The following is a 72,089-nucleotide window of genomic DNA, read 5'->3' as shown; positions in this document are numbered from 1 at the left end:
TTAAATTAATATCGATAAAAATTTATTTGTTATATTTGTTACATATTATGTAAAAATCACAAAAATTCACAAATTATTTTAAGCTAGAAATTCATAAAAAATGTTCCTTTTAAATCTAAGATTTGAAAATTTAATAAAAGTTTCCTTACAAGTTTTTCAATCTTTATCACAAATCAAAATTCCACCTGAAATTCAAATTAAATTTTTATGAGCATTTGAAATTTAAATTTTTACAACATTGGATTTTCACTTTTAGCGATTTCCTTATTTTGGTGTAACTCTAAAACAAATTACCACAGATACTTGAAATATTGACTGTATGTTTATATAGGCGTGTTATATATTTGATAAAATTTTCAAAATATTTAGATTTGTTTTGAGCTGTTTACTGACATTTTAATTTTTCAATTTTATTAGTTTTTTTTTCTATAAATATCGATAAAAATTTATTTGTTCGGTAGAAAAGCTTGAAAATTTAATACAAGGCTTTTAACACATTGTAACAATAGAAGTTAAAAAATATTAAAAATTCGTAGGCACAATTTTTTTTTATAAGCATTTAAAGTTCAAATTTTGACTAAATACGTAAAAATTACGGCAATGTTCAAATTATCTTAGATAGAAATTCACAAAAGTTTTTCTTTTTAATTCTAAGATTTGAAAATTTAATACAAGTCTCCTAACATATTTTTACAATAGAAGTTGAAAAATAAAAGAAATACATAGTCACAATTTTTTTTTATAAGCATACAAAGTTTGAATTTTTACAAAATATTACAAAATATTACGAAAATTCGTAAATTATTTTATGCTAGAAATTCATAAAAAATTTTCCTTTTATATTTAAGATTTGAAAATTTAATACAAGGCTCATTATATATTTTTACAATAGCAATTGAAAAATAAAAGAAATATATAGTCCCATTTTTTTTTTATAAGCATTCAAAGTTTGAATTTTTACAAAATATTACGAAAAATCGTAAATTATTTTATGCTAGAAATTCATAAAAAATTTTCCTTTTATATTTAAGATTTGAAAATTTAATACAAGGCTCATTATATATTTTTACAATAGCAATTGAAAAATAAAAGAAATATATAGTCACAATTTTTTTTATAAGCATTTAAAGCTCAAATTTTGACTAAATACGTAAAATTTACGGCAATATTCAAATTATCTTAGATAGAAATTCATAAAAGTTTTCCTTTTTAATTCTAAGATTTGAAAATTTAATACAAGGCTCCTAACATATTTTTACAATAGCAGTTGCAAAATAAAAGGAATACATAGTCACAATTTTTTTTTTATGCATTCAAAGTTTGAGTTTTGACAACATATTATGTAAAAATCACGAAAATACAGAAATTATTTTAAGCTAGAAATTCATAAAAAATTTTCTTTTTATATCTAAGATTTGAAAATTTAATACAAGGCTCATAATATATTTTTACAATAAAAATTGAAAAATAAAAGAAATGCGTAGCCACAATTTTTTTTTTACAAGCATTCAAAGTTTGAATTTTGACAACATATGTAAAAATTACGAAAATTCGCAAATTATTTCAAACTAGAAATTCATAAAAATTTTTCTTTTTAAAACTAAGATTTGAAAATGTTTAATAATCTATAATATATCCTAGACAGATAAACCGTCTTCGCTCAGAATCGTTTTTCGTATACAATGATATAATATCATTGGATTCAAATTTAATTCCATCCATTACAGTAACCCACTTGTAACCTACTGTACAGCAGAGCGACATACACGACTTACCCGCCTTTTTTGGCTTGTTCTCCTGAAGGGTTGATAGGACATAAGCATTTGTTGGAAGTAAAGTGTCCTTATAGCGCTAAAGACATGACAGTCATCGAAGGTGTTGAACAAAAAAAAATCAATTTTTTGTCGGTCAACAACTCAGGCGAGTTGCAATTGAAAAAAACTGATATCTATTACTACCAAGTGCAGGGTCAATTGCACGTGGCTAATAAACAAACCTGTTATTTTGTAGTTTGGACACCAAAAGGTAAGTATAATAATACTATATAATATCCAAACCTAATAAAGTTCTTACATAAAATAACATGTTATATTTCTATTTAGATATTTTTATCGTAAAAATTGAGCGAGATGACGACTTTTGGAAAACTAAAATGGAAAGTCAGTTGATACAATTTTATAAAAACTATTTACTGGCTGAAATAGTGCAGCCAAAAATAGTAGTATAAAATGTATATGAATGTAAATAAATATATTGTAATATTAATTTTTTTAACTGTGTGTTACTCATTATTAATAATTTATATTATTCGTTCTTGTGATCTATGTTTTCCTTTTTTATTTATTCGTTCAAGTGTACAACGTACATTATATTATTTTTAGGTATTCAAACTAATAAGAAATGTAAATAAGCGGTTAGTATAAATATTACGAACGGAAACGAGTGTCGTATAATATTAGGTATTTAATACTTATTAGTTATTAGTATTGGACATTAGTTGATTAGTAGATAAGATAACGTAATTGTAGACCGCTAGAACAGCATAGTGCCCAGTAGTAAAGAGCGGTAGTCTGCGGGTCGCGGGAGATATATACGTACGCGCATGCACATGTCAACGCAATCGCCAGACAGAAAAATTACTAGTGTGATTTTTTTCTCAAAACACACTTTACGGGAAAAACTCTCACACCTCGTAGATTGGTCCGATTTTCGAAATTTTTTTTTTGTTAGATAGATGAATATTTTTTACAGGGCGCATTGGACTTCGATTTTTGATTACGTTGCTAAAAACAAAAAATAATACAAAAACTAAAAAGTTGTAAAAATGGATTAAATTCAAACTTGTAATATAAGATCTAGAAAAATAATTTTGAAAATCCAAGTCCAATGCGCCCTGTAAGGAGTCTTCCTCTATCTAACAAAAAAAAAATTACGGAAATCGGACCAATCTACGAAGCGTCAGAGTTTTTCCTGTAAGGCATGTTTTTGAGCAAAAAAACAGGTCGCGTGCAGGCCCCTTAAATCCGGAGTTGTCCCTAGACAATAAGTCATGGTGGGAGAGCTTTTTTCAATAATAAAAATGTATTACTCCACTCGAATTATTATCATTATTATATATTAGGTACAGTTTTCGCCACTTATAGTGATTACCTTCGTTCAAAAGTACCTACTTGATCACTATAACCGGAAATCACTAAAAGCGGCGACTGGAGAAACATGTATAAAATAATGTAAAAATATTTAAATATTAAAATTATATTTATTTAGTATTATCATTTTTTATTTTTAATAATCTAAATATTTTTATTTTTTATACTATACATACCTACGGTATACTGAACAACGAACGAAAACAAACTGCGTATAAAGTGTAAAATATTGGTGCTTGTCAGAACAAAAACGGTTTCAAACATGTACGAATGGGGCTAGGTTAATTGAGTCCGAGATAAGTTTGGTACATTTTGAAAGTGTTAAATTGAGTCCCGGGGATAAATAAGTAGTAGGTAAGTTGAGTCCCGGAAAAAATAAGGTAGTAGGTAATTTGAGTCCCAGGAAAAAACGATTTATATGCATTAAATATTTAAAAATTTGCACTATAAAATTTTTATTTGTGATTTTTCCCCTCTCAATTTACCAACCCCGGTACGAAATGTTATGTTATTATGAAGTATCGCTTATTACGTGGGTTACATTAGAAAACATAAGCTTGATTAAAGTTCATGATTAAGATAATTGTCATTCGTAATAGTTTCCCTGTAAACCAAAAGGTGATAGGTATTATTTTAAATTTTATTTATATTTTATATTTCTGATCACAATAACCGAAAACCTGAACACTGTATTCGACGAAAAATTCTCTTATAACGACTGTTTGTTCCGTTCATGGCATTTTTGATCGCTATATATGAGTGGCTGATTCTTATAACCAGTGAACACTAAGCGGCGACTAAAAACTAAAAATATAAAAAATCGTTGGTAGGTACATTGAAAAGAAAACTCTTTATTAAATATAAAAAAAAACAAATCAAAAAATATTAAAAATGAAATAAAAATAAAAATTATAGAACAAAATCTAATTTTCTGTTGATTTTTGAAAACATAATGGCTTTATTCACGTCTAGGTACATCAATATTATATTTCTTTTTTCATTTGATGATTGTGTCTGTGAAAAATTCAATAATGATAGATATTAAAATGATTATCATTATTTCGATCCAATAATTTGATTCAAATATATTTAATTTACCTATTTATATAGTATATTATATTAACTACTATAATTAATACTAAAATATACTAAATACTATTGATTATAAATGTTATTTTGTGCCCATTCAATTAAAAATAACAACTGATGCAGGGAATGGGCCATTCCAAATGTCCTGGATAACTCAGGTTCCACTAAGGAATATAATAAAATCAGTCGGCGCGATTAGATATTACCGAATTATAAATAGAACTATTCAACGATCCACAGAAAAATGTAGTAATTTATTATTATTTAATATTTATGATGTACATTAAAACTAAAAAATAACAGCCTAAACAGTTTTTTCATATTTTCTATAAAAAATATAATTTTAAATATTGATTGACATATTAAATATGTTTATTTTTTTCGTTTCGTGATATTGGGGGAGAGCACTGGTGTATTTAGGTTTTTGTCATGGGGGGGGGGGGGTATGACTTTTTATGATAATTACAAACTTGAGAGTGGCTACGCCCCCCCCCCAAGTTTCCAGGAATTATAAAAGCTTATTAATATTAAATATATATTCTACGTTTGCCAAAATTATAATACACAACACATTACTTGAGGTTCAATGTTTTATTATCAAAATCATGTTATTACAATACAAGATACAAAATATGAACTTCAAATTCTCATAAAAATTTAATTTTACTTTTCGGTAGAGATTTTTTTTGATAAAATTAGGCGTACTTATGAAGAATCTTATATTAAATTTTCAATTGTTAGATTCAAAAAGACAAATTTTTATGAATTTCTAACTCAAAATAATTTGCTAATTTTCGTGTTTTTTCAGTATTTTGTCAAAATTTGAACTTTAAATGGTTATAAAAAGAAAACCGTGACTAAGGATTTTTAATATTTTTCAACCACTATTGTGTCAATATATAAGAAGCATCGTATTAAATTTTCAAGCTTTTTTACCCCACAAATAAAGATTTATTGACATTCAAAAAAAAAACCTAAAAAGTTGGAAACTATAAGTATATCCGTAAACAGCTTAAAACAAGTCAAAATATTTTAAAAATTGTATCAAATATAGAAAGTGTTAATATAAACAACCAGTGAAAATTTCATGTATCTACAGACATTTTTTTTAGAATTACACCAAAAACCGTAATCGATTTTGACCAAAATAGAGTTTGCGTGAAAATTCCCGTTTTTTCCTTAATTTTTCATTTGTTTTTCACGGCGCTTTTGAAAACTACTGGGAAATTTTTACTTTTGACCCCCAAAGTTCCATATAGGTTCACTTTCCTATCAGAAAAGATGCTGTTAAAGAATATCTAAGCATTTTTACTCTCCTAAAACGTGATGACAGACACAAAAAAGTTAAAAATTAAAAAAGCACACATCATTGTAAAATCAATACATTCATCGCTTCGCTCAGAATCTAAAAAAAAAGTATTTGAATACATATTCATATTATTACATTTATTCGAATACTTAACAATTTTACAAGACTGAACTGCAGTCTGCAAGCATAAAACGTTACTTTCTATTGGGAATAATAAAAATCTTGCCCGTCTGAACAACAGCGCTCAGCGGTTTTATTCTTGCAAATTTAATCAATTAGGAATTGAAAAAAAAAAATCATAATTTTTTAAATAGTAATCATCGAATTATAACGAGTAACGACTATAATTAATTGTGTGTATACAGTCTATGGGGGGGGGGGGGTTGATCACCTTGATCCCCCCTCGTAAATACGCCACTGGGGGGGAGGGCATCGCTCTGTTTTGTCCGCGCCTGATCAAGGTTAGAGAATAATCGAGAAAAACAAACTAAAAATTAAGGGAAAAACGGGAAATTTTACGCACACTCATTTTTCGACAAAATCGATTTTGGTTTTTGATGTAACGTTAAAACGAATGACCGTAGATACATGAAATATTCATCGAATGTTTATATAAGTAAATTCTATCCACCATGCAATTTTCAAAATATTTCGACTTAAGTTGAACTATTCATAGGCATTTGAAATTTTCGATCATTTTTAGTTTTTTTAAAATTAATAACGATAAAAATGTATTTGTAAGGCAGAAAAGCTTGAAAATTTAATACAAGGCTCTTAACATATTGTTACAATAGCAGTTTGAAAAATAAAAGGAATACATACTCATAATTTTTTTTTAAGCATTCAAAGTTTGAGTTTTGACAACATATTATGTAAAAATCACAAAAATTCACAAATTATTTTAAGCTAGAAATTCATAAAAAATGTTCCTTTTAAATCTAAGATTTGAAAATTTAATAAAAGTTTCCTTACAAGTTTTTGAATCTTTATCACCAATAAAAATTCCACCGGAAATTCAAATTAAATTTTTATGAGCATTTGAAATTTAAATTTTTACAACATTGGATATCCACTGGATTTCACATTTAGTGATTTTCTTATTTTGGTGTAACTCTAAAAGTCTAAAACAAATGACCGCAGATGCTTGAAATTTTCTCTGAATATTTATATAGACATTTTCTATATTTGATAACATTTTCAAAATATTTAGATTTGTTTTGAGCTGTTTACTGACATTTTAATTTTTCAACTTTTTTAGTTTTTTTTTCTATAAATATCGATAAAAATTTATTTGTTCGGTAGAAAAACTTTAAAATTTAGTACAAGGCTTCTAACACATTTTAACAATAGCAGTTGAAAAATGAAATAAATTCATAGTCACAATTTTTTTTTACAAGGATTCAAAGTTTGAATTTTGACAACATACGTAAAAATTACAAAAATTCATATATTATTTTAAGCTAGAAATTCATAAAAAATGTTCCTTTTATATCTAAGATTTGAAAATTTAATACATAGCTCTTATCGTATTTTTACAATATCAATTGAAAAATAAAAGAAATGCGTAGTCACAATTTTTTTTTACAAGCATTCAAAGTTTGAATTTTGATAACATATGTAAAAATCACGAAAATTCGCAAATTATTTCAAACTAGAAATTCATAAAAAATCTTCTTTTTAAATCTAAGATTTAAAAATTTTTAATAATCTATAATATATCCTAGACAGATAAACCGTCTTCGCTCAGAATCGTTTTTCGTATACAATGATATAATATCATTGGATTCAAATTTAATTCCATCCATTACAGTAACCCACTTGTAACCTACTGTACAGCAGAGCGACATCCACGACTTACCCGCCTTTTTTCTTTTATTCGCTTCACTCGTTTTTGTTTTAGGTACAGATATATTATAATATAGGTACCCAACGAAAACAAGAAGTATGAATAAAATAAAATATAAATTATAAATTCTTAACTAATTTACAAAGGTTACGTTAGGATTTAAAAAATATAATAATGTAATAACTATGGCTGGAATTTTGATGTCCTTAAAAAATCTCAAAAATGCAAAAATGACTTAAAAACTCAAAAAAATGCACTAGGCTATATAAATTAATTTAAATTATTATAGGTTAAACAATGGATATATATTTATAAATGATACTACAGTAATTTATTTTAGATTCTGAACGAAGTGATGAATGTATTGATTTTAGAATGATGTGTGTTTTTTTTTTTGTGTGTCTGTGTACAGCATAACTAGTTAAAATAATGCTTCAATTTCAAACTTTGGGGGTGGTTTTCGATGTAAAAGTGAATATCATTGGTGCATTATAGGTCAAAAGTAAACACTTTCCAACAATTTTCAAAAAAATCGAGAAAAACAAAAAGAAATGACAGAAAACGGGAATTTTTACTCAAAACCAGTTTTCGACCAATTCGATATTTTTATATGGTTGTAATTCAAAAACTAATAACTGTAAATACTTGAAATTTTCACCAAATGTTAATGTTAGTAATATCTATATACAGTTTAATTTTCAAAAATTTTCTACTTTTTTTGAGTTATTAATAGACCACTGAAATTTACGATTTTTTTGAGAATTTTTTTTTGAAGTGTCGGTAAAAAAATGTTGGACAACCAAAAAAACTTGAAAATTTAATACACGGTTCCTTATGAGTTGTTCTTATTGTAGCTAAAAAAAATTAAAACTCGTAAGTCACATTTTTTTTTAATAAGCGTTTACAGTTCAAAATTTTACAAAATCTGTCGAAAACGCGAAAATTTGCAAGTAATTTTGAAGTTGAAAAATCATAAATTTTTTTGCGTTTATAACTAAGGATTAAAAATACAACACTAAGTTAACCATAAGTTTTCCTTCAAGTAGCTATAGAGAAAACTCGAAGCATCATTATAGGAAAAATGTTAAGTGCGTTTGAATTTTAAATTTTTACGAAATAGTGTAAACAATAACGATTTATCCTCAAACGATTTAAACATTTTTTATTATTCAAAAATTATAAGTCGTAGATACTTGAAAATTTGATCAGTTATTTAGATTGGCATTTTCTTTACATGATTTAATTTTCAAAATATTTTGACTTTTTTTGAGATATTTATAGACGACTGAAATTTTCAATTTTTCTGAAAGTTTTTTTTTGAATTGTCGATAAATTTTTTTTGGCTCAATCAAAATACTTGAAAATTTAATACAAAGTTCCTCATAAGTTATTCTTATATTGATTAAAAAGTTATATGAATAAATAGGCACAGTTTTTTTTTTATTAGCATTTGAAGTTCAAATATTGACTTAATACGTAAAAATTACGGCAATTTTCAAATTACCTTAGATAGAATTTCATAAAAGTTTTTCTTTTTAGATCTAAGATTTTAAAATTTGATACAAGGCTCCTAACATATTTTTACAATAGCAGTTGAAAAATAAGAGAAATATATAGTCACACATTTTTATTTTTTTTTATAAGCATTTACAGTTCAAATATTGACTAAATACGTTAAAATTACGGCAATGTTTAAAAGTTCAAATTATCTTAGATAGAAATTCATAAAAGTTTTTCTTTTTAATTCTAAGATTTGAGAATTTAATACAAGGTTCCTAAAATATTTTTACAATAGCAGTTGAAAAATAAAAGAAATGAATAGTCACATTTATTTTTTACAAGCATTTAAATTTAAATGTTGACAATACACGTAAAAATCACGAAAATTCGCAAATTATTTTAAGCTAGAAATTCATAAAAAACTTTCTTTTTAAATTTTTAATAATCTATAATATATCCTAGACAGATAAACCGTCTCCGTTCAGAATCGTTTTTCGTATACAATGATACCTATCATTGCATTCAAATTTAACCTACCTTAGTCAGAGGTCCACCCCACCCCCAATGTACAGTAGAGCGATACCCACTTACCCGCTTTTTTTATGTATGTAAGGAATTATAAAATTAATAAGAAATAATAGATACGACGATAATTTGAGCGGGAAGCCTAGCCAAGTAAAATTGTAATCGATAATAATTAGTTGTGCTAAACATTTTATTATTCGTACCATCAGCTGTTATTGTCCATAGTGTCTAATTGTTAATTGGAACAATTTTGGTTTATTTTATGAACAAATTGTAAAAAATATTCTAAAAGCTAAAACAATGCGCTAAAATTGTCAAAAGTGCAATAAAAAAAAACTACTTTAAAATAATCAATATCACCCAAAACACATTTTATACTTACGGTTAAGGATCGACGTTTTAAGTGTTTCGACACCAGAAAGAAGATGCCTTTGCATCAAAATTCCAGCCCTAGAAATAACTAATAATATTTTTCACAATATACTTGCCTATGCAGTTATTCATCGGAGATCTTTCAAGCAATATCTTGAACTCAGATAGTACAGTACTATTGTACTAATATAGTAATATCATTCCAAATGATATAGATATCTCCATGTGCCTATTTGTCGCTTTACAAACCAGTATTTCACGACCATGTCTTAAAAAAATAACTGAATTTTTAATGAGGTTAAGTTATTTTAAGCTTCAACTTTCTAGATAGTTTGTAACTTTTATAAGTTGTACGAAAAATAACATTTAACATTAAACTTAACTTATATCATTCTATATTAACTTGCCCAGCCTTGCGATACACTGTAGGTACATACCTTTAATAATAAATATGTTGGTCTTCACTGCAACCACAACAAATCTCATTTAATTTGCGACAACTTAAATGCGTATTATGTAGTATAAGCATAATATAGTAAAAAAACATTTGGTATCATAGTAATAATTAATAATATTTTATATTATGATGGTACTCGTAAATGCATGATATATCTATGGTACCTACAGGGTAAGTTTACCATTAGTACAGGATTTAAGTATTGATCGCGTGTAATTTATAAAATATAAGAGGAGAAGTAAAAAGGAATTAACTGTTCCAAAAAATAATTAAAAGTTCAAACATTATCTTTTTTAAATTTAAATTTTCTTTTTCTGATGATTTTTATATAAATCATTTTGATAAATAACTCCCCCCAGTCCCCACTATCATCACTATTAACTAATCTACTGAACTGTATACGTTAAAAATTTTTTTAAATCTTATTACCATATTTTTTTTCAACAGATTTAGTATATACCTAATATACTTACAGAGGAAAAAACGTCAGTTCAAAGTATATGTTCCATCAATTACATTAAACTAGATTTTAGATTCTGAACGGAGTGATGAATGTATTGATTCTACAATGATGTGTGTTTTTTATGTGTCCGTGTACACTGTGTACAGCATAACTACTTGAAATAATGCTTCAATTTTAAACTTTGGGGATAGTTCCCTATGGAAAACTGAATATCCTTGGTGCATTATAGAGGTCAAAAAAGTTAACATTTTCCAACAGTTTTCAAAAAAATCGAGAAAAACAAAAAAAAAATTACAGAAAAACGGGAATTTTTACGCAAAACCAGTTTTCGACCAAATCGATTTTTTTATATGGTTGTAATTCAAAAACTAATCACTGTAAATACTTGAAATTTTCACCAAATGTTTATGTTAATGTTATCTATATACAGTTTAATTTTAAAACATTTTTGACATTTTTGACTAACGCGAAAATTTGCAAGTAATTTTGAAGTTGAAAAATCATAAAATTTTTTTTGTTTATAACTAAGGATTAAAAATACAACATTAAAAATTTAAAATTATAATGATGTTTAAAAATATATTTTTCTGCAGTATAGGACCTTATATACACACTTTTTTTTACAGTCTAGAAACTTCCAAATGTACCTTTTTCTATTGAGTAGGAAATGATATATATAAATATGTATATATATTTTACCTGCTATGTCGTTTGTAGGTACGTACATTTGCCCATTGTACTTATTGTGTTTCTTGCACTACAGTGAGGGTAGGTAGGTAGGTACCTTGACCAGCGTATAGGTAGCGTCAAGTGTTCGTATATATATGTATAATACAATAACATTTCGATGCTCAACTGGTGGTAGGAACCAACACCATTACTGTTGCCACCACCGTCGTGTAACATAAAAAGGGACGCAGAATTCAGATCGTCATTCGTATGCTAACAGTGCTATTTAATTTAAAATTGTTCTCGGCACTAGCAGACTTGGTCGAGATAGGCTGTATTTTTTTCCATAATTTTAACATAATATTCATATCTCATTAAATCTACATTACACGATGAAATATACGGCATTTACAATCGTCACGCTTGCCATCATCTCATCGATTGTGGCATTGACAAATAATGGTTACGAAGAACGGCCGTGGTCGACAGAAGATATTGAAAACCACAAAAATAGTGAGTAAATAGCATTATGTATTATTTTTAAAACACACATGTTAATTATGAATAATTACTATCATTCAGATGTTTGAGAAATCTGTATTATGTTTAAAATGTATATTTATTGTTTTACGTCTCTAAATATTTGATATGTGTTATATACTTCGAATTTAAGTTTAATTTTTTATTTTCAAGTTTTTAATCATTCTATAGATTAGTCATACAATATAAATAAATCGTTGAAAAAGTGATAAAATCACCGGGTCTACCTGTTATAAACATAAAAATTAAGTGACCCAATTACCGTTACCTTTTGGAAAAAAAGGTTAATATTGTGAGGTAATTATCGGATTCCCCTTCTAAGCATCCTCACATGGGACTGATAATAGTAGAATCGGTATCGGTGGCAGACCGTCACACAAATGAATGCACAGAATTTTGGTGGTCCTCATGATAACATTTAGAATAGAATATTTATTATTTTTAATATTACAAACACCAAACAGTATAATTCACCTAATAGTGAAATAAGGTACTAATTGTCTTCTTGTGTTTTTTTAGTAATGGATAGTCTCAATGGTCGTGTATGTCCTCCATTTGGAAAAAAGGCGAAATTCGAGGTAGAGACTATACAAACGAAGTCGCCGATGTACGGATGTGCCTATATGGCAAAAAAAAACTCAACAAAGCGCTGTTCCGTTGTTACATTTGTGGTTGGAGCGTTCCGAACCAAAAAAAATACATGGCCATTGCAAAAACATGACTAGTACGTATAACGAACTACTACAACTGTAACATTATAATGGTGGTCGGGGGTTGGTAAGGTGGGTTGCGTGGGTGGGTATTGGACCCATGCTTTTTAAAATTTGCGGTCACCAAACTCTGCATAAAACTCAAATAAAATTAATTACAATAGTATTAATTTTCGTTATTCTACAGCATATTGTATGTTTATATAATAACATTATCAGATTGACTTGCGCTTTGCACACATATTTCTTTATTTTATAAGGATATTAAGTACCTACTTTATTGGAGAGTATAATATAAATGTATTTTAATATTATATTGAATATTAATGTACTATAATTAATGCTATACCTAGTATTTTTTGCCAAGCAATATCTTTAATCATACTCATGAATATTTCATCTAATTGTTTCTATCAGATATGGACCACTTTACTTTTGAGTGCTTGGCAAACATTAAACAACCCAACATAGACGAAGTTAAATTGGGTTTTAAGTACATATCACTACTGGAACATACTAATGCAGAAAATATGCAGAGTCAACCATCCAAACCACGATCCCACAGATGTGCCGTGAGTATATTACACGTTATTTTATATTATATTATATTATTCTATATATTCTTTATAATGTAGACGAATTCATGCAATCAATCTGATTATTTGAATGGTAATTTGTGTGTGTGTGTGGGGGGGGGGGGTTGTAGTGAGTATGTGGTTGAAGAACATTCTTATGTACACGCATGAAATATTAACTATTATGGATTTAAAATTTTTAAGTGGGTGGTTGGTAGAATAATACTTATTATTTGTGTATTTGATCATTGTATACTAATTCTATTTTCAGGGAAAATTTTATTTTAATAATTCAAAACTAATAAAAGTTCTTACTTGTAATAATTATATGCGATAACTAAACCACCACATACCTCTCTTTAAATAATTGAACTTCTTATTTTCCATACCTAGTCAAACCATTTGAGATTTAAAGCCCTCGTATTGTATATGTATACAATCCCAAATGTTTTTAAACGGTTTGACGATTTATATTTCATATATATTTATTATCAGTGGCATAATTACGGAGGTGCACGACAGTGCACTTGGACCCCCTGGTATTATGTTGAAGATTAAAAGATATACTTTTGTGCCAGCATATACTGAACTTTATACCTCTTTAAATACAATATCATCTATATTTCATTGATTTGTTGAATTTTTTTTAAACTTATTTAAGAATGCTGTTATCACTTTAATTAATTTTATAAATATTAATTTATAAAATATTTATTATATACATATTATATTTTTATATGCATAATGTATCATAGTACAGATACAGCTCATATAGTATTTAAAATATAGGTACCTACAGATTTTTATCTTTGTTTATGTTATATTGTTATCAAATATAAAAAGATACCTATTTAGTACATGCGAGCAATGCAATTAGCTTTAAATATGAGTAATATGACTTACCTAATTTATAATTATTGATAACAATTTTACACCTGCTGAAATTTAATGGAATTACGCCAATTTTTTTTACACCGAGTAAATATAATACATTGTGTTAACCATAGTAACCATAGTATCTAATAAACATTCACCATCACCAACTATTCCGGGGAAAGCCCCATTATAATTACAATATTCATCAGCAGTGTTTCTAATTGTTGTCCTTCGTGCTGCCGTATTTACACTAATATCACTCCTGTGTCGTGTATTAACTTTAATCTTATTGTAAAATCTGAAGGTCTAAAAAACAGTGACCTCGACATTTGTGGTTGTAGATTGGGGAGGGGGGATTCAGTGTACCTATATTTACATACACATAATTTATAGTTAATTTAATTTATTTCTCTCTATCTGTATTTTTCCTTTCTGTCCACAGTTGTACGATGTGAGGGACGTGGACGACAAGATGCTCAGAATAATCCGAATAGTGATTAGCAAGCCAGTGGTAGCAGCAGGTACATTCAACACAACCCTGTGCAAAGGGCTCTCAGAGCTTTTAGATCGGGATGAGCTGCCATTCGTCCACGAGGGATCTCGATATTGGCCTGACGGATCGATGTACCTATATTTATTAGGAAGAAAGGCAAAAATCTTTTACACTAATCCAACTACTACCACCTATCGTCCATAAATATGTGTATAGGTACCTTTACATCATTACATTATGAAAACATACATGTAATTTAATTTATAATTAAAACACATTTATGTATACTTATTACTTACCTACATATATTTTAAAATATACAATAAAAAGTTCATCAATAATTCCATTTGTATTGTATTTGTTTTTTTTTTTTTTTTATATTGATGGGTATTTGAATGAGAACAATTTTCATATACTTTTAAACATCATCAGTAAAGTTACCATAGTTAAGCTTGTTCATAATTTTTATAATACTTAGGAATAGAGAAAAAATATTAAACATAATATAAATTTATATTACTTAAGAGTTCGCCGGCTAGTACTTGTATTAAAATATATTATTCTTCACTAAAAAGTATTAACGGCGATCTATCGTTTGTTGTGGTATCGTTTAAACGAATTATTTATTATGATCTATAAATCATAACGACGTAATTTGTCTTTAAAATATTTACGTATAATCATACCAAAAGTAATTATAAGTACATATAACTATACAAATTTATAACATTACTTACACAATACACATTTAAACAAAAAGGTAAATTAACGGGTGAAGTCGATTAATTCGAAATTCAAAAAGCTGCAGTCACTTAACATACTACTTAACGTATATATTATAAAAAAAAAATAATAAAGTTAATTTCTGTATGACGAAATACATCTTTAAAATACATATTATATTGTATATATTGTTTTTATATAAATAATAATTTCAATTTTATATAGGTAGTTATTATAATTCATGACTTTTTAAAAATATATATAATTTCTATAACGATAGTTCATCAAAATGAGAAATTAGTACCTATAGTATATTATGTTTATTGTTATATATTTAACGGACTTATTTTATCCCGGACTTTTTTACCGTGATTTCTATTATATATGTACATCAATATTTTATAATACTATAATTTTGTTAAGGGGCCTGCTCGTGACTATTTAATAAGGGGCAACATTTAGGCAATTTGAAAGCTCGTCGCCGCCGCCCGGTACCTATGTGTTAGTCGTAAATGATTATTAGTGTGAGTGTAGACAGACGTGCGTACCACCGCCAACCACCCAACTATTTAGACAGACATCGTTATCGCAAAGTTATTTATAGCGGGATTACTATATATTATAATATTATCCGTAATCGTTCATTCGGAACGATTGAATCCTTATTAAAATATTATTTTTACTACGTATTCAATTCTACTCTTATTTACAATTCAATTTCATTCAGATAGTGAAGGAAGTGAAAGACGAAGGTTGGTATTTTCATTTTTATTGCAATTTTCGCACTCTTCTTTTGTGTTTATTATATAGTGTAAATAGTGTTTATTATGGGCAGTAAGTACAGAGTTAAAAAAAAAACTGTAGCGGCTTATAGGAAGAAGAAAGGTGGAAATAAAATCACGTAAGTTATACTTCGACTTCTAAGTAAAAATGTATGGTCATCAGGTGGTTGGTAGGTATATAATAAATTTAAACATCGTTTAGAAAACGCGTTCAAGATAATTTGACGACCTGCAGCGCTGCGAGCATGGTTTGTGGCAAGACATAATTGCTGTAAAAAATTTAGTAGCTTTTCACGCAGACAGCCTTATTTATAACTTGAATAATAATTTTGTGGAGTCTTACAACAGTGTAGTAGCAAAATTTGTAGGGGGGAAAAGAGTGAACTATTCCCTGCGAGGTAAATAAAATATGATTTAAAAATTAAACGTTGATAATTTTAATATATTCATACAGCATAGGTAAGGTATATACATAATAAGCGTTTTTTAGGTTCGTATAACACTCGGTGTATGACAGCAGTATCATCGTTTAACTTTGGTCCAGAGTACATGCGAAGGTTGTTTAAACAGGCAACTAAAGAAAGTCCGGGAAAGTTTACCAAACGGTTCATTTGCAAACTATCAAAAAAAAAGACTTACGCAAGGAGTACTCCAAAAATCAGACTCAGCTTTGAGCAAAGACAGTATATTATTACAATATAAAATAATAATAATAATGATTTATAAATTTATATAATATACTATATTGTTATTTTAATTAATAAACACTATATTTTTAATTCTTATTTTATGAATATTCTCGGTCATTTGTATTATTTGGTTTAGGTTACAGAGCAAAAAATTTGTGGGGCCCGACACTGATTACGGCGATTTGTGTAATGAGCTGGGTTGTGAAGAGCTTTCGCTTTCAGCCGAGGAAGTGGAAGAGAAAAAATTAGAGTTCCTAACTTCTTTGATAAAAAGTGTTGAAGAAATTCACGAAGTCGAACGAGCTACAGTAGACCAGGTTAAAACAAATACAAATTTTATTTTATTCTATTTAACTTTAACACTATAAAAATTACATAAAAAAAATTATTTTGTATTTTTCATTCCTTTTTAATTAAAAAAATGTTTATGCTTGTTGTTATAGGTCAAAAGCGACATTTGGCATAAAGAGCGGAAATTTCGACTAACTGCCTCAAATTTTGGACGTGTATGTAAGCTTAGAGCCAACACCCCCAGAACAAATACCGTAAAATACATTTTGTATGGCGAAGTGTTCACACCATCAACTTCGGCATTGAGGTACGATTACAAAATATTTATTTAGTCAAATTCAATTATATATTCAATTATATAATATTATACAACATTTTTGTTTATATATTAGGTATGGAATACAATATGAGCCCATGGCCAAAAAAGATTTTGAGCTGAAGTTGGGATTAGAAGTATTGCCAGCGGGTCTATTTATAGATGAGATTATAAATTTTAGATTCTGAGCGGAGCGATGAATGTATTGATTTTACCATGATGTGTGTTTTTTTTTTTTTTTTTTTTTTTTTTTGTGTCTGTCATCACGTTTTGAGGCAGTAAAAATGCTTCGATTTTTGACTTCAGTACCTCGTTCGATCAGAAGATTCACTTTAAAACAAATGACCATAGATACATGAAATTTTCACCTAATGTTTATATAAGTATATTCTATCCACCATGCAATTTTCAAAAAATTTCGACTTAAGTTGAACTATTCATAGGCATTTCAAATTTTCGATCATTATTAGTTTTTTTTAAATTAATATCGATAAAAATTTATTTGTTAGGCAGAAAAGCTTGAAAATTTAATACAAGGCTCTTAACATATTGTTACAATAGTAGATGAAAAATAAAATAAATTAATAGTCACAATTTTTTTTTATAAGCATTCAAAGTTTGAATTTTGACAAAATACGTAAAAATCACGAGAATTCACAAATTATTTAAAGCTAGAATTTCATAAAAAATTTTCTTTTCAAATCTAAGATTTAAAAATGTAATACAAGATACCTTACAAGTTTTTCAATCTTTATCACAAATCAAAATTCCACCTGAAATTCAAATTAAATTTTTATGAGCATTTGAAATTTAAATTTTTACAACATTGGATTTTCACTTTTAGCGATTTCCTTATTTTGGTGTAACTCTAAAACAAATTACCACAGATACTTGAAATATTGACTGTATGTTTATATAGGCGTGTTATATATTTGATAAAATTTTCAAAATATTTAGATTTGTTTTGAGCTGTTTACTGACATTTTAATTTTTCAATTTTATTAGTTTTTTTTTCTATAAATATCGATAAAAATTTATTTGTTCGGTAGAAAAGCTTGAAAATTTAATACAAGGCTTTTAACACATTGTAACAATAGAAGTTAAAAAATATTAAAAATTCGTAGGCACAATTTTTTTTTATAAGCATTTAAAGTTCAAATTTTGACTAAATACGTAAAAATTACGGCAATGTTCAAATTATCTTAGATAGAAATTCATAAATTTTTAATAATCTAAATATTTTTATTTTTTATACTATACATACCTACGGTATACTGAACAACGAACGAATACAAACTGCGTATAAAGTGTAAAATATTGGTGCTTGTCAGAACAAAAACGGTTTCAAACATGTACGAATGGGGCTAGGTTAATTGAGTCCGAGATAAGTTTGGTACATTTTGAAAGTGTTAAATTGAGTCCCGGGGATAAATAAGTAGTAGGTAAGTTGAGTCCCGGAAAAAATAAGGTAGTAGGTAATTTGAGTCCCAGGAAAAAACGATTTATATGCATTAAATATTTAAAAATTTGCACTATAAAATTTTTATTTGTGATTTTTCCCCTCTCAATTTACCAACCCCGGTACGAAATGTTATGTTATTATGAAGTATCGCTTATTACGTGGGTTACATTAGAAAACATAAGCTTGATTAAAGTTCATGATTAAGATAATTGTCATTCGTAATAGTTTCCCTGTAAACAAAAAGGTGATAGGTATTATTTTAAATTTTATTTATATTTTATATTTCTGATCACAATAACCGAAAACCTGAACACTGTATTCGACGAAAAATTCTCTTATAACGACTGTTTGTTCCGTTCATGGCATTTTTGATCGCTATATATGAGTGGCTGATTCTTATAACCAGTGAACACTAAGCGGCGACTAAAAACTAAAAATATAAAAAATCGTTGGTAGGTACATTGAAAAGAAAACTCTTTATTAAATATAAAAAAAAACAAATCAAAAAATATTAAAAATGAAATAAAAATAAAAATTATAGAACAAAATCTAATTTTCTGTTGATTTTTGAAAACATAATGGCTTTATTCACGTCTAGGTACATCAATATTATATTTCTTTTTTCATTTGATGATTGTGTCTGTGAAAAATTCAATAATGATAGATATTAAAATGATTATCATTATTTCGATCCAATAATTTGATTCAAATATATTTAATTTACCTATTTATATAGTATATTATATTAACTACTATAATTAATACTAAAATATACTAAATACTATTGATTATAAATGTTATTTTGTGCCCATTCAATTTAAAAATAACAACTGATGCAGGGAATGGGCCATTCCAAATGTCCTGGATAACTCAGGTTCCACTAAGGAATATAGTAAAATCAGTCGGCGTGATTAGATATTACCGAATTATAAATAGAACTATTCAACGATCCACAGAAAAATGTAGTAATTTATTATTATTTAATATTTATGATGTACATTAAAACTAAAAAATAACAGCCTAAACAGTTTTTTCATATTTTCTATAAAAAATATAATTTTAAATATTGATTGACATATTAAATATGTTTATTTTTTTCGTTTCGTGATATTGGGGGAGAGCACTGGTGTATTTAGGTTTTTGTCATGGGGAGGGGGGTATGACTTTTTATGATAATTACAAACTTGAGAGTGGCTACGCCCCCCCCCCCCCCAAGTTTCCAGGAATTATAAAAGCTTATTAATATTAAATATATATTCTACGTTTGCCAAAATTATAATACACAACACATTACTTGAGGTTCAATGTTTTATTATCAAAATCATGTTATTACAATACAAGATACAAAATATGAACTTCAAATTCTCATAAAAATTTAATTTGACTTTTCGGTAGAGATTTTTTTTGATAAAATTAGGCGTACTTATGAAGAATCTTATATTAAATTTTCAATTGTTAGATTCAAAAAGACAAATTTTTATGAATTTCTAACTCAAAATAATTTGCTAATTTTCGTGTTTTTTCAGTATTTTGTCAAAATTTGAACTTTAAATGGTTATAAAAAGAAAACCGTTTTTAATATTTTTCAACCACTATTGTGTCAATATATAAGAAGCATCGTATTAAATTTTCAAGCTTTTTTACCCCACAAATAAAGATTTATTGACATTCAAAAAAAAAACCTAAAAAGTTGGAAACTATAAGTATATCCGTAAACAGCTTAAAACAAGTCAAAATATTTTAAAAATTGTATCAAATATAGAAAGTGTTAATATAAACAACCAGTGAAAATTTCATGTATCTACAGACATTTTTTTTAGAATTACACCAAAAACCGTAATCGATTTTGACCAAAATAGAGTTTGCGTGAAAATTCCCGTTTTTTCCTTAATTTTTCATTTGTTTTTCACGGCGCTTTTGAAAACTACTGGGAAATTTTTACTTTTGACCCCCAAAGTTCCATATAGGTTCACTTTCCTATCAGAAAAGATGCTGTTAAAGAATATCTAAGCATTTTTACTCTCCTAAAACGTGATGACAGACACAAAAAAGTTAAAAAATAAAAAAGCACACATCATTGTAAAATCAATACATTCATCGCTTCGCTCAGAATCTAAAAAAAAAGTATTTGAATACATATTCATATTATTACATTTATTCGAATACTTAACAATTTTACAAGACTGAACTGCAGTCTGCAAGCATAAAACGTTACTTTCTATTGGGAATAATAAAAATCTTGCCCGTCTGAACAACAGCGCTCAGCGGTTTTATTCTTGCAAATTTAATCAATTAGGAATTGAAAAAAAAAAATCATAATTTTTTAAATAGTAATCATCGAATTATAACGAGTAACGACTATAATTAATTGTGTGTATACAGTCTATGGGGGGGGGGGGGTTGATCCCCTTGATCCCCCCTCGTAAATACGCCACTGGGGGGGAGGGCATCGCTCTGTTTTGTCCGCGCCTGATCAACCGTTTCCAAAATATTGCAGTTGCAGTTGCACTTTCAAACGGACTATTGGGCGAGACAATATTATATTTAATATATATTTACTTTTTTACCATGATGCAATTTTTCGTCGTGATTTTTTTAAAAATCATCATTGAATTGACTACCAGATTCCAAGCATTTCATTTTTACTCGTTGTATTTTAGATTCTGAGCGGAGCGATGAATGTATTGATTTTACCATGATGTGTGTGTTTTTTTTTGTGTCTGTCATCACGTTTTGGGGCAGTAAAAATGCTTCAATTTTTGACTTCAGTACCTCGTTCGATCAGAAAGTGAATCTAGTTGGTACTTTGGGGAGTCAAAAGTAAAAAATTCTCAATACTTTTCTAAATAATCGAGAAAAACAAACTAAAAATTAAGGGAAAAACGGGAAATTTTACGCACACTCATTTTTCGACAAAATCGATTTTGGTTTTTGATGTAACGTTAAAACGAATGACCGTAGATACATGAAATATTCATCGAATGTTTATATAAGTAAATTCTATCCACCATGCAATTTTCAAAATATTTCGACTTAAGTTGAACTATTCATAGGCATTTGAAATTTTCGATCATTTTTAGTTTTTTTAAAATTAATAACGATAAAAATGTATTTGTAAGGCAGAAAAGCTTGAAAATTTAATACAAGGCTCTTAACATATTGTTACAATAGCAGTTTGAAAAATAAAAGGAATACATACTCATAATTTTTTTTTAAGCATTCAAAGTTTGAGTTTTGACAACATATTATGTAAAAATCACAAAAATTCACAAATTATTTTAAGCTAGAAATTCATAAAAAATGTTCCTTTTAAATCTAAGATTTGAAAATTTAATAAAAGTTTCCTTACAAGTTTTTGAATCTTTATCACCAATAAAAATTCCACCGGAAATTCAAATTAAATTTTTATGAGCATTTGAAATTTAAATTTTTACAACATTGGATATCCACTGGATTTCACATTTAGTGATTTTCTTATTTTGGTGTAACTCTAAAAGTCTAAAACAAATGACCGCAGATGCTTGAAATTTTCTCTGAATATTTATATAGACATTTTCTATATTTGATAACATTTTCAAAATATTTAGATTTGTTTTGAGCTGTTTACTGACATTTTAATTTTTCAACTTTTTTAGTTTTTTTTTCTATAAATATCGATAAAAATTTATTTGTTCGGTAGAAAAACTTTAAAATTTAGTACAAGGCTTCTAACACATTTTAACAATAGCAGTTGAAAAATGAAATAAATTCATAGTCACAATTTTTTTTTTACAAGGATTCAAAGTTTGAATTTTGACAACATACGTAAAAATTACAAAAATTCATATATTATTTTAAGCTAGAAATTCATAAAAAATGTTCCTTTTATATCTAAGATTTGAAAATTTAATACATAGCTCTTATCGTATTTTTACAATATCAATTGAAAAATAAAAGAAATGCGTAGTCACAATTTTTTTTTACAAGCATTCAAAGTTTGAATTTTGATAACATATGTAAAAATCACGAAAATTCGCAAATTATTTCAAACTAGAAATTCATAAAAAATCTTCTTTTTAAATCTAAGATTTAAAAATTTTTAATAATCTATAATATATCCTAGACAGATAAACCGTCTTCGCTCAGAATCGTTTTTCGTATACAATGATATAATATCATTGGATTCAAATTTAATTCCATCCATTACAGTAACCCACTTGTAACCTACTGTACAGCAGAGCGACATCCACGACTTACCCGCCTTTTTTCTTTTATTCGCTTCACTCGTTTTTGTTTTAGGTACAGATATATTATAATATAGGTACCCAACGAAAACAAGAAGTATGAATAAAATAAAATATAAATTATAAATTCTTAACTAATTTACAAAGGTTACGTTAGGATTTAAAAAATATAATAATGTAATAACTATGGCTGGAATTTTGATGTCCTTAAAAAATCTCAAAAATGCAAAAATGACTTAAAAACTCAAAAAAATGCACTAGGCTATATAAATTAATTTAAATTATTATAGGTTAAACAATGGAAATATATTTATAAATGATACTACAGTAATTTATTTTAGATTCTGAACGAAGTGATGAATGTATTGATTTTAGAATGATGTGTGTTTTTTTTTTTGTGTGTCTGTGTACAGCATAACTAGTTAAAATAATGCTTCAATTTCAAACTTTGGGGGTGGTTTTCGATGTAAAAGTGAATATCATTGGTGCATTATAGGTCAAAAGTAAACACTTTCCAACAATTTTCAAAAAAATCGAGAAAAACAAAAAGAAATGACAGAAAACGGGAATTTTTACTCAAAACCAGTTTTCGACCAATTCGATATTTTTATATGGTTGTAATTCAAAAACTAATAACTGTAAATACTTGAAATTTTCACCAAATGTTAATGTTAGTAATATCTATATACAGTTTAATTTTCAAAAATTTTCTACTTTTTTTGAGTTATTAATAGACCACTGAAATTTACGATTTTTTTGAGAATTTTTTTTTGAAGTGTCGGTAAAAAAATGTTGGACAACCAAAAAAACTTGAAAATTTAATACACGGTTCCTTATGAGTTGTTCTTATTGTAGCTAAAAAAAATTAAAACTCGTAAGTCACATTTTTTTTTAATAAGCGTTTACAGTTCAAAATTTTACAAAATCTGTCGAAAACGCGAAAATTTGCAAGTAATTTTGAAGTTGAAAAATCATAAATTTTTTTGCGTTTATAACTAAGGATTAAAAATACAACACTAAGTTAACCATAAGTTTTCCTTCAAGTAGCTATAGAGAAAACTCGAAGCATCATTATAGGAAAAATGTTAAGTGCGTTTGAATTTTAAATTTTTACGAAATAGTGTAAACAATAACGATTTATCCTCAAACGATTTAAACATTTTTTATTATTCAAAAATTATAAGTCGTAGATACTTGAAAATTTGATCAGTTATTTAGATTGGCATTTTCTTTACATGATTTAATTTTCAAAATATTTTGACTTTTTTTGAGATATTTATAGACGACTGAAATTTTCAATTTTTCTGAAAGTTTTTTTTTGAATTGTCGATAAATTTTTTTTGGCTCAATCAAAATACTTGAAAATTTAATACAAAGTTCCTCATAAGTTATTCTTATATTGATTAAAAAGTTATATGAATAAATAGGCACAGTTTTTTTTTTATTAGCATTTGAAGTTCAAATATTGACTTAATATGTAAAAATTACGGCAATTTTCAAATTACCTTAGATAGAATTTCATAAAAGTTTTTCTTTTTAGATCTAAGATTTTAAAATTTGATACAAGGCTCCTAACATATTTTTACAATAGCAGTTGAAAAATAAGAGAAATATATAGTCACACATTTTTATTTTTTTTTATAAGCATTTACAGTTCAAATATTGACTAAATACGTTAAAATTACGGCAATGTTTAAAAGTTCAAATTATCTTAGATAGAAATTCATAAAAGTTTTTCTTTTTAATTCTAAGATTTGAGAATTTAATACAAGGTTCCTAAAATATTTTTACAATAGCAGTTGAAAAATAAAAGAAATGAATAGTCACATTTATTTTTTACAAGCATTTAAATTTAAATTTTGACAATACACGTAAAAATCACGAAAATTCGCAAATTATTTTAAGCTAGAAATTCATAAAAAACTTTCTTTTTAAATTTTTAATAATCTATAATATATCCTAGACAGATAAACCGTCTCCGTTCAGAATCGTTTTTCGTATACAATGATACCTATCATTGCATTCAAATTTAACCTACCTTAGTCAGAGGTCCACCCCACCCCCAATGTACAGTAGAGCGATACCCACTTACCCGCTTTTTTTATGTATGTAAGGAATTATAAAATTAATAAGAAATAATAGATACGACGATAATTTGAGCGGGAAGCCTAGCCAAGTAAAATTGTAATCGATAATAATTAGTTGTGCTAAACATTTTATTATTCGTACCATCAGCTGTTATTGTCCATAGTGTCTAATTGTTAATTGGAACAATTTTGGTTTATTTTATGAACAAATTGTAAAAAATATTCTAAAAGCTAAAACAATGCGCTAAAATTGTCAAAAGTGCAATAAAAAAAAACTACTTTAAAATAATCAATATCACCCAAAACACATTTTATACTTACGGTTAAGGATCGACGTTTTAAGTGTTTCGACACCAGAAAGAAGATGCCTTTGCATCAAAATTCCAGCCCTAGAAATAACTAATAATATTTTTCACAATATACTTGCCTATGCAGTTATTCATCGGAGATCTTTCAAGCAATATCTTGAACTCAGATAGTACAGTACTATTGTACTAATATAGTAATATCATTCCAAATGATATAGATATCTCCATGTGCCTATTTGTCGCTTTACAAACCAGTATTTCACGACCATGTCTTAAAAAAATAACTGAATTTTTAATGAGGTTAAGTTATTTTAAGCTTCAACTTTCTAGATAGTTTGTAACTTTTATAAGTTGTACGAAAAATAACATTTAACATTAAACTTAACTTATATCATTCTATATTAACTTGCCCAGCCTTGCGATACACTGTAGGTACATACCTTTAATAATAAATATGTTGGTCTTCACTGCAACCACAACAAATCTCATTTAATTTGCGACAACTTAAATGCGTATTATGTAGTATAAGCATAATATAGTAAAAAAACATTTGGTATCATAGTAATAATTAATAATATTTTATATTATGATGGTACTCGTAAATGCATGATATATCTATGGTACCTACAGGGTAAGTTTACCATTAGTACAGGATTTAAGTATTGATCGCGTGTAATTTATAAAATATAAGAGGAGAAGTAAAAAGGAATTAACTGTTCCAAAAAATAATTAAAAGTTCAAACATTATCTTTTTTAAATTTAAATTTTCTTTTTCTGATGATTTTTAGCATGTAATGTCTTGATGTGTACTCTTCAGAAATACATGTACACATTTTGTAAATAACAATTTTATTAATGTATTTTATTATTTTATTAATTTAGGGAATGACCATTTTTGATTACGAAAAGCCAAGTGGAGAAGAGTAAAGACCTTAACACCTCATCTGTTAATGAGATAAATTATTCTTGAAACATCTATATAATAAAATGCTCCTTCGTCTGACCCCTGTTTATACATGATTTTTCCACTGATTCGTAGAAGCCCATCCGCTACACCACCGAAAAAAATATATTTCAAGAATTTATTAGTTATCTTTACTATACTGCTTTATATTATATTGTAGCCGATACAATTGAATAGAATTCCCAGACGGAATGCGTACAGGCGTCAGGCGCCTTATTTGTGATGCCCTATACAAATGTAATAAATCAATGGGGGTGGACACTATTCATTCTGATGGCAGTGAAATCTCCATGTGCGGTCGTATGTCATCCCATATCATCCCAAATAAATCGCCAACATAATATAAAAACATTCTTAAACCCTTAGTGCTCTGTGGACTGTGACATCCATTTTCTACACCTAAATGCTGCATAGCCGATTATATATTATTGTATTATTATAATATTCACTTATTTTTACATGGGTAACAACTTGAATATGGTTATAGACAATAATAATTTTATATTTAAATTATAATGATCAGTAATGATCTCGCTGTGGTGAATTTCCGGAATACAATTTGTATCTCAAAATTATTGAAATATATTGAACAAATACAGTTAATACATTAACATCTGAATTATATAAAAAGTTACATAAAATTACAGTTCTAAAATAGAATTATTTATCGAATATAAGTTAGGGGAAAAATTGGAAAATAGGTCAATGAGTAAGTATCGTCTACAAGTTAAAATTGGCTTCAAATATGCATACGAAAAACAATTCTGAGCAATTGATCACTCTATATATCACTCTATATTACAAAGCATATAATATAATATATACTCATATTTAATTTTCAATTATACTTATTTATTGTACTATTAGTAATATGGTAGGTTGAATTAATTTTGGCGAAAACATTGTATTTATGATACAGTAGACGCCGCTTATAAGACTCACTTTGGGACCAGCACAAAGTGAGTCTTATAACCGAATGAACCTTATAGGCGAAGTGGAAAAAAAAAATTAATTACGTATTTATAAATTTTATTTTATTACATATTTTGCTTTGATTTTATTAATACATATATTAAAATAATTAAACGTTAATACATATTACATATAAAAATTATTTTTGAAAAAAATTAAATTTAAATAATTAAACGTAAATTTATATTACATATAAAAATTATTTTTGAAAAAAATTAAATTTAAATAATTAAACGTAAATACATATTACATATAAAAATTATTTTTGAAAAAAATTTGTAATTTTAGTTTGTTTTTTATTTTCTTCTAATATTCCGAAAATATACTGTTCGTATTCGTATTGATCGTATTTATCTGCGATAAAAATTATTATACGTTATTAGGTACCAACAGAAACTAGAAATAATCAACACGAATATTATTTAATTTTTCAATACCAATTTATTTCTAAATTATAACCAAAAAAGTTTGTTTTCTACTATTTATTTTACGAAATTTGAGTCTTATAACCGAAGTGTTGAGTCTTATAACCGATTTTTTTTTAATGTATTTGGACACGTCCGGACCGTTCCAGACGATTTTGAGTCTAATAAGCGACTGAACCTTATATCCGTGAGTCTTATAAGCGGCGTCTACTGTATTTGATTAGTACAATACTTTATAGGTAGTTATAGTTTTATCATTCTATATTATTATATTTAACTTATATGTAGCAATGAATATAATATTTATAATTGTGAAACTAGGTCATACGAAACCGTTTACTAAATCATGTTCTTTCATTGTATGTTGTAATAAATAAAAAAAATATTATAAACAACTTATATGTGTTAGTTTTGAATCTAATATCTCGTGAACGTATAACTCAGTGAATAAGTGTGTTAAGTTAATTTTAAAAAATATGTCATGTTTCAGGTAAGTAAGTATAAGTATAAATAACTCCCCCCAGTCCCCACTATCATCACTATTAACTAATCTACTGAACTGTATACGTTAAAAATTTTTTTAAATCTTATTACCATATTTTTTTTCAACAGATTTAGTATATACCTAATATACTTACAGAGGAAAAAACGTCAGTTCAAAGTATATGTTCCATCAATTACATTAAACTAGATTTTAGATTCTGAACGGAGTGATGAATGTATTGATTCTACAATGATGTGTGTTTTTTATGTGTCTGTGTACACTGTGTACAGCATAACTACTTGAAATAATGCTTCAATTTTAAACTTTGGGGATAGTTCCCTATGGAAAACTGAATATCCTTGGTGCATTATAGAGGTCAAAAAAGTTAACATTTTCCAACAGTTTTCAAAAAAATCGAGAAAAACAAAAAAAAATTACAGAAAAACGGGAATTTTTACGCAAAACCAGTTTTCGACCAAATCGATTATTTTATATGGTTGTAATTCAAAAACTAATCACTGTAAATACTTGAAATTTTCACCAAATGTTTATGATAATGTTATCTATATACAGTTTAATTTTAAAACATTTTTGACATTTTTGACTAACGCGAAAATTTGCAAGTAATTTTGAAGTTGAAAAATCATAAAATTTTTTTTGTTTATAACTAAGGATTAAAAATACAACATTAAGTTTTCCTTCAAGTAGCTATAGAGAAAACTCGAAGCATCATTATAGGAACAATTTTAAGTGCGTTTGAATTTTAAATTTTTACGAAATAGCGTAACGATAACGATTTATCCTCAAACGATTTTAAATATTTGTTATTATTCAAAAAGTATAAGTTGTAGGTACTTGAAAATTTTATAAGTTATTTAGATTGGCATTTTATTTACATTATTTAATTTTCAAAATATTTTGACTTTTTTTAAGATGTTTATAGACAACTGATCAAAATACTTGAAAATTTAATACAAAGTTCCTCATAAGTTATTCTTATATTGATTAAAAAGTTATATGAATAAATAGGCACAGTTTTTTTTTTATTAGCATTTGAAGTTCAAATATCGACAAAAAATCGTCAAAACCATGAATATTTGCAAATAATTTTGTAGTTCAAAATTCATAAAATTGTTTGTATTTATATCTAAGGTTATAAAATTCAACACCAAGTTTCCCATAAGTTTTGCTTCAAATAACTATAGAGCAATTTGAAGTGTCATTATAAAAAAAATGTTTTGAGCGTTTAATTTTTATGAAATCGCGTATTGATAACGATTTATCCTCTAACCAGGTATATGTATATCTATGAATCTATGATAATTTAAGGTATTATGAATTATGATAACTACATGCAATGTTTTTGGAAAAATTGATTAACCATGCCTTATGCAAAATGCTTCCTAATTGAAAAATAAAATATTTGTTTCAAAATAGAAAATATGACAAATATTTAAATATTATATTATATTCTAGACTGACAAATCATCTCTGTTCAGAATCGTTTTTCGTATTCAATGATACCTATCATTGCATTCAAATCTAACCTACCCTAGTCAGAGATCCAGCCCATCACCTAATGTACAGCAGAGCGACATCCACTTATCCGCTTTTTATTATTTATATTTAATTTTATTCTACTTCTTGTTTTCGTTATATTAAACATTTATACGTAAAACAAAAATGAGTGAAGTGAATAACAGAAAACTTGTAAAAATGGGATGCTTGGAATGTGGCAATCAATTCAATGATGATTTTTAAAAAAAACCATGACGAAATATTACACCATGGTAAACTGGTAAATATTAAACATGTTGGTGCACCCAAAAATCCATTTGAAAGTGCAGCTGAAACTACACTATTTTGGATACAGTTGATGTAAGTAACTATTAGTTAGCAACACAGTGGTCCAATATAAAACGAAGGAGAATTAAATTTTAAAAATGGTATAATATTTTGATACGCTCATCATATTAAGTGTTTACTATTAGTTATTAAATACTCATAAAATTGTAAGTTGTAAATTGTTATTTTACCTAACCTCATGCACCTACTGTTGCTAGTGCTGACCAATACCCAAACATTTTCTTTGACATAATGTATTTTGGTGAAGAGCTATAAATAGGTAAGTACTGAATATGTATCCATATATGTTTATGAGAAGTATATAATAAATAATAATGATAATATTATCAACGACCGTCTCACCGTCCTCAAAACATTTTTCATTTTTCTATTACTGAAAATTAACATGTGATTAGCATGAATTTTCACGACTATTGACAAAATTTACACCCGTATCAGAAAAAATAATGAGCTGTGATGGAGAGTTTTCAACAGCACCACCAAACATGGAAAATTATTAATGATAAAAAAACTTGATACACACACAATTTTAACACCTGATTGGCATGAACTTGCACAACTATTTCCAAAATTCGCAAATATCTTTTTCGCGAGCAAATCCTGATCAACTATTTCACGCGTCTCACCAGCGTTTTCGGCCATAGCAATGGAATTATTATTTTATATGTCGTACAATACATGCTATGTTGCATTATGTGTTTAAATCGTAGTTTGAATAATTGATTATTAGATCGTTTTAATGAATTATCAGTGGTAGACTTACATGGACCATAATTCAATACTTATAGATTTAAACTTTAATTTATTTAAAATTCCCATTTTTCCTTAATTTTCTTTTTGGTTTTTCCCAGTTCTTTTGAAAACTATTAGGAATTTCAAAAAATGACCTCCCCATGCACCAAAAAGATTCACTTTTGGACCGGAAAAACTACTGAAGTTGAAAATTGAAGTATTATTTTGACAACTTATCATGTACACACACGAAAAAAAAAATAAAATTTAAAAAAATAACACACAACATTGTAAAATCAATATATTCATCACTTCGTTCAGAATCTAAAAAACTAAATTGATAAGAAAAAATCTAAAATTAAAAACATCAAAAATTAAAACACATATTTTTATAATACAAAAACATGTTGAATAAAAAATCAGAATTTAAAAACAAAACTATAATTAAAAATTTATATTTTTTAAATATAAACTTTAATATAATATATCAATGAATTTATAAAAAAAACTTAGTAGAATAAAAAAACTAAATTGATAACATTCGTCTTGAAGAAAAAAATGAATCTCATATGATTAAAAAAATCTAATTTTATTAAAAAAAAAATTAATATGAAGAAAAATCTAGATTTTATGACAAACCATATTGAATGAAAAATCTAAAATTATGAAAATATCTATAATATAGAAATAAAATCTATTTTTTATTTAGCATGTTTTTGTATTATGAATATATATTATTAACTAGCTGATCCCGTGCACTTCGTGGCCCGTTAAAATATGTACCATCTCCATATGACTCAAACTTTATTCAATTTTATTTGTTATTTGTTATTTAATTTAATTTGTATCACCTCCCTGTCACCGTACTCGTCCTATTGGAGCGAAAAATTCTCCTGAACAGAACCGCCACCCTGGTGATAGGGCGGTGTGAATAAAAAATAATTAAATAAAACATATATAAGCATTTAACAGTAAGTAATCGCTTTATTGTTAATCATGTCAATCATAATTATTAACAAAAATCAGTTTTATTTTCATTGTAGTGCTTTGTGATATATGATGTTCATGTTTTTTGTTTGATTACCTGACGCATGGACAAACAAATCTAATTCAATGGGCTGTTCGACCACCTTCAAGCAAGGTTGCTGCGATTCCCGACGAAGCGAGTGCAAATGAAATTTTATTTTGTGAGCGTATTGTTGCTAATATTAATGAAATCAAAAAAGTTTTTCCTGTACCACCAGGTGCATCTAAGAAGTACGATATCCCTCCAGTTTCATAATTTGTTACTTTCATAGGAGTATCAAATACATACTTCTGTTGTTCATTCAACAGTGGAAGAATTGTTTGAATTAATTCTTTCAAAGTGTTGAAATCATACAGTTTTTCTCAGTGCACCTCTTGTTTAAAAGCATCATGTATTGGACGATTGGGCGCGGTCAAGCCTAATTGAATTAATAGTTTGACATCATCAAGCGCATGTCCTCAATTGAAATCAATACTTCGTTGTAAATTTCTTCACTGATTTGTATATTTGGATTTCCCATTCTATTCCGTATTTGATACAAAATATCATCACACATTTAATCTTTGTACTTGATCCACAAATAAATTGGGTTTGATGGGAAGCATGTACATATGATTATAGAAAACAATGTTCGTATTTGATGAGCATGTGATGATATTACAGCATCATTGAGAGTTTGATCCCAATGATCGTCATTTTCTAGCAATTGCAAACGTTGACAGGCTTCTCTATAGGATCCACACAAATCACCATAAACAGTTCGTAAATGTTGGAATGATGTTGGGCCTGCACATACATTGACTAATAGCAGCCGTAAATAAAAACATTCATCATTGCTTGGATGTACTGAATAAATTCGAACAATCGCATCGGTGGAATATACATCTGGGTATTTATATTTATATTTATATTCAGCTCGATTCAAACTTGCGTGATTATTAGTTGAATGTCGCGCTCGCGCTTCACGCGTTTGTGATATCCGAATTCTTTCACGTTCATTTCGGTCGTCACGTTCTTGTGCACTTTGGTTAGATCGGTAATTACCTTGGTTTGTAGCATTTTGGGTTTTTCTACCTAAATTGCTTCGTCATATAGGAGGCATATCAAAATTAAATTATTGTGTCACGTGCAATAATTAGTGATCATAGGTAACTTAACACTCTGCACAAAACACGATATACAAATTTAATTCGTGTATCAGTTGACAAAAGCAAACTCGGTAGAGTAGGTAACAGAAAATCCAAGAAAAACAACACTTACAACATATTGACAAATAATCGACCACCATAGATGATATTCTTGATCAGTGATTACATTGCCATGGAGACGATCAATATTATATTATCCATATTATAGTAAGGGCTGTTTTAAAAAGAAAAGGGCTCATCCTCATTTTACCCTATAATAATTTATTTGTGAAATATCTGAATTTTGAAACATTGTATTTACTTAAATGTCATATAAAAATATTAAATTGAACAGATTGTATACTTATTTAATGTGATAATTTATAATCCATAATTGAAGATACTGATGCACCAAAATTTAATTTTAAATTTTTTGTAATTATGGATTAATTAATTAAGATGTTGGATCAAGGGAAATCTTCTGAACTCCTTAGAGAAGAAGAAGCATTACGTTTAATGGAACCAGGTGAATCGCTACATTTATTTTAATATATTTAATTTTGTCATCCTTCAATGGTTATCTGGTCATATTATTTGAGAATAAATGTATGGAAAATTAAATAAAAAATATGACCATTAACAACAAACTATAAAATACTCAACTGTTTGGTTAGATTAACAGATCTTTACCAACAATAAAAAATGGGTCAAGAGCTGAAGATCTGAAAGCTCTACAAATAAAAGGTTATGGTAAAATTGTTCTCACTAATACATGTGCCTTTGACAGTGCAGTCTTCTTGATCATGGTTGCTATGTGTGACAGTGGAAAATATTTAAAATCAAACGGAGAAACACATATCTGTTCTATATTTATCCAATTTATCAAAAAAATTCTATCAAAAGGAATCACAGGTGACACATATAGAGAAAGAGCAAAAATTTTAATTGATTTACAGAAACCAATTCAAACTCCCTTAAAGTACAATCAGACACTACTCAAATGTGAAACAACTTTCAACAATTTACTTACATGTATTATGCCAGACCTCCCGACAATTATATGATAAAACAGAATGTGCTGATTCAAAATGTAATAAAATGAGTTACCAATATTCCCATATAACCTATATGTATGATGGAAACTTCAATGAACTTGAAAAATGTATTTATGAACGTACTTGTATCATCACCAGTATTTGTAAACATAAGAATGGCAGTAAGACATGTACAAATATTAAAATTTTAACACCATTTCTATCAAACCAGCATTTATTTATAGAAATAATTCCAAATGACGAAGGTGAGTATGCATAATCATAATATTGTTTAAAATAATATTATAAGTCTTAATAATGAAATAATTAATAATTTACATAATTTCAGAACTTACCAGCCAAAATCCGAGGACTACTGTACTTATAAAACTATCAGATATACCCCCTGTAATAAGTGTTCAAAATATGAACTATGAGCTCAGAGGAATTTGTTCATGGTAACATAAGTGGTATTAGGCACTATAAAGCATATTGTAGAAGGTTAAATAATAATTGGGAAATATATGATGATTTGGCAGTAAAATCAATTCCAATTAAGGCTGAAACAACTGTACAGTGTGAATATATCTACTATACTATATAAATAATATGAAGACAAATTACTATTTCAAAAGTTCTAATTAAAATGAAAACTCATTTTTTTCTATTTTTTTTTTTTTTTTTATGTAACAGTTCTAGGTAGGTACTTATTATTTTATTGAAAAAAATGTAATTAATATAAAATTTGGAATTTGTATTTAAAAAGAAATATGAATTTTAAAAATATTAAACTGTAGGATTATATATATATATATTGTTTTTATAGCCATATTTGATACAAACTATGAACATTCATTTTGGAAAAAAAATTTACTTCTTGTTTGTGTGAAACAAAAGTATAGTAGAAATTATAATAATATTACGTTAATTTGCATATACATTAATAATAATATTCATTAAAAGCTATCAATTCTCATATAAGTTAAGCCTATGGTGACTTTCTATCATTGATAAGGGTAAAGTCAAAGTAATAGTAAGTTTTTATGATTTAATTTGACTAATATTTTATTTAAAAAAAAAATTAATTATATAATATCACATGAGATAGCAGGAAAGTTAAATAAGTGAAACAATAGTGTCTAGTAATTGGCTACAACTAAATAACAATTATTCAAAATTTGAAATTTGAAATTTGAAATTGGAAATTGGGGCATTTCCCAGCCCCCCCACCAAAATGTTGGTTTTAAAAAAAAACTGAACCTCTACAAACGAAAAAAATGTGATTACAAACCAATACAAACCGGCTACAAACGTGTGGTGCAAAAAAAATTTCTAAACTCGAAATTAGGGCATTTCCCCAGCCCCGCCACCAAAATGTTGGTTTTAAAAAAAAACTAAACCCCTACAAACGAAAAAAATGTGATTACAAACCAATACAAACCGGCTACAAACGTGTGGTGCAAAAAAAATTCAAAATTCGAAATTGGGGGGGCTGGAGAAATGTACCTTTATTTTTTTACAGTTCAAGTTGTAATCAGAAGATTGAAAATTAGCACTACAAACCATTGATGTTTTTAAAGGCATGTACGATGGTTGTATTTTTTTAATTGTGTTAGTCCATATCACTGCAATTTGTTTATTACTCGGAAATCTTAAAAACATAATATGTCAAATAGTTAAATGTATTAAAAATATAAAAGTTATTGAAATTCTATAATTTTTTAACTTACTTATGCATATGAACACCATCCTTACCTATGTTTCTACAGCTTTTAATAGAACATATATGTATATACCATTTTACCACTGTATTACAAAATACCAACAACCAAAACTAATAAACTAATAAATCTTGAATTAATAATATAAAATATTATGCTTAATGCTATGTTTTATGTATTCTATGATATAATATTATAACAGATAATAATATTCATAGATTATGATATATATTATGCCAATGATAATATTACGCTATTATAACTGGAATCAAAAAATCGAAAAATGTAAAACAAAAAAACGCGGCAACTCTCCGTGATAACTATTAATTCCGTATCATGGATGAAAAATGTTGAGATAATCATTTTTTCTAACTAAGTTTATTATTGCTGACATGATAAGGGCTAAATGCGTAGTCCATCTATATTATGTCTATGCAATTTGCTTCCATGATTGAAGGTGATAACAATCTGGAATGAACACAGTGAAACAGATACACTATTTTTTTTTTATAAATAGATAGGTACGCCACAGTAATAAATAATGAGTAATAGCCAACACAACAATTTTTAATTTATTTATAATTACCTATATAAGTTTTAAGGAGTAAGTTATACTAAATAATTAATCACAAGGCTTGCATTGGGTTTCAGACGTTTCAGTGTTTACTTCGAACATTAAAAGTTACGACGTTCTACTACACCGAATTTGTGTTATCATACAGTTATTACGAAATACGAATATCGGCTGCTTCGAAAAATCACATTCCACGTTTGTTACTTCGAATTTCTAAAATAATTGAATTAATGAACTATTTCCACGATATGTTAATATACCTATTAATAATATCGGCATAAGTCTAGTTTAGCGGCCACTCGAATTTTTCGATTTTTTTTTTCGGAAACCTATGTATTTAACGAGTATTAAACGATGGTGTAAAAATAAATTTGCGGTAACCATTAGTTTTGAAGTTATAGACTTACTATATGTTTTGTTAGCGGCACTCGTCGCTCCGCCCCGCAAATCGAAAATATCCCATCCCTCGACTTGCTATGCAACACCACCTCAAGTAGGTCACAGGGTAAGTTATGTCATATAGACTTGCATCCTTAGATGTTTAATGTCAGTTTGAATATATACCATATTTCTTAATATACACTTTAATATTTTTTGAGTACCTATAACAAGTTTGAAGTTTAAACTAATACAGTTTTAATTGCTAGTAGTGTAAACTCCTCTAGATAGCGTGGCGTATGTGCTTGACACTATCTGGAAGAGACGTGGTTTTGATAATTAGTTGTGTTGTGATGCGCGTTGAGTAGCGACTGGTGACCTGCGCCGTCGCGAGGTTGACCTGAGTTTATTCATTTTGTTTTTTTTTTACTCTTACATTGTTTTAATAAACTGTTTCTCTAAGCCGTTATTCGTCTTATGTTATTTATCCACGTAGGGAAAGTTAACATAAATTATCAGAAGTGGGATATCGGAAGTATTTAGTGGAACGTGGTGCGCTAGATCACACGTCGTCCGTTGACGTTCGAAAACCGTTAATTTGAAATCGCACGTTCGGAAACGAGTTCCGAACAGTTCGCGCCGTTCGTGGTATTTAGTATTTCGTGGTGCGTCACGAAAATCTGGCGAAATTCTATTGAAAAAAAAAAACGTGGTTTCGTCGTTGAGTTTGGACATAACCTCTACCGTTGTTGTTGTTGTATGTGGACGTGGTTGTTGTTGCTGTAGTTGTCCGATCCGGTTACCGTGGTTACATTGAATCGAATGCGGTATCGTTCCGATTATTAATCGTCGTTATCACTGTTGTGATTGTTTGTTTTTAAACACGGTCTTAGATTATTAGGTCTGGCAACTTGATAATGGAATCCGTGCTCCTAATGACCGGACAGGGAATAGTCATGCACATGTGTCACTATCTAGCGGATGAATGTTTTTCATTATTATTTAATAACGGAAACCACGGTCTCAGGTGCATTTGTTTTACTGATTAATAAATAGCATGTACTACATTTCGACTTTCGAGTGTAATTACACCTATACGTGCCTGCGTCAAGGGTGGCTCCAGAGACATGGTTGGTGAGGGTGGGGGTTCATAATTTTTGGAAAACATTTGATGTTATAATATGTTTTTTTTTGTAATCATTTTTAAAATATGTATACATTTTTTTAGAAATATGGGCATGGGAGGGGGCCTATGTGTTAGTGTTTTGGACTTATGTCTATAAAATGCTAATATAAATATTTTAAGAAAAATGTACGTCTATAATTATGATTATATAGTATATACTAATTACTAGAATAAGGAATTACGAAAACAAAATAGTTGATTTTGTTGAAATCTTGTTTTTCGTAAAAATTACCGTTTTCCCGATTTAGTGAAGTACCTAGGTACTGTAAATTTTCCGAATACCTACAAATAAAAGTACAAAGCTACCAGAAATACTCATTAAATTTAAAGATTGAAGCATTTTTTCATCTATAAAACGTGTATACAAACACAGAAAGAAAAACATTGTAAATCCAATACATTGATCTCCCCGCCTAAATCTAATACATAAACAAAAATTGCGCCAAAATGTATAAAAACAAAAGTATATTGTTATGTAATTTAACTCGAACGACGAGCGTTTTTAATTGAAAACACTTTTAGTAGTTTTAAACTTTGTATCTCATCATGCCAAAAAAGTGTGCTATATGTCATAAAGGAACAGAAGGAGTTCCAACTTTTATAGTTACTCTTAAGCGGAAAGAGAATTGGGAATTTGTAGTTCCGATTCCATTATTTGTTGGTGATCGAATATGTCAAACACATTTTCCCAAATCTTTTTTAATAAAAGAAAATATAAAAGACGGTCCGGAACATGCGAAACGTTCAAGAGTAAGTTTAACAAACTAAATGTATAATATAGTTTTTATTTATTAGATAGGTATGATAACTGTATAATAATAAGTGTTTTATAATAATATAATATATTGCATTATATTATTTACATAATTATTTTTTTAACGTATATTTTTGAATTAAGGTACTTTTAAAAGCAGATGCATATCCTGTATTTGATTTTGAAGGATTAAGTAATAATATTCATGATACTTCTGGTGCAATTGTCGATGAAGGCAATATACATACAAATCATTTATCTTCCAAATCAAACAGCATTGTCAAAAAACTAGATATTACTCATGAAAATTCCTATGATGATTGTAATGAATTAGCTCTGCCTTTATTGTCAATCTCCCCAAATAATGTTTCTGGAATGGTAAACAATAATATTAATTTTATATTTCTATATTATTTTTTAGTTTTTTACTCACATAATATTCTGATATTCATAATTTTGCTTTTTCTTAGAAACAATATGGGAATAATAGAACTCAAATGTGTAGTATTCCAGTTCATACAAATTTAATAAGAGAGCCCTATCTTGATCATAGTAAAATAAACAGCTCTGTAAAAAATGTTTTTGAACAAATATACTTGAACATGGACTCTGTGCGGTTTCCTTCAAAATGGTGCAGACTCATTCCTGGAAATAGTAAAAGTGTAATATATAGTAAAATTTTATTAAGAGATATTGATTTAAAACCATACTTTGAGCGATCAGTAAGCATAGATGAAAAAGCAACAATAAAATGTTCATATATGAATGATACAATTCAAATAAGTCATCTAAAATTGAAAACCAATTTTATACAAAATATGCAGGAACTAGAGGATATAATTTGTAAGGTGGACAGTGCTATAATGTGTGAAGGAGTTAATATGCCAACAGAAGCATTAAAATATAAAACAAATACAAGGAAACTATTATTAAATATAAAAAAAACATTTTTTATGACTTTTACTATAAACAAAGAAAATATGCCTTCCGATAAAATCACTGTCCATTATTGTAGAGATAAGGATCAATGTAATAATAATATTTGCAAATCAATTTCAAAAGTACCATTTACACGATACCTGGGTATTACCTTTGATGAAAACCTAAGGTGGAATGTACATATAGATAACATAGTTAATGGTTTAAGAATATCAGTGTATAAATTCTGTAAACTTAAAGATATTTTTCCTATTAACATTGTACGTAATATATATTTATCATTATATCAAGCGGTCTTTCAATATGGCATTAGAGTATGGGGAGGTCTTACTCAAAAAGCTATTAAACCACTACAACTGCAACAAAATAAAATTATTAGAATATGTCTAAATAAATACTGTTTAGAAGGATCTACGTCTCAAAACTATAAAGAATTTAAAGTTTTGCCTATTAATTCACTGTATAAAAAAATTGCAATTATGTGGGTAATAAAAAATAGGGAAAATTGGTTTAATATAGATAAATCCAAACAAACTAGGGAAATTAGGGCATATGATACTAAAATTAATTATACGTTAACTTCATTTGGTCAAAGGTTTGTGGATTATCTTGGTCCGAAATTTTATAACTCCCTAGATTTAGATTTAAAAAAGAAAATAATTGAAAATCCTAAATAATATGCAAAAAATATTATTAAAAATTGGTTGATATTAAATATTGAATAAAATGTACCAATATCTTAATATTAACCATTATATATTATATTATATTATATTATATTTTATATTTTGTTCTAATCTTTACTTCATTTATTTCAATTAACTTGTATATTTTGTATATAATTACTAAACTTGTTTATCCTGTTATCATAAGCAATTTGTATATTATTATTAGTAAGTAATATTAACTCCCTACCTTCATCACAAGCTATGCTTAAAGAAGGTAGGTATAAATTTAAGAATTATTGTATTATTGTATATATTATAATTGTACAATTAATCTTTTATTTAAAATAAAAAAATAAAAATAAAAAATAAAAAAAAATACACTATGTACTGATAGTAATGGTCAATTTCGACACATGAGATGTTCATTAATAGTTAATGAAGAATTAACTATTAACAGATTAAATGATAGTGAAAAACTCAACAATGTAAATTTTGTAAGATAGCATTGATTAGGTGCCAAAGAAAAAAATTGCGTATGAAACACACACCTGTTGTAAAACGTGTTCATTTACTATGTACACCAAGTAAACTTACAAAGCTTAAGTTACTTCGTCGACGTAATAAAAATGTAAAAGAATTAAATCGAAGGGCTGGAAAACAATTAAATAAATTAAAAAGTCAATTAAAAATTTGTGAAACAAAATGTAGTAAATTAGATGAATCAACTATATTACAAAATTTAACATCAAATAATATTCCAAAAAATTATCAATTAGTAATAAAAGAAATAATAGCTACCTCCAAACGAAAAAGTCTAAAAGGTAATAGATACACAGAAGACTGGATAATGCTTTGTATGCTTTTGCATATTAGATCACCTGCTGGTTATTCTTTTATGCAAAATAATAAATTACTACCACTACCTTCAGTTAGAAGAATTAGAGAGTATCTGTCAATGATTAACACCACATGTGGATTTGATAAACAATTTTTTGATATTTTAAAAAAACATTTAGAAACTAAAACGGACCTTCAAAAGCATGGTGTTTTGATATTTGACGAAATTTCGCTTAGAGAAAGTGTTGCAGTAAATTCTAAATCTCTTACTTATACGGGCTTAATAGATTTTGGAGAAGAAGATGATGAAATGAAAAATTTACCGAAAGCAACAGACATAAATTCTAAAGCGACACACGGGTTAGTTTTTATGTTCCAACCCATAGCTGATAACTATACACAGCCTATTGGAGTGTTTGCTTCTAAAGGACCAGTTAATGGACAAACACTGGCCAAATTAATTATTAAAGCTGAGTTGCTTCTTAAAAAAGCAGGTGCTCGGGTCCATGGGTTTGTTTCAGATGGAGCTCAAACTAACCGACGAGTGTGGTCTGAGTTTGGAATAAGTGGAAAATTAGGTAGTTCAAAAACTCATATTGAACATTTTGCTGATAGTAGTAGGAAATTTTTTGCATTTTCTGATACTCCTCATCTAATTAAATGTGTCAGGAACCGGTTATATAACAACAGGCAACTTTGGGTAAATATTCAGTTCTTTCTTGAGCTAATAATAATACAATATTAAATAATAATAATTAATAATAATAATATTCATACATTACTTGCAGATAGATCCAAATGAAAATCCAATAAAGTGGGAATATTTTGAAAAATTGCATGCCCAAGATAAGATGAATTGTAGCAGCCAATTAAAAGTATGTCCAAAGTTGACTGAAAATCATGTAAAATTATTGAATACATGTTTAAAGATGCGTGTACGTCTTGCAACACAGGTACCTATAGGTTATTAGGTAATAATATAATTGTGTACATAATTTTGTGTTTTTTTTCATTATAGGTTTTTAGTAAATCTGTTGCAGATGGTTTAACGTTTTATAAAAAACACAATATCGAAGGTTTGAGTAATTGTAATACAACAATAGATTTTTGTTTGATGCCTAATGATCTATTTGATGCATTAAATGCAAAAATTCCTGTGCAAGGTATTAAACCTGGATCAAAAAATTATCAAGTTTGTTGCATTTAAATTGAGAGAGTATTTATTAGCTTTTATGCTTTTGTGACTTTATTTGTTTATTATATATTTATATTATTTAATATTGCATTGTAAATGTAATATTATTCATAAGGAGATTACGTACAATATTATTAACTCTGAACGTGGGGTAGGTACATAAGCATTCAACCTGTTGAATGTCTTATTCTTATAACAAGAATAATAATGTTTATGTTAAATGTATTTGTGTTATACTAATTTTCTCTAGTTAATATAGTCAATACCTACAGTATAATATAATTTACAGTTTAGATGTGTGCAAATTGTATTCAGTGTTTGTGTAAGTGTTTAATTAGGTATTTAATGTAAACCATAAATTATAATTGTCAACCTTATTGTTTAATAGATACTTCAACGTTCTCTGGACTGGTTGAACTCTTGGGAATCTAATTTGGAAGCTGGGAAAATTGATTCTCAAGATTTTTTAACCAAGAGTGAAGCGGAAGGACTGAGAGTTACCCTTACATCGGCTAAAGACTTATCAGATTATTTGATAGATAAGTATAATTTCAGTTATCTTCTCACAGGAAAAGTTAACCAAGATTCACTGGAGGTAATGTATCAAACATAACAAAATATATCTATACATAAAAAAAAAATTGTTTGAATTTGTTGAATAGTATAAATTAAATAAAAATTTTTTTTAGCGTTTCTTTGGTACAGCGAGAATGGCTTCAGGTGCAAACGACCATCCATCTACACCAACTTTTTTACAGGTATATAAACTACTTTCAGTTTACGCTATATTAAAACCTCCAAAATATGGAAACTGTACCGTTTATGAGAATATGCCACACACAAATTTAATAACAATTTCTGATATAAAGAATTGTTATGAAAACAATACAGATTTATCAGCAAAAGATAAATTAAAAACCAAATTAAATGGTCTTATAAATGAAGGTGAATGGGAATTTACTGATATAGTGGAACATGATTATTCTTTGGCTCCAATTGTGGACTGCTTAAAGTATTATATTGCTGGTTATTTAACTCACCAAATAACTAAAAGAAGTTCTTGTCAAAAATGTAAAACTAGTATTATGAGTAATGAATGTTTCACATCCGAGGCTGATTTGACAAATATAAAATCCAGAGGATGGCTAAAACATCCAAATAAATATTTGTATGAATTATTGAGTGTGGTTGAAGATGAATTGATGAACCATTTAGGTAAAACAAGTGTTTTTGAAGACACGGTAGAAGCCTTGATAACCAGGTGTAAGACGTTCACATTTCCATGTGGGGAACATAAAGATTTTATTATAGCGTATATAATAAAATATTATATAAATATGAGAATGCGTCAATGGACTAGGCAAACAAACCAGGAACAGCTAAAAGAAAACGCAAAAAAGAAAAAACTATCAACATTTTGTAAATCATAATAATTTCATTAAGTTTCACAAAACATTCGTACATTATATCTATTATTAGATATAATTAATATTACACTTACCAGTACTAAGTATTCAAAATGTTTAACAAAATGTATTATGTAAGTCATTGTGTTCATTATTATATTATATATAAAATAAAAATTCAAAAGTTGTTTGTTGTTATAGAATTTACTACTTTAGTCCACGTCCTATAATCATACAAAGGCTGAAAGGCCTAATTTTAAGAAAAAAAATAATTCCCATAAGTTGTATTATATTTTAATATTTATGATTTATCATAACATGAGATATCATTGACATTAAATTTATAGATCACCATATGTCGTTGATAGATGGCAGTACTAGTATTTATGAGTTCCCTGTCCCGTCAATAAGAGCACGGATTATTATATGTAAATCTCATCGAGTTGCATAGGGCTGTTTTTAAATCGGGTCGTTATCGTTATCATAATGAACAACAACGATGAACCATCTCCGCCGATTGCGGCCCCGACTTATAACGAATTAATTAATGTCGTTTCGCGACTTCGTGAACAAGTCGAGCAGATGAGCGCTCGAAGTGTCACGCCGCCGGTTGAGCGTGTTGCGTCGCCGAACTCGTTGTCGGTTGCGAGGTTGGAAGTTGCTGAATTTCGTGTGGTTCCTGATTTGAATAAGACAATATGTCAATTTTCGGGACGACAGTCGTCTCATGAGGCCGAGAATTGGCTTGACGATGTAAATGGTATAGCTTCGGCAAACGGTTGGCCAATTAGGTACCGGTTACAGTTCGTTCGGTCGAATGTACAAGGAGCCGCTCGGGACTGGTTCGTTGGTAGACGTTTTGATGACTGGTCTAGCTTTGAGTCACGTTTCAGATCGACTTTCATTCGTTCTCTGAATACGTCTGATCGCTATGATCTCCTTAAAGCACGAGTTCAAGGGAAGGATGAACACGTAATGGACTATTTTCAACCTAAGGTGAGGTTGTGCCGAGATCTAACTCTACCGTTTGTAGAAGTCCGGGATCATGTTCTAAAAGGGCTGTACTCGCGCGAGATGGCGTTGTACGCGTTAGGACGACCGCATCTAACAGAAGAAGATCTGCTCGGAGATTTACTTGAGTGGCCTAGGATGGCTGCTATACATTCTCCTGAACATAAATTCAAAGACGCGAAACAGACCACGAAGAAAGTTGACTATAAAGCGTCGAAGCAGCCTAGTACGCATGCTTAGACCCGAATCAAGCCGTTCGATGGGAAAATGACGGAAGGTGTTTCGGTCAAGGATACTTCAAACTGCAGCTGGATTTGTAGAAAAGCAGGACATCTGTCGAGAGATTGCCCCAGTAAGCGTAAGAATACGTGTTACGGTTGCGGAGCTGAAGGGCATATACGGCCGAATTGTCCTTTGCGAGACGACCAAGCTAGTGTTGCCGTGGTATGTCGGGAGGTCGCCACGCATCCGTACCGCCGCGTTGGACGGATAAACGGGCGCGAAGTTGACGTATTGCTCGACACAGGCTGTCATCCGGTATTGATCAAGGCGAGTGTCACCGTGAGCTGTGGGCTTTCCATCAAGCCTGTGGATAAGCCGCTTTACGGGCTCGGCAGTACGACGGTGCCGTCAGTGCGAGCTGTTGGCATGACGCGAGCGTCCGTCGCCGTTGACGACGTATGTCCAGGTTTAGTGACATTATTGGTTGTAAGCGACACGGTACAGGTGCCTGATATCATCATTGGACGCGCATGGCTAGACCTACCAGAAGTCGCTTATCATAAGTCCGGCGGAAGATTATACATATATAAAGCGGAACCGTGTGAGGGTGGAACTGAAGTCGCAGTTGATACGTTGGGGAACGAAGCGGACTACCTGCATGCCGTCGAGGTGGACGTCCTGCCGGTAAAGGAGCATTTGCGTACAACGGATTTTGGGTACGTTAACTCTGAATTGTCCGTCGACGACGAAGCAGCGTTGTTAGGGCTGGTCAACGAATATCGCGATTGTTTCGCAACAAGTTTGGATCAACTTGGGTGCACGCCACTTATGACCGTGGGAATTCATGAGGTGCCCAATAGTCGGCCAGTAGTTTGCAGGCCATATAAGACGACGCGCGCCGATCGTGAAGAGATCGCCAAGATCGTGCGAGAGTGGAAATCGAGCGGAGTGGTCGTCGATACGGTCTCTCCATATGCGAGCCCGGTACTGCTTGTAAAACAAGAAAGGAGAAAAGTTCTGTTGGGGCGAAGAGCATGAAGCAGCTTTCCGTGAGTTACAGACGGCTTTGGTGAGCGATACTGTTTTGACTTTATTTAGACCTGACGCTACTACAACAGAACTGCACACGGACGCCAGTACGATTGGATTGGGCGCCATGTTGTTGCAATCGGTGAGGCTGGGTGACCCACTACACGTTGTCTACTATGCAAGCCGGAAAACAAGTGATGCAGAAACAAGGTAGGTATCATTCTAGCAAGCTTGAACTTTTGTGTTTAGTGTGGTCCATGAACAAATTAAGACAGTTCCTGTTGGGGGTGAAGTTTGTTGGGTACACCGACTGCCAAGCGTTGATGTACTTGAACAACTTCCGAAGTACCAACTCACAAATCGCACGTTGGCATGACTCATTACAAGAGTATGACTACGAAGTCAAGTACCGACCAGGTACTCAAATGAGTCATGTGGACGCGCTGTCACGTGCGCCTGTAGCGATGAATGAACGGGACCATGATGAGGAGTTGGCTGGGAGATACGAGGTGTGTACATTAATGACGGAAGAAGATAGGGTGCTGATGTGCCAGACCGCGGATCCTGAAGTGGCTAGAGAGTTGGAAATTGTCAAGTCTACTCCAGAAGCTGAAAACGACAACTATAAGGTTGAGCATGGTCTGCTTTACAGGAAGCATGGGGACCGGCTCCTTTTCGTCATGCCCAAGGCAATGCGGAAGAGCTTGTTGGTGACGGCGCATGACCTAAGCGGCCACCCAGCTATCGATCAGACGGTGAGTAACCTCCTCCAGGACTTCTGGTTCCCAAAGATGAGGCGTTATGTGAGACAGCACATCCACATGTGTTTCGAGTGCCTGCTGTCGAAGAACCCGAGGGGCAAAAGACCAAGGTTGTTGAACCCAATACCAGTGGGACAACGACCATTTGAGGTTGTGCACATGGACCATGTAGGGCCCTTTGTGACGACCCCTACCGGAAATAAGTATATTCTTGTTTTGGTGGACAATTTTACAAAATTTGTGGTCTTATTTGCAGTTAAGGGCACTACAGCTGAAGCATTGCTAACCTGTGTGGGCCAGTTTGTGGAAGCTTATGGCTTGCCTAAGAAGTTTATCACGGATCGCGGATCGTGTTACACTTCCAAGCTGTTCGAAGAGTATTGTCGAGACCAGGGCGTCCAGTTAGTGTTGGCCTCGTCGCGGCACCCGCGGGCAAATGGCCAAGTGAAAAGGGTGAATAGCGTTGTTATGGCTGAGTTAAGGACCGAGGGCAGTGAACCTGATGGTTGGGACCAGGACCTGCCGAGGATACAGCGTTACCTTAATAACAGTGAGAGCAAGGTGACGTCTAGGACGCCCTTCGAATTGTTGCACGGATATAGACACAGGTTCCGTCTTGGAACACTTAGATCTGTTTCTAAGGCAGCGGATGGGTGGACGATGCCAGAAGAGTTGTGGCGAGAAGCACGGGTGCAGATGGAGAGATCCAAGCAGAAGGTTAAGACTGCATTTGACAAACACCGTCATGACAACACTAGCTACTCTGTGGGAGAGGTAGTGGTCATGAAGCGATGCCCTACTGCCACGGGAGAATCCACTAAACTACAAGACCGTTATCGAGGTCCCCTGGTTGTGACTGAGAAGTTACCTGGTGATGTCTACCGAGTGGTTGAGTTGAACCAAGATAAAAAAGTCGGTTCGCCACCACTGCGCATGTTATACAACTTAAGTCGTAGAAGATGCACCACCAGACAGAAGACGACCGAGAAGAAGAGACAGCAGACGATCGAGTAGAAGAAGCTGAGGTGGAACCCAGAGAGGGAGCTATGGAAGTATTAAATGGTAGACCTATTAGGGAAAGGCGCCCTCCCTGCTGGGCTCGAGACTATGTATAAATTTTTCATTTTTTTTTTACCTCATCTATTTGATTAATATTCGTCCTTGTATAATTATGATTAAAATTGTTCCTGTATAATTATTATTAATATTACTCCTATAAAGTGTTGTTATGCATATTCTCAGAAGACAAGTTATAGAAATCTTTTTTTTTATATATATATTTAATTGATAACCTTGCTGTGATGGAATTAAAATCTGTGTTAAGTTTTATTGGCAGTTCCTAAGGTAATGCTACTGAAACGTATAGACTGTTAATGTTATTGTTAAACTGTTAAAACCTTTGAACTGTTACATTGTATTGTTATGAAAGATGATATGTTAAATTGTTAATTAGTTATACTATTTTTATTTAATCGGAATTTTGTTGTGGAATTGTTATTTCATATTATTATAAAAAAAATAAAAAATAAATGTAACTGTTGAGGACAACAGTCCTAAGCAGGAAGGCCGAGTGTAAACTCCTCTAGATAGCGTGGCGTATGTGCTTGGCACTATCTGGAAGAGACGTGGTTTTGATAATTAGTTGTGTTGTGACGCGCGTTGAGTAGCGACTGGTGACCTGCGCCGTCGCGAGGTTGACCCGAGTTTATTCATTTTGTTTTTTTTTACTCTTACATTGTTTTAATAAACTGTTTCTCTAAGCCGTTATTCGTCTTATGTTATTTCTCCACGTAGGGAAAGTTAACAGTAGGTATTGATCGGCGGTTCCGAGTTGCGTGCGAAAATCGTTTTCTGGGTCGAATTGCGTGCGTGGTTTTTTCATAACAGGGTTGAGTTGCGTGCGCGGTTTTTCTGTGACAGAGCCGAGTTGCGTGCGAGATACAGTGTATGCCGCACGGTGTGCCAGATTTATTTACACTAAATAATTAAAGAATACATTTATTCTTCGAATACAAATTATTAAAACAATATTAATTCAAGTGATAATACAATAAAATTATTAGGTATCTCGTAAAAACGATTATATTTAAATATTTTATATGAGTAGCAAAAAATGTAATTTAAAATTACTGTCAAAATATTATAAAAATAATAAAAAATAAAAAAAATAGGTTTGTTTATATATTATATATTTTGAGTTTTGTATTCAAACTAAAACCCAACTGGCAAATTTTTGTATGCCAACTTTTCAATAAATTCCAAACGAGTTAACATTTTATTTTGAAATTGATGCATATAGATATAGAATATAGATCGTTTAATATTATTTATCAAATTATCAGCTTATATATAATTGCCGAAAAATCCCATTCCCTGCATAGTACATATTACCATATGATAATATCCATATATAGCTATTATATCAGATACAGATATTACGATACCGGTTGTCTTTAAATAAAATATGCGCACGCAATTCAGCTCTGTCATGAAGAAACCACGCACGCAATTCAGCTGTGTCTCGAAAAAACCGCGCACGCAATTCGGTTGTTGTCAAACATAGTTCTTTTTTTCCGCCCGCAACTCGGATGCAGCCGTTTATATATATTAGTTAACTTTTTTACATACAAAATTATCTGATTTTCTATAGTGATATTTAGTGATTTTTCAATTGTATTATTATAGATTGTACACTATTACAAACAATTGACAGTGGTTCTCGAAACTGTAGTAATGCAGCAGTAGATAATGGTTAGTTTATAGCGTAATAGGTATATCAATATTTTTGTATGTAAAAAAATTAGCTAATATATATAACCATGGGCTTAGTAGATCTTATAAGGTCGTGAATATAACTTATTATAATATTCTTGTTTTTACTTTTTTTCCTGTCATTGGTATTGGACTTTGTAGATGTTTGTTCAATTTGTTCATAATTATGTGTAACCTTGCTTATAACTAGAAAGAACAAATAAATAAATAATAATATTATTATATATCCAATGATTGATTTCAAATAATTTGCATACACCTACAAGGAGAAACTTTATTTTCAATAATTGATGTTTCAAAAGATTCTTCATCTGACAGCATGTCAAAATTTATTTTGTTGTTGTCTGTAAATTAAAAGAAAAATGTATACAGCAGACATCTAAAGCTTATAATAACTTATAAAAATATATCACACTAATATAAGTAAATATATTTACATGATTTGTTTTTATCATCACAAAATTCAAGTTTTCTTGAAACTAAAAAGAAAATCAATTGAAATATTTAAACTATTTGCACACTTTGGTAGCTATAAATTGTTTATTGTTTAATATTGATATTTTGGAACATACCTGTACTGGAGATAACTTTTTTAGTTCATGAATCAATTGTTTTTAATGATATTTTATCAATAGATGCACTTCTTATGTGGTCTATATTAATCAAAGTCAAAGTTAAGTATCTATTTATCATTTTATATTAAGTTACCTTTAGCAGCAGCTTTTAGAGGGGATGGTGACCAACCACTAATTGAAACAGGTGACTTATCTACTGAAGGCTGCTTAGAAGCTGCAAAATGTTTATGGACTTCAGTCTCGCATTTCTTTTTATTATTTCCAGGGAAATGTAGAGACTTTTCGGGCAGATTATCAGGGGCAATATAATTTTCTATAAATCATTAATCATATATATAGTACTATAATTTATTTTAGTAATTAAAATGCAGATAGTATAAATCATATTAGGTATATTATATTGATATACATTAGAACACTATACAGGGTGATTCTTTTATCAAACAACACTCATTATTTCAAAAACTATTGATATAATCAAATTTTTTTTTTTTTAATTTTAGAACTATATTTTTTTAAATAATTTTACCCTTATATTTATCAGGTTAACCATTATCAACTTTTGATTTTAAAATGAAAACCTATACTTAAAATTTCATAAACTAAAAAGGCTATTTTTTCAATGAATTTTCACGTTTAAATTTTAATTTTTCGTTAATCCGTTTACAAGATATAGTCTCCCAAAGTTGGGTGGTTTTGGATGGTGTTTGTGTGTTATAGGTGTATGTTAGGTGGTATTTACACACAAACACCATATAAGGGTTGTTTGATAAAAGAATCACCCTGTATAGCTATTTCAATAGATAGTATATAGGTAACCTTGTAAAAATGGATTATATATTATTATCTTAATAAATAATATTAGTTTATTATTTACTATTATATTTACCTGAAAAAAACAGGTCATTCAATTGACGATCTAAGTTTTTTTGTCTTAGGTTTAATTTCATCTTCATCAAGATCGGAAATGAACATTGCCTTTTTAGCCTTTTGTTTTGCAATTGCTAAAGATTCTAAACAAAATTAAAAATCATATATTCACACATAAGATATTATAACTTATGTACATTATATTTGTAATTACACAATTATTACCTATTCCTGAGCTCATTACTCTTGCTTCTAAATACTCATATTCAATTGTATTTGGTATGCTACACTGCTCAATCAATCTTTTGGTATTGCGAGGTTTTTTTGGCCACGCGCAAGTACTATTTTTATCTGAATACTAAAATCTTAGAACAGCTGCTACATTATTATCTCCAAAAAAATGGACAACAGAAAATGTTGACATTTTTTCAATGTTTGGGAAAACTAAAAACTACTTAAGTTATTTAAATTTAAAAAAATAGTAGCAGGTATGGAAAATTAATTATATCAACTTTCAAGAAAATTTAGAATTTTAAAATATAAATAGCAGGAACAAATTAAAAATACTAATATCCTTTTAAAAAATTAAATGCTTAAAATATCAAAACATAATTTATAACACCTATTCAAGTTCAATCACTTATAGAGTAATAAAGTATTTCATCATATTATAATTATTGGTATTGAAAATAATTTAATTACAATATTTAAAATTAAGAACATATTTACAAAAAGACTAAATTATATAATACAGACAATTAATAACTACAATGTCTTAATTAAAGTACTAATTATTTGATGAATGTAAAATAGGAAAAGCAACTTTACCAAGACTATTGTTTAGAATAACATATTTTGAAAAATTACATGTTTCTATATCAATTGTATAAAGGTGATTAGACATACCTATTTTCATAATATTAATTGGTTTTTCATAAAACGGATGAATTGTGTTGAATGATTGAGCTACAAATACTTTTTTCTTACTACTTTTATGAACACATATATTAACAACTTTAAAAATATTAAGTTTGCCTCCAAAAGTATAACCTGTGTAACCATCAGAAAATGATTTTACATTAATTTTTATATTATTGTAACAATTATAATATGTTACATGATACCTAAATATATATATATGTACTACACGTCTACACACTTAACATTATGTACGATGAACTGCTGACCAATACAATAATATTAACACACACTCATAACTGTAAGACCTATGGTCAATACACACCATGTATGAAGTAAGTTAGTTCACGGTGTACCTTAGACCTCAACACTCAACAAACATCGAACTCCGTATAACTACGATACAGTCAGATAGTTGGATAGAATATAATTTATATAGCTTGTGAGTATTATTATTTGTAAGTGTTTAATCTATAATAAAACTTAATGATAACTGAAACGGAATCCTAGTTATTTAAATATATTTAAGATCCTGTTATATATATATATATATATATCTACCCCTGGCTACAGTAATTATATCTATAGAGTCCTACGACTCTCACTGGATATCTTATATTTAACTGGTCGTTCCCCCGACCACGTTACATTATCTTTTATAGCAATTTTAAATTCCAGTTTTTTGCAGTCTTCGGGCAATGGTCCACCACTATATATCTTTAAATATTTTATATTGATACTAGACCTAGACCTTGCATTCAATTCATACTCTCCAAACATTTGAAATTCATGGTATCGTTTTACAACCTGCTCCAATGGTTTCTCATGTTTTCATATCATTGTTTTAGAGTTTTCATAAAGTTTTCAAATGGAAAACATGAGCAACTATCGAGGGAACCAAACTTTTTATAGTCATCAACAATGTGCAATTCAATTCACGTGCACGTCGTGATTAATATTGCTTCGTATTATTTAATTATTTCCTTATGTAATAGTTATCCGTTTTTTTGTGATTTTTATTCCAGTATAACTATAAAAGTGCGCTTATAGTCTTGTGTTGTTGTTGATGCTGTCTGCCTTCAATCTCTTCCCTTTTGGGCAGTTTTCCTTCGATACTTAAGGTACAGTTCCAGTTATTTTTATCTTATCTACCAATTACGGTTTGAACTTTGAGTTTTCTTGCTGGTGTGTGTCTGCCAGTTATCTCGGTTCTTATTACGGCACGTGTCAATGTCGACGGATCGTCTAATTTGGTTAAAGCTATCTGTACCGGGTGCATAATAATTTGCCTACCCACATCGTTACGGCGTTTGCTTGTTCTACCGCTTATTATTAGCAATAGGTACTACGTTTATTATGCTTCCAACTACTTATAATATAAATTATAATGATTTACCTTGATAAGTATGGCCAGTTAGTGATAAATAATATGATAAATGATCTTGGGATTTACAAGATTTATACTTATCATATGCCCTAATAATAGTTTCAATGCGTTCTGTTTCTCTAAGAGTCATTTTATTTTTTTCATTTTTAGAAATAATTGAATATATTTTTACATCTGTTTACGGACTGTGTTTCTAATAAGACTGTCAGCACTGAATAAATGGGTGGATGTGAGTAGTAAAATTGGCCATTGTATGTTCGATGAAAACTTTCTGCTGCATTTGTTGTTCTGTGATAAGTTATCACAGATAACATTATAATAATATTATAAAAATTATAAAAAATTATACAGTTTAAATAATAATTATAGAACCTACCTTGGATTTTTTTATGGTTCTTCAGCCCAAATTAGTGGTGGAAAAGGACAGTATTTGTCAATATAATTGTTTAAAACATAATCAGAAAATAAAAGTTGTAAATTAAATTTAAACTAAAATCATGTTTTCTGAATGTACATAATAAAATATTTTTTTTTTATAATCGATTATAGCGCTTATGCTGTCATAAGTGTAGTCCAAATTTCTTATTCATATTATATTTATATAAGAAACGTATTATAATCTAATCTTATAAACGACAATGACATAAACATTATCTTATCGTATAATAATATAGCTGAAACAAACTCATATACGTTTAATTCCTTATGTTGCGGAAACTGATCAAAAAAACGTCATTTTAACGCGCCACCGGGTGCCACCGTCGTATGCGTACCGCGCGCCAAAATCACTCAAGTGTGGCTCGGCCCTTAAAATAATATAGATTTTGTTTTCGGAATGGCAACGTTGCATTTAAAATTATACGGAATCGTGTATATATATATTAAATTTGCAGAATCGTGTATGTATATCAGTGGCTATTAAATTCAACACGATTCCGCAAATATTGCGGAATCGTTCTCCACCGGTACAGGCGTCTGACCGGCCTAAGTTTATTGTTGGTTCTGGTCTAATTACCTCCTCTGCCTTATCTGCTGCTCCAACTCAGAAATTCTCAAACCTGTTCGTCTCTCGGTTAAACCCTACGGCCACTGCTGATCTGCTTAAATCTAAATTTTTCTCCGAATTTAAAGACATCACAGTGACTCAGATGGTTACTAAGCATCCAACATATGCGTCGTTCAATATTCACCTGCCGCTAGATAAACTCCAAGATGTTCTTGAACCTTCATTTTGGCCCGACGGAGTTATTGTCAAGAGATTCTGGGGTCGTCTTCAGCCAGGTATGATATCAAATTCTAAAAACTCAAAAAACTAAGCCACCATGGCGTCCGTGGTCTTAGAACCAAATTACCGTGTTTTAAATGTAATGTGTCTTTGTTTAATTATATTTTTATTTGTTCATCTGAAACTTGGTTAACTGACAGTTTTTTTGATAATGAATTAGGTTTAATTAATTATGCTGTATTCAGATGTGATCGTAATAGTGATACTAGCAATTGTTATAGAGGTGGTGGTGCTCTCATTGCACTTCGTAACGATGTTGTTTGTGAGTTATTACCTACCACAGCCTATAATGTTGAGCATTTATTTGTTAGATTCCACGTACAAAATGTCACCTTTGTTGTCTGTTCCGTCTATATCCCTCCTAATAGCCCAATTCTCGTCTATGAGTCATTTATGTCAGCTGTCCAAGCTACTATCTCTCAATCCAGGTTGTATATTCATAATCTTGACAATGGTCAAACGACGATTATGGTCTAATCTATTGTTCATCTTCAGGCCCTAGAGTGCAATGTGTTCCCGAAATATTTGCTTTCAATAATGTTGTCCAGCTCAATGGGGTTTCAGATCATTGTGGGGGAATCCTTGATCTGGTGTTTTCCAACAACTGCAGCGTTTTAGTAGAAAATTCAGAAGTTGTATCGGTTCCTCGTGATCCATATCACCCTGCGCTTGTAATCAAATTTCCCTTTGGCCGGGACCATCCATTTCTTGACAACTCCCATAAATACTTTAATTTCCGTCGTGCATGCTATCCGGACATATGTTCTTTCCTTTTGTCCTTCAACTGGCTTGAAACTATTGTGTCTCTCGATGTGGATCAAGCAACCAATGCATTGTATGATGCTCTGCATTTCTGCGTTTTGAATTTTGTTCCTGAGGTCTGTTATAGTCCTTCTAAATTTTCATTGTGGTTTTCTAAAGACCTCAATCTATAGTTATTTCTAAAAAACGGGCGCATGCCAAGTATAAAGTTTCCCGTTGTCCCAGAGATTATAACGAGTTTTCTAATCTCCGGGCACGCTATAAATATGAATACAAAAGGTGCTATAAATCCTTCATAGCTCAAACTGAGTGTAAGCTAAAAACCAATCCTCGGTGTTTTTGGGACTTTGTCCTGAAAAATAAATCCATATACAGTTCATTTAGACAAAAAGATTGGTTAGGTTAGGTACAAAAATATTAAAAAACTTGTGCGGAAAAAAAGTGCTTCGATAAGGTAAGTGTGATCAGTATTTCAGTTCTGACAATTTATATCTTTCTTCATTATTGATAATTTTATTTTGTTTAATTCAAGACTGGAACGTCTAAAGACAGGCGGTGGGAATAATGAATCAATAGGTCTCAATGATATTGAACAAAAGGTAAAGGACATGATGCCACTCTCTGTTGACGGCATGCCTTCAATTTTTGATTGTGACGGTGAAATTGATGCCATGCCTTCTTCAGGTTATAATTATTATGACAATGAAGTAGATGGTATGATCATATTAATCATTTCCTGTATTTTCCTAAGGCTCAAATAATACCTACACTGATTTTTCAGACGATTTTGCAATGGTGGACAATAACGATGGTATTCATGGATTGTGACTGGTAAGATCAAATTACATTTAAATTGCATTTAAGGCTCTAAAATTACAATCTGTGGTTAAATGTAACAGACTCCAAACCCACCAAATTCGGTCTGTAATATAATCTGCTATTAGTTGGTTAAGTGGAATCGACTATTGTAATACTGGCCCTAATCGTAAGAATTTAATTAGGTAGAATTTTGTTTAATAAAATGTAAATATTTTTTTTTTTTCAGTTTTGCCCGATGAAGTTGAAATAGTCAAGTCTACTGACCAACTCAACCAGGTATGTTTACTACAGTTACTACAGTACCCTAACCCATAGATAACGTTTTTAAAAGTAGGCTATTACTTGGTTTAAATTTTAAAGTCTTAAGAATAAATAAATAAAAATGACTGGCCATAAGTGGCGACTCCACCTTACTCGCAAATTTCTATTTAATTGCAATTATTTTCTTAATTTTCAATATTGAAATTTCAATTATTCATCCAATAATTTTTAATTTTCTTATATATTATCTTTTAACTAAATATTTGGGCCACAAAAACAAACAAATTATAAAATAATCTTCTAGTTAAATCTAGCAAAATGTATGATTTAATTTAAATATTAATACCGAATATACCTAATGTGTAAAACAATTGAAATTTAATTTTTATGTTGTCATGGCTATGCAGATATGCTATCATTTTTTCCAGAACCAGCTATAAGGAAAGAAAACATTGCTATATAAGGTATTGCTACTTGTGAAACAAATGAGGCAGGAAGTAGCAGCAACCACTTTGGTATGTTAAAGTAAACTTGGCTTCAACAAAACATTATATGCATGTTTAATAGCCATTTTTTTTTTTTAAGATTGTATATTTTTACAATATCATAATACAGAAAGTTCATACTTCTAGGTATTATTAGGTATTATATACTTCATACTTTTAAGTGGTGGCAAAGCTTATTTTTAAATTTCCCTGACTTTTCTCTTATTAAAGGGTTAATTTATTACTTATTATAGTAAACACAAATTCAACTTATATAGGAAGTAATAACTAAACAATAAGTCTAGCATTGAAAATGAAATTAACCTTAATGTTAATATCCTAATATGAATAAATAGCAAGAGCAATATCGTTACAGCTGCACAGTCTAATAGTAAGATGTATTTATTTCAGATACAACTGTCAGTCAACGGAATATGGTGACTCCTCAATAACTTAAATCAAAAATTAGTACACCTCTCAGAACCCCTTTCAGTGAGTTAATATTACACATAATTTCCATAATATTGTTAGGTAACTTTTTTTTATTAGAGAATATACAATCTATACATAAAAGCATAATAAGAATATGTGCTACAAATCTACAATACATTTAGAAACATGAATAGGGTGATGGAAGAAACCATCCAGTGATCGAACTTCCTTTTGCTTATACATTAACATATTTTTTATTTAGGTATTGTTAATTAATATTGATAACTAGAAATAAGACGCTGTTGACTTCAGCATTTTTCTTCCTTTAGTTCTATACAATGCTAGCTTAGCCAAAAACTCATTTCAAACATCCCTGATTCAGAATATCTGAATTTAGTTTTGCATTTTCAGTTAGTTTTACTACATTTTTTCATATTCTATATAATTTTGGAATTTTTTAAAATAATACTGTACTATTGTTGAAGAGCTATTGTTATGATATGATTTACTGCATAAATGAAAGACAATAATTCATCAAACCATAACTATATACATAGGTATTCATTTTAAACTTATTTTTTCAATTTTTACTTTTTAGGTCATTTAAGCATTTTTTTGGTATGTTTTTAGGTCATCGACATCCTTATTTTGCGAGGTTAAATTCTGTTATCATTCTTATATGAAATTAATGAAATTTTACACATATGTTTTCAGGAAAAAAGAAGAATCGTACTGCCGAGTCAACAAATTTATTGCAGCATAAAGACCAGCTAGTGGCATTACATAAGAAATGCTTAGAGCAGGAGGTTGTAATAAACGAAGTGAAGAAGAGGAACATACTTTTGGAAGAGAAAAAATTGAAGCTGGAGATACAACTTCTCCAAAAACAATTGCAAATGTAATTTTTGTTATTCATAAATTTTGTTAATTATAAATGTTTATTAAATTAAAATAAAGTACTATTCTAGTTTATTCTCACTGTAAATTGTCAAAGTGATCATTCACCAGCCTATCTCTTTCTTGTCTACCCCTTGTTCCTGTCAAATTAACAATGTGATCTTCTCTATGGTTAGCATCATTATTTCTATGGTTTTCTTCCATCGGCTCATCATCTGGAAGTTCGTCATGCATTTCAATACAAACATTATGTAGATCAGCACATGCAACTATTATTGCTTGTGTATTTTTCAAGTCTACTGTTAATCCTTTACTGAGAACAGGGAATCTCCTTTACATAACACCAAAACATCTACAACATTGCAATGAATAAACTTAATTTAAGAGAATAATTTAATATAGAAGTTATCCTTTTTATTTATCACAATTTATTTTTACACAATTAAATTTATTAAAACATTAATTTAAAAACTAATTAAATTCAAAAATGTCTTTTACCTACCTATAAATAGCTGAAAACGAGTCGAAATATTTTGAAAATTGTATGGTGTATAGTGCTTATTTTCACATCAGTGAAACTTCCATTTATTATTTTACCTACATAGTATACATTTTTGCTCCTCACCAAAAATTAGTTCAACACACCACTGAATTATGCTATAGAACTTGTTAATTAATAATAAACAAAAATATGAAGGTATAGTAATATAGTTATATACTTATATAAGTTACATTTTATAAAAAGGTATTTCAATTTATATGTGACAAATGAAAATAAGGTATAGTTATACATTTAGAGTAAGTGTGTTAAATTTTAAATTTTGTGATACAACTCATGTACTTTTGTGTATAGTTTTCCTATTATTTATATTTTAGGACTTGTTAACTATTAGTTACAATTTAAACCCTAAAATTCAACATGACTAATATAATGGTTACTTATAATGGGGTCAAAAAGAAAATATAAAACAATAAACATTTAAAATGTTACATTTTCATAACAATTTTAAAAAGGCCAAACATTTTCTGGAAAATGACTTTTATTGACCCAAGCCACAGATTTTACCCAGTCATCCCTATCTAAGCAATATTTACCTTTCAATTACATTTCTTGTCCTGATGTGGCTCTCATTATAAAATTGCTGGCTTCGCGTGGTAGGGTTGAGAAGAGGAGTCATAAGGTAGGGCTTAACTTCATAGCCAACGTCACTTAACAGGTAACCTTTTATGACTCCTGTTTCAAATTTATGTTTAATATTCGAGTTATCAAAAATTATTTGATCATGGCATGATCCTGGCCATCGCGCCACTATGTCCATAATTTTGAGCCATGGGTTACAAATGCATTGGGTATTTATAGAAAACCAACATTTCCGGTTTCTAAAAATTTCTGCATTATCTCCACCTTAAAAAATTATGACAAACCGTGGTTAAATAAAACAGAACATAGGTAGCTGATGGCAATAGTATTTATATGTAATGCCTACCTGGTGACTGAATTTTTATGTGGGTGTAATCAACAGCTCCTACTACCCTTGGAAATCTACTGAGTCTGTAAAATCCATTGACTACCCTCTTTTCATCAATTTCATTAGTTGGGAATGAAATTAAATTTGGCCTTTGCCTCGCTATGGCTCTGCAAACTTGGTGAACGTAACGACAGGCTGATGATTCACTGACTCCAAGTCGTTGCATCGCAATAACTTCGTCATCATTCCTGTTGTCGTCATCAAATATTATTCTACGGTACATCATTCGTATTAAAACGAAAAACAAAAAAAATACACAATAGATGGAATTAAACAAAAACGAACAGACACTTTTCAATTTTGATTACGTTTTTGAATTATAATATTATACAACACCCACTATCACTGAACTGTATACTGTTCAGTGCCCACTATCAATGGTTGTTTATATCACGGTAAACCGTGATTGTAACTAGAGTTACCTCTTAACACTCAGAAATATTGGGGGTTAAAATCTGGGAGTTAATATTTTCATTAACTTGGAGTTATCACCTAACCCGAGGTCGTAAAATACGTTTTTCTCGCTAACTCCGAGTTACCAGTTACTCCCACTTTAACTCTAGATGGTGAAACCGGCCATTAATATCCGTTGTTTCAAACAAAATGCGGGAACTTGGACGTTTTTTAATTGAGATGCGAAAATCTGTAAAAACGTGCCAATCACTGATAGATTGCTTGAAACCTGAACTGTTTGACAATATTATTAGTAGTACAAAATTTACTTCAGGATATGACGCTACCAACGATACATTTAAATCATCTTCCTTGGTGTTGAAAATAGGAACTAAGTACATTGAAGCAATGCTGTGAAATAACCGAATATTAATTACTAAAAAAAATCAAAAAATCTCTGCATTTCTGAAAATACCGATACAATAATTTCAAATATTAAAATTGTGAATAATTTAATAGAAAAACAGTGGTCATATGAGTGATCGACTAATGCTTCAAAAGAACTGTACCAGCGAAAGTGGAATAAACCAGCTTTATTACCATTGACTTCGGACATAACATTTTTTAAAGATTATTTGTTAAATATGCAGATTATACTTTTAAGCAAATTAAAAAAAGATCCACTAAATATAATTGCATTTAAAGAGTTACAAGATACTGTACTTGCACAATTCATTTTATTAAATCGCAAACGAGCGGGAGAAGTACAAAGAATATTTTTAAGCACGTATTTAAATTGTTCAATTGAAACACCTCAAGAAGAAGTAAAGTCATCCCTGTCACCTGAGGAACGGGAACTTACAAAAAAAAATTAAAAGATTAGTAATACGTGGTAAACGAGGAAGAGGTGTGTCTATTTTATTCACGCCAAAAATTCAAAAATCTTTATCAATATTAATTTATGTTCGATCACATTTCTGTGGAAAAAACAATGAGTATTTGTTTTTTGTTCTAAATACTGAAAATAGTTGTATTCGGGCTTCAGAAGTGATGTGAAAATTGGCAATTGCAAGCGGAGCCAAAAATCCATCAGCATTGACGTCCACAAAATTATGTAAACAAGTTGTAACAGTAGCACAACTTTTAAATTTTAATGAAGGTGATGTGGAACAATTATCAAATTTTATGGGGCACTCCAAAGAAATCACAAATACACAAATCATTTTACAGATTGCCTGACAGTGCTGTATTCCAAATTGCAAAAGTAAGCAAATTTTTATTGATGATGGAAAAAGGTGAAGCTGACCAATATAGAGGGAAAAATTTTGACGAAATTGACGTCAATGTTAATGGGCTCGTCTCGGAAAATAGTGAGAATGAAGACACAGATATCAGTTACTCGGAAAATACCAAAGAAAGTCTACAAGTTTCAAACTCGGAAACAATCCAACCGACTGTTATACTTGATTCAACCCAGCTTAAAACTAAAAGATATGTAGTAGGTGAAAAAAAAATAAAAACAAATCAATCCAAGAAAACCAAATTTACGAGTCCTGAAAAAAAGTCACAAGATAAAAAAGAAAAAAATTTGAACGAGTACCTTGGACAGAAAACCAAAAGAAGTTAACTACATCACATTTTTAAAAACATAAAATGCTAAAAGAGCCTCCAAAAAAAGCAGAATGCGAAGAATTTATTAAAAAAAATAGTAAAATTATGACAGATAAATTATTTAATTGTACAAAATGATTTTAATATTTAATATCAGTATTTTGTTTATTATTTTTTTCAGGTAAAGATTGGCGTAAAGTAAAAACTTTTGTGTACAACATCTACAAATAATAAGTAATATCTAAATAATATTATATCATTTTATGTAATAATATTATTTTAAGTTTATTTAATTTTGTTATAATTTTAATACTTCATAAGAAGCTGCAATGACTCAAACATTAATATTTTACAATATTGTTTATTAAATACTTTTATTACTACTCAAAAATAAAAATTATATAATTTTAATTTGTTTTTAATTACATAAATAAATTAATTGAATTAATGATTATTAAATGTTTTCATAAGGTTATGTTTAATTTCTAGAAACTTAATTGCACACCGATACAGTCTGCAAATTATTATTAGAATCAAATCTGATTACAGGATAACACACAATTTTATTGACCATAGTTAAGAATAATACAAGTTGATGGCAACGTCGCATGGATCTCGTAGAGTCAATACTTTAAAATAATATACAGAAAAGGATCTCTGATAGTCAAGTAGATATGATGTTTAACTAAACATACACTGGATCTCACAAAGTCTACTACAATATAATTTTTAACACGAGTATGTTGGTGTATATAATAGGTAGGGTACATAAAAATATAGATTAAAAATTGTAGGTTTTAGTCCCATAAAATAATTCCTATTTAAAATCGTGGATCTCACAACGTCACTATTTACAAGTGGATCTCGCCGAGTACTACAAGTCTGTATGTATGTGTTTGTGTGTGTGTGTGGCCGTACTTATAGTACGTTAGGAGATCCGACGTATGGAAAACGAGCAGCGTTACGAGATCCGTTTTCGTTGTGAGATCCGAACATGTGGGTGGATCTCGCAACGTTTATACCATATATTGGTATTATATGTGCCCTTGAACGATTTCCAGCGAAAAACAACAGGATCTCGCAAAGACATATTTTTATAAATGTTGTGTGTTCTCCCGTGTATATTTTATTATGTACAATTGTATTTTGTCTATGTTCGCGTTTCATGTAGTAGATGTTGTGAGCTCCGTAACGTTTAATGAGAACGGCAACATTGCACTGTGTGTCCATAGTGTAGTATATGCACTTTACGAGATCCAATTTAATATATTTTATAATTTGTATAGTTTAGATAATTATTTTATGTACGATCTGCGAGCAGCAGTGTCAGAGTGCAATGTTTGTCACTGCACATTCGATAACTTGCGACGCGTGACGGCCTGTGTCTATTTACGTTACGAGTATAATATATAAATAGCAACATAATAATAATCATTACTTGTTATGATTTTTCTGGAATTATTTTAGAATAATAAATAAACTAACAATAATATGATAAGTGGGCATAATAGCTATACATTATTGTGCTTGTAATTTGAAATAATTTGTATTATGCATTTATCAGTACCTAGTTATTTATTTATTTATTATTAACAATACGGGCTGATGAGTTAATGTTTGGATATAATAAGAGGTTGTAATTGTCAAGAGCGGTTAATCAAAGCAACCCAGTAAACATGTCAATGTCTATTATATTCTATTTATGAGATCAAAATATCTATTTTTGATATATAATAGATGTCCTTTTTATGTTCCAAAATAAGTCTAAATGAGACAACTATTTAAAGTCTAAGTGAATATTGTTAATATACGTATTTAAGACTGTCTTTTATTGGTATACAAACTAGCATTTTAGATTACGTATATAAAATATCTATTATTTGTATAGGATATGATACATGATGACTAATTAATATAATTTAATTTAATATAATCTTTAATCTTCTTAAACTATAATCTTTATGTTAACCATTATTGACTAATAAGTCCACTTATTTACTATTATACAATTAGAGGTAAATGTACATATATTCACAAACAAAATTGAATACCTACACAAAATTAATTTATTTTAATAAGTATAAATAAATAATAATTAATAATTGAAAAAGCGTGCACTCCCATAAAATAAAATAAATAATATGTAAATAATATTATGATTAAACATGTTAAGTAAAAATTAAATTGTTGTGATAAAAGCTTTTAAGCTTTTTTTAATGATGTTTACAATAAAATTTACATATATATTTAGTCAAATTAAAAAAAAAAAACCGTTATAAATTAAAACACACTATTAGATTCTGAGCGGAGCGATGAATGTATTGATTTTACCATGATGTGTTTTTTTTTTGTGTCTGTCATCACGTTTTGGGGCAGTAAAAATGCTTCGATTTTTGACTTCAGTACCTCGTTCGATCAGAAAGTGAATCTAGTTGGTACTTTGGGGGGTCAAAACTAAAAAATTCTTAATACTTTTCTAAATAATTGAGAAAAACAAACTAAAAATTAAGGGAAAAACGGGAAATTTTACGCACACTCATTTTTCGACAAAATCGATTTTAGTTTTTGATGTAACTTTAAAAATAATGACCATAGATACATGACCTTTTCACCTAATGTTTATATAAGTATATTCTATCCACCATGCAATTTTCAAAAAATTTCAACTTAAGTTGAACTATTCATAGGCATTTCAAATTTTCGATCATTATTAGTTTTTTTTAATTAATATCGATAAAAATTTATTTGTTAGGCAGAAAAGCTTGAAAATTTAATACAAGGCTCTTAACATATTGTTACAATAGCAGTTGAAAAATAAAAGAAATACATAGTCACAATTTTTTTTTATAAGCATTCAAAGTTTGAATTTTGACAAAATACGTAAAAATCACAAAAATTCGAAAATTATTTTAAGCTAGAAATTCATAAAAAAATTCTTTTTTAAATCTAAGATTTGAAAATTGAATACAAGATTTCTTACAAGTTTGTCAATCTTTATCACAAATAAAAAGTCCACCAGAAATTCAAATTAAGTTTTTACGAGCGTTTGAAATTTAAATTTTTACAACATTGGATTTTCACTAAATTTCTTATTTAGTGATATTCTTATTTTGGTGTAACTTAACTTTAAAACAATTGTCCGCAGATACTTGAAATTTTAAGTGAATGTTTATATAGGCATTTCTAAATTTGATAAAATTTTCAAAATATTTTGATTAGTTTTGAGCTGTTTACTGATATCTTAATTTTTCAACTTTTTTAGTTTTTTTTTTCTATTAATGTCAATAAAATTTTAGTGGTTGGGTCAAAAAACTTCAAAATTTAATATAATGCTTCCAACATATTGTTTCAATTGCAGTTGAAAAATATTAAAAATACATAGCCATGATTTTTTTTATAAACATTAAAATTTCAAATTTTGATTAAATACGTATAAAAATTAGGCAATGTTCAAAATTATCTAAGATTTTTTTTTTTAATTTAAGATTTGAAAATTTAATACAAGGCTCCTAACATATTTTTACAATAGCAGTTGAAAAATAAAATAAATACATGGTTACATTTTTTTTTAAAAAGTTCAAATTTTGAATTTTGACAATAGAAATTCATAAAATTTCAAACTGTACAAAACTGTTCTCCACGGTTTGTTGGACGTTGTTGGAAAGGTCCCGCCATTTGTTGGAACTCTGTTTGTTTTATACGAATTTTTGAAAAAAGCCCCTCAGCCAACTTTTTTTTAAAGTTCCAAAAACAATCCAAAACTGTTGTAAACGGTTTTTTGAACGTTGTTGGAAAGGTCCCGCCGTTTGTTGAATTTTTTTGATAATTCTCATGTTTAAAAAATTTCAACAAATAAAATTTAATATAGTTATTTATTATACAATTAAATAAGGTATGAGTTTAAAATTAATTCCTAAACGTTTTTTATTTTTATTTTTATAATTGTCAATTACATTTTATTTGGTGGTCAAAAAGTCTGAAAATGTAATACAAGGTTCCTGATATATTGATAGAATAGCAGCTGAAAAATATTGAAAATACATAGACACGAATTTTTTTTATAAGAAATTAAAGTTCAAATTTTGACCAAAATTTATCAAAATTTTGAAAATTATCAACCATTGTAATTAAAAAATTATAAAATGTTCAGTTCTTATAATTAAGGGTTGAAAATTTCAAACAAAGATTCTCATAAATAATTCATACTGTAACCAAAAATCTTAAAAATATATAAATAAATTTATTTTTTACAGATATTTTAATTTTTAATTTGGACAAAATTACATATTTAAACCAAGAATAACGATTTTCGTGTAACTTAATTTTAAGAAATCTGTGTATACTTAACTCGAAGTTAACACATTGAATATGTAAACAAATTAACTTATTAAGTTAAAATTTAGTTTAAAAAAATTAACTAGTTATTTAACTTTGGTCTTAGTTAATATTAACTTAACTCGTTAATGTCCAGCCATGCTTTTAAATTCACTTAAAATCAATATCAAACTTTTTGTTTGTTAATTCGTTGGATAGTCAACTGAAAAGAAGCTGATTTTCTGTAAAAATTATTTGTATGTTATCATTTTTAAGTAGTAATACCAATTTAACCTTTATAATATAGTTATGTTGTAAGATTAAAATTTGTCAGAAGGCGTGTAGAGGAGTATATATTGGAGAGTATCTCATGGTATTTTAAAGATAACAGATAAAATGCGATTTCTAAAAAACCAATTGAACGTTCTATATTTATTTATGGTTGGCCGAGTGGTACCATATAGAACCGTTTTATATTGTTTTTGGAACTTTAAAAAAAAGTTGGCTGAGGGGCATTTTTCAAAAATTTGTATAATATAAACAGAGTTCCAACAAATGGCGGGACCTTTCCAACAACGTCCAACCAACCATATAGAACCGTTTTGGATAGCTTTTGGAACTTTTAAAAAAAGTTGGCCGGGGGCACTTTTTCAAAAATTCGTATAAATTAAATAGAGTTCCAACAAATGGTGGGACCATTCCAACAACGTCCAACAAACCGTTTACAACAGTTTTGGATAGTTTTTTGAACTTTTAAAAAAAGTTGGCTGAGGGGCATTTTTCAAAAATTTGTATTAAATAAACAGAGTTCCAACAAATGGCGGGACCTTTCCAACAACGTCCAACAAACCGTGTTAACAGTTTTGTACAGTTTGTTATGTGTTTGATTTAATGTTGGCTGTTAGTGTGAACTTAGCGGCGGTTTTGGAAAAATGTTTATAACTTCTTAATGACGGTCCAACAAATTGTAAAACCTTTCCAACAATGTCCAACAAACGACCAACAAAATTGTTGGATAGGTTTTATTGAAATTTGTTACATGAGCGCCGCTAAGTTCACGAACGTGTACATTTTGCCCCTATATGGAGTCCGTACGACGATCATAATTTATGTAGAAAAGATAAAATAAAAAGTTTTTGCGCTGGTCGGGGTGCTATTTTCGGCACCCCTAGCAAAGATGATGGTTTGATTTTTGATTTCATTTTATATCTGTTGAGTGTCGGTTTAATTATTGATTATGGTATTTTCGGTAGTGAGGTAACCGCGTCGTCCGGGCCGGTGAGATTACACCAGTATAATTGTACATTTATTAACGTTTTATCGGTTGCCAGAAAATGTTTTTCAAGTGGCAAAAGTGAGTATAAGTTTCTACTCATGATGGAGAAAGGAGATGATGAGAATTTTAGGGGAAAAAATTTAGACGACATTAATGTCGACGGATTAGTGTCTGATGAATGTTATGGTGAATACAGTGACATTAGCTATTCAGATGAACCAAAATACCAAGAACGTCCTGAGGGTAATGAAACACAAATTCAAGAACACATTAACAACTCAACTGAAACAGCACACGAGCATGAACAGTCTTCATCTAAAATATTAAATTCAAGTAAATTAATAAAAGAAAAACAAATTACTACAATATAAAAACTCTTGTCATCCATAAACGTCTTTCCAAAGTCGGAAAAAAAATCAAAATTTGACTGAGGAACAAAAAGAGACTACGAATAAATACTTTCAAAAACATATTTTATTGAGAAAACCACCAAAAAGGGAGAGTTTGAAAATTTCCTACTTGAAAATAAAATTCTAATGTCAGGTAATAAACTATTTAAAACTTTATTAAAAAGTAAAAACATTTGTATACAATATTTACAAAGATTTATAAAAAATATATACCTATACTTGTATTGTTTTTAATTTTTTACTAATTATTTTAAGGAAAGACAAAAATATTATGAAAAGTGTTTTTATGTTTAAAGCTATTTTTGTTTTCTGTTTTACTGAATATATTGTTAATAAAACGATATTCATTAATTATTACATAATTAGTTGATACATTATACTATTAATAATATTAATACATAATTAATTGTTAAATTATCATGATACAAAAATAAACATAAAAATCTGTCAATTGCAATTTTAGCCAGCAGTTCACTCCTCAGATAAAAAATCAATTACACTCATTTATCTAACTAATATCAATCAACTTATTTTATGAATTTTTATGTAAAAGTATAAATTGCAATATTAATTAATATGTAAGTCGCTAATATCACATTATTTTATCTTATCTTATTTTTGTATACAAGTGTACAAGTATATGAATTGAGAAGACGGCAACATCGCATGGATCTCATAAAGTTGATACTTTAAAATAATATACATTTAAGGATCTCGTAATGTGGTGTAGATATAGTGACTAAGCTTAATACACACTGGATCTCACAACGTCTACTTTAGTATAATTTTAACACGAGTATGTTGGTGAATATAATGAGTATATTATATCCAAATGTATTTTTAAAATTTCATAAAATTTTAGGGTGGTTTTGAGAGGTCAACTTTAAAAATTCAAACGGAAGCCTATACTTTTTTTGCAATCTTAATGTAAAGGATTTTTTTAAATACATTTTAGTGAATGAACAACATTAATTAAACTCTATGCTTGAGAGCTATTCAAAATTTTTAGAAATTGCATTTTTAATTTTTAACCACACCACGCGCGCCGACAGATAGCATCATAGACCTTATACCATTGATTATAGAATAGACAGATAGCCCATGCAATGTTAATATTTAGTGACCATGCGTAGGATGCAACCACTATGGAGCGCTAGTGTAGTTGGGATGCAAGGAGGTGGTACCTCCATCATAGATGTTTGCCATGGATATGCGGGGAAGGGAAGAGGTGGCTTATCGCGAAGTGCCGATCTAAAAATAGAGTAATAATAAGAAACTGAAGATATACTGAAATGATTGGAAATAATAATTTTATTATATTATCATTTATTACTATCTTGTTCATTGTGGAGCAACTGCCTTCCGAATTTTCTTGTTTTTTGAGTTTTAAGTTGCATTTGCATTTACAATTAAAAATTCTTAAACATGTCTGGAAACAAGTGCCAATATTTAAATTGTGGAAAATCAAAGAAAATGTTTCCAAATTTAAAAATGTATCGTTTTCCAAAATATGATAGAAAAGAAGTATGGATAATATATTCAGGTGAGTAATTAATTTTAAATTTAAATTTTTCTGTACCATTGCGAATATTTATAATTTTTTTTACACATATTTTTTTATATCTACACAGGAAACACAAGTTTGTTTTCTGTTGATCCAGATAAACTCCATAATAGGTAAATTTGTCAAGAACATTTCCCACCCGAAAGCTTTGTACAAAATTTTACTCAAAATCGTTTGATAGATACTGCTATTCCCTATAATTATCAATCTAAAACACAGCCATCTACATCATCAGGCATTAACAAAAATGATGAATCTCAGCAGGAGTATAATATAATGTCAACCCCAACTAAAACATATACACACTCAAAACCAGACATGGTAGAGTTAGTTTTTCCGAGCCCTTCAACTTTTTCTACACCTCAAAAAATTAAAATAACAAATATAATTGACATGCCTAGCCCAAATTTAAAAAGGAAATATGATTTGATAGAAATAGATACACCTAGAAAAATCAATTTAAAACTAAAATTAAAACTAAAAAACAAATTAATTTATAATAAAATAACTCAAATTTCAAAATTAAAAAAAAAGAGTTAAAACTTTTAAAACACATAATAATGCTAAGAATTCAATAAATATGCATAACTTTCCATCAATTAATTCTAAGGCAATGGTAACGATGCAATTAAAAGATAGGAGTCATCCGTGGAAATTAAATGAAAAAAATTTAGCTTTAAACTTATATTATAAATCACCAACAGCATATAAATTTTTACGTTCACAAAAAGTTAATTTACCTGGGCCATCAACTATTCGTCGTTGGATTGGTAAATCAAAATTCTTACCAGGTTTTAGTAAATTATTTTTCAGTCATATACAAAAAAATTTGAGTCATCTGATTATAAAGAAAAAGCTTGCACTGTTTGTTTTGATGAAATGTATATAAAAGAATTTATAGAATATTCCAAAGAATTTGATTTTATTGAAGGTTTTGAAGATTTAGGTCATTATGGGAGGACCAATAAAAGTGCTAACTGTGTTTTAGTATTTATGGCTCGAGGTATTTACTCTACATGGAAATTTCCAATTGCATATTTTCTTGTTCATTCTGGAGTTAACAAAACAATTTTAAAAAATTTAATAATTTATGTTTTACAAAAGTTATTTGAGGTTGGGTTGTGTCCCAAAATTATAGTTTGCGATCAAGGCACAAACAACCAAAGCACTTTAAAATCATTAAATATTTCAGAATATAATCCATTTTTTTTTATCAACAACAATAAAATTTTTTCTTTGTTTGATGTTCCTCATTTACTTAAAAGTATTAGAAATAATTTAATTAATGCTTGTTATATAAAAGATAATAAAATAATCTCATTTGATGATATAAAAAAACATATGAGTTGAACAAACAAAAACATAAAAGTAAGTCTCTCATCAAAATAACAGATGCACATATTTACCCTAATTCTTTTCAAAAAATGCGTGTTAAATTAGCAGTACAATTATTAAGCAATTCCATGGCCGCAGCAATCCGAACTTGTATACAAACAGGACAACTTCAAAGTAACACTTCATCAAATACTGCAGATTTTATTGAGTTTATTAATCATTTATTTGATTGTCTTTTTTTTTTTTTTTTTAATAGATACAATAAGATGTTCCTAGCCTTGGCTATCTACATCTATTGATATTACAATGGATGGTACATTTTTAACAATTTTAACATGATTATTAATTTATATAAAATTCAAATAGTATGATGAATTTGCTATCTAGTATAATATGTACATTAGTGATAGTTACGCCGAGACGTAATTGACTATAATTAAGTAACAGTGAACTGATATAATAATGTTAACAATAAAAAGGTGTAAACAGATGTAATATAATACATAACAAGTTATAAAACTTAATATTAGATGCTACGAGTAACAAATAGCTGCTGTATATTGTGTGGAGTTATTAAACCAGAAGGTCATGCGGACGTCCACGTTTTAATCTACGTTGAGGCGGATGTATGTGAAGTTGATAGTGAAGTGAGCCAGAGGAGTTGAGCAGTGAGGTATGGAAGTTTTTTGATGCGGTTTTAATATGGTTTGTGATTTCCTGGATCAGAAGGTCTTTGTGTAAGTTTGCGTTCCTTATAAACCAAGGTGCGTTGGCAATAATACGTAACACTTTATTTTGAAAAATTTGAATTTTATTGATGTGAGTGGACGCGCATTTCCCCCAGACCGGACACGCATAAGTGAGTAGTGGTCGTAGAATTTGTTTATATATTAGAAGAGAGCATTTTTTCTGTATTGGCGATTTTTTATTGAGAATAGGGTATAACATAGAGAGGCGCTGATATGCCTGTTGAAGTTTGGATGAGATATGAGGCTGCCATGTTAGCCGTTTATCCAATATCAATCCGAGGTATTTTACTGACGAGCTCCAAGGTATATTTACATTGTTAAATGTTAGTTGTTCAAGGGAGCGGTAAGGACGAAGACTGAAGATAACACCTGTGCTTTTTGACGCATTTATTTGAATACGCCATTTTTTACACCAGTAAGATATTTCATGAAGATGTGCTTGTAGATTTGTGGTTACTGCTTCAATGTTACGAGATTCTGTGAATATTGTAGTATCATCTGCGAATAGGGCAATATTCGTGCGAGGTGACTGGGGAATATCATAAACATAGATATTAAATAGTATGGGACCAAGCTTAGAGCCCTGAGGTACACCAGCAGATATAGGCATAAGGTCTGAGGTGTTATCATTTATTTTAACAGCGAACTGCCTGTTAAGTAGAAATGAATTAATAATATT

The 72,089-nt window shown here is 29.2% G+C and overlaps 2 protein-coding genes, 2 long non-coding RNA genes and 1 pseudogene across 5 annotated transcripts; 3 read left to right on the top strand and 2 right to left on the bottom strand.

The window, feature by feature from the left end:
* Positions 1-38,769: 38,769 nt before the first annotated feature.
* LOC149054048 (uncharacterized) lies at positions 38,770-40,927 on the bottom strand. Of its 2 annotated transcripts, XR_016192365.1 has the most exons (4): positions 40,854-40,927; positions 39,409-39,486; positions 39,132-39,343; positions 38,770-39,068 (listed from the first exon to the last, which is right to left on the bottom strand). It is a non-coding gene; the product is annotated as an uncharacterized LOC149054048 (long non-coding RNA). The 2 variants fall into 2 exon arrangements; XR_016192364.1 differs by lacking the exon at positions 39,409-39,486.
* Positions 40,928-43,167: 2,240 nt separating this feature from the next.
* On the top strand, positions 43,168-44,124 carry LOC149054047 (uncharacterized). Its single transcript, XM_089230722.1, has 2 exons — positions 43,168-43,697; positions 44,091-44,124. Exons 1-2 carry the CDS (start codon positions 43,168-43,170, stop codon positions 44,122-44,124), a joined length of 564 nt encoding a protein of 187 aa, XP_089086848.1.
* An 897-nt stretch (positions 44,125-45,021) lies between these two features.
* LOC107171393 (uncharacterized) lies at positions 45,022-46,014 on the top strand. Its single transcript, XM_015521634.2, has one exon. It carries the CDS (start codon positions 45,022-45,024, stop codon positions 46,012-46,014), a length of 993 nt encoding a protein of 330 aa, XP_015377120.2.
* Positions 46,015-49,566: 3,552 nt separating this feature from the next.
* LOC107172049 (uncharacterized) lies at positions 49,567-51,224 on the bottom strand (annotated as a pseudogene).
* A 4,526-nt stretch (positions 51,225-55,750) lies between these two features.
* LOC149054046 (uncharacterized) lies at positions 55,751-58,183 on the top strand. The gene is made up of 6 exons (XR_016192369.1): positions 55,751-56,049; positions 56,117-56,166; positions 56,381-56,430; positions 56,823-56,930; positions 57,312-57,392; positions 58,047-58,183. It is a non-coding gene; the product is annotated as an uncharacterized LOC149054046 (long non-coding RNA).
* Positions 58,184-72,089: the final 13,906 nt, after the last annotated feature.

This window comes from Diuraphis noxia, unplaced genomic scaffold, assembly GCF_037042655.1.
Source record: "Diuraphis noxia isolate RWA-SAM2 unplaced genomic scaffold, SU_Dnox_SAM2 contig0013, whole genome shotgun sequence".
NCBI classification, from domain to species: domain Eukaryota; kingdom Metazoa; phylum Arthropoda; class Insecta; order Hemiptera; family Aphididae; genus Diuraphis; species Diuraphis noxia.
The sequence above is the reverse complement of the archived record's forward strand: the minus strand, read 5'-3'. Positions and strand labels throughout refer to the sequence as shown.

Bases quoted from the DNA above. Each gene is read 5' to 3' on its own strand.
- LOC149054047 (XM_089230722.1), top strand. From the start codon at position 43,168: ATGCCACACACAAATTTAATAACAATTTCTGATATAAAGAATTGTTAT. The intron at 43,698-44,090 runs GCAAACAAACCA...TTAAATTTATAG, and splicing joins AGAATGCGTCAATGGACTAG to ATCACCATATGTCGTTGATA.
- LOC107171393 (XM_015521634.2), top strand. From the start codon at position 45,022: ATGACGGAAGGTGTTTCGGTCAAGGATACTTCAAACTGCAGCTGGATT.